General features: G+C 39.5%; 1 protein-coding gene and 1 pseudogene across 1 annotated transcript; both read left to right on the top strand.

The window, feature by feature from the left end:
• Positions 1-12828: 12828 nt before the first annotated feature.
• FBXO33 (F-box protein 33) lies at positions 12829-44488 on the top strand. Its single transcript, XM_017895557.1, is given in 5 exon segments — positions 12829-13765; positions 39664-39680; positions 39683-39773; positions 40316-41001; positions 42386-44488. Coding segments are annotated over 5 exon segments (1671 nt in total). The 5' UTR covers positions 12829-13160; the 3' UTR covers positions 42658-44488.
• Positions 44489-57607: 13119 nt separating this feature from the next.
• LOC108544444 (coilin pseudogene) lies at positions 57608-60577 on the top strand (annotated as a pseudogene).
• Positions 60578-66318: the final 5741 nt, after the last annotated feature.

The raw sequence follows: 66318 nt of genomic DNA, 5'->3' as shown, positions 1-66318 counted from the left end.
TTTTTTTTGAGACAGATTTTCAATCTTGTTGCCCAGGCTGGAGTGTAGTGGTGCAATTTCTGCTCACTGCAACCTCCGCCTTCTGGGTTCAAGTGACTTTTCTTGCCTCAGCCTTCCGAGTAGCTGGGACTACAGTCACACAGCACCATGCCTTGCTAATTTTGTATTTTTAGTAGAGACAGGGTTACACCATGTTGCCCAGGCTGCTCTCAAACTCCTGACCTCAGGTGATCCACCCACCTCAGCCTCCCAAAGTGCTGGGATTACAGGCGAGAGCCACCATGCCTGGCCTAAAATAATTTTTAACAACTATTTTTCTTTACATTTTACTTATGTCAATTCATATTAAAGCTACAATACATTTAGCAATTACATTAATATGTCAACCATCTAATGTTTTAAAGGTTAAATTAAAAAGCAATGTTTCAAATACATAAAATTTAAAACATACTTAGTACTACTAGCCCCGTGGAAAGTCAGCCATAAACATATGGGGAATGAAAGGTTTTCATCATGCCATAGCTCAAGCAGTAACCAAATGAATAGGAAATGCTCCTTTTATCTGGTGTCTTCAGCTTTCCATAAATTTGATTTTTAATTCTGCCAGAACTCTCTCCTCCCTGGTCACCACAAAACATATCACCACACCTCTACTCCATTTGTGGTCCAAAACCTTATCATTCCTACCTGAAACAACCCAGTGCACTACAACCATCCAAATGCTATTTAACCTTCAAGTAAAGATCTCACCTCCAACATAAAATCATCTTCGACCAGGCCAAAACATACTGATTGCTTCACTGCTAAATTCTCATATCTCTTGTAGTCTAATCAGTGCTTCTCAAGCAATCTACGGTGAGGTGCAATTTTTTAATTTTTCTATGCCATTATGGACTGATACTTTTATAAAATGAAATTAAGATGATTACCAGAAATTTTTATAAACATGCAAACTAGGCCGGGCGCGGTGGCTCATGCCTGTAATCCCAGCACTTTGGAAGGCCGAGGTGGGCGGATCGTGAGGTGAGGAGATTGAGATTATCCTGGCTAACACAGTGAAACCCTGTCTCTACTAAAAATACAAAAATTAGCCAGCCGTTGTGGTATGCGCCTGTAGTCCCAGCTACTCAGGAGGCCGAGGCAGGAGAATGGCGTGAACCCAGGAGGCAGAGCTTGCACTGAGCCGAGATAGCGCCACTGCACTCCAGCCTAGACGACAAAGCGAGACTCTGTCTCAGGAGAAAAAAAAAAAGGAAATTAGAAGTCAAATTTTTTATTACAAATTTCAACCAATATAAAACTACCCTGTCAAATGACTATTAAAATTTCTAAAGCTTATTCTCAATTTCTTTACTTATATTCCAGCAAAGCAGTAATAAACAGTTAATGGACTGACATCCGTCTACAGAACACACTTTGAGTAGAAATAAACAATTCAGGGCTTCAGTCAATAAATATTTATGATATACTCAGCATGAAATCTTCACCATGCTAGATACTGAAGGACAATGACAAAGGTATAAAGCAAAGGCTTTTCCTTTAGAGAGTCTATACTTCTATACTTTGTAAGGAAGAACATGAAGAAGTGTAAAACAATTACAAATAATATGGATAAATAAGCTTTGTTGATAATTAGAGGAAAAACATTACTAAATTTGCAGTAGTCAGGATGGAAGACTTGAAAAAAGTGAAATCTGAATTCAACATTTATGTTTCAATAGGACTCAGATATGGAAAAGATAGTTACTCTAGAGAATAGAGACCACATGTACAAAAGTAAAAGAATGAACATGGCATGTAGATAACACAATAAACTGAGTAGCTCTCAGTAGAAGGACAAGTACTGATAGGCAGGTATTGAAAGCCAATCAGAGTTCACACAGAAATATGAGCAAGGAAAAAAATTACTGAACATTTCTAAAGAAGTACTATGATAGCCAGGTGTGGTGACTCACGCCTGCAATCCCAGCACTTTGGGAGGCAGAGGTAGGTAGATCACTTGAGGGCAGGAGTTCAAGACCAGCCTGACCAACATGGCAAAAACCCATCTTTACTAAAAACACAAAAATTAGCTGGGCATGGTGGCACATACTTGTAATCCCAGCTAGTAGGGAGGCTGAAGCAGGAGAATCACTTGAACCGGGGAGGTGGAGGTTGCAGTGAGTCGAGATCATGCCACTGCACTGTAGCCTGGGCAACAGAGCGAGACTCTATCTCAAAAAAAAAAAAAAAAAAGAAGAAGAACTGTAATACAATCTATGTTCTAGAAAGATAAGCCAGTAGTGACATCAAAGTTGGAGCAGAGTAGAAATTCTTCAGGTTGCAAGGATTATATATTATACCTTTTTACATATCCTCCAGAACCCCCTATTTATTGATCTTCAGCCCATCATGGATAGAAAATGAATCTTGTTCAAGCAACATATATTTTTTCAAAAACTAAAATTCTGTTAAGGGTACTAATTGAAGGTATTCCAGATTTACTTCATCTGACTCCTGAAACTTAAAATTTAAAAAACAATGTACAGATATTTGACTCTGTAAAATAATGAAGAGAACTCAGCTAGGAAAGAGATAACCATTGGCCACTAAGAGATTCCAAATACTTCCTCAAAGGCAAAAAGTGGACAGGAGTGTACTGACAACCGAAGCAGAACCTAACATACTAGTGATCCATGCTCCTCTGGGTGTCGCTTTGCCAGCCGGAAACTTCCGTGGCTGGCGGTGCCTCTGCCTGAGTTTTGCTCACGCCCACTGGACTATTCCACCCACTTGACCCAGCCTCCTGCACTTGGCTCTCACTACTGGCCTGGATCCCACGGCTGCTAAGAGTGAGCTAGGCACTCAGTGACAGGGATGTATGAGCAATCAAGTGTGGAATCCAGCCACTGCACACAGCCAGGCATACCAGCTGCTGCTGCAGAGTGGGCAGCTCCAAGCACCAGCACAGGCACTGGCTCCATGCAAGGCTCTGGCTGGACCAGATGTATCGCAAGCAGCTTCCGCTGCAAAGACCAGTGTCTGGATAAGGGGAACAAGGTGACACCCAAAAGCCTGGAGATGCCAGGAACCACAGAGCACCGGTGTTACATCATGTCACAGCTCTGGGGCAGGAACCCCCAAGGTCTGGGCTTCCAGAAGGGCTGCAGCTCTTCTCTCCTTCTCATTGCCTGCAGTGCAGAGAGCAGGGGATGGCAACATGTTTCAGTGGGGAGTGTTTAAGCTCGTTTGTGGTACAGCTCTTTCAGTCGCACTGCCCCACTGCAGCCCGTGGCTGGCCCAGCCCCATCTGCTGCTTCCCACTGCATGGGGCGGCCACCTGGCACCAACAAAGGGTGGGAGTGCTATAGTGTTATAGCAATTCTGCCTCAGGAAATCCGAAGGTCTGGGCCCCCAGAAGGGTTGTCACTCTTCACTCTCACAGTCCAGGAGTGTGTCACTGCCTGTAGCTTGGCAAGCAGGCCAGGAAGGCATTACAGCTCCTTTCACACCCACCATTCAGTGAGTCCGTAGTTCTTGTCCCATGTCCAGGAAGAATGAGGTTACATGGACAACTGGAGGGTGAACAAGGCAGAGAGGAGCTTTATTGAGCAGCAGAACAGCTCTCAGTAAAAGAAGATGCGTAGTGGGTAGCTCCTTTCCGCCAGCAGGTCATCCTGAAGAATATCTGAGTCTGGATGAGTCTAGGGTTTTTATGGGCTCAGAAGGGAGGAAGTACATGCTGATTGATTCATTGGTAGCCATGAGCAGGCATGGAAAAAACACCGTAAGTTCTCACTCTGGGTCGCGGACTCCACTTGTAATTGACAGCCTGGCCCCCAGGCTTCAGGCCATCTCTGGCTTCAAGACAGGGTTTCACCAGGGACCTGCCCCTTCCCGCCTAGGAATATGTCTGCCTCCCGTTGCCATCAACATGCCATTTGTGCCCAGGCTGTCTGTGCTGAGGGGAGCCCACAGGCCCACACCAAGCTGCCCTCAGCACCCCCGGCCTCCCTCTGAGCTCATCAGTGCCCAAGGCAGCAGTGGGGGGGGGGGGGTTGGTGTGTCAGTGTTACCCCAAGCATGCAAACACCTGGCTGGGTCACGACAGTGCCTGGGCTAAACTACAACTTTGCTCCACACCAGAGTGAGCACTGAGAGTAGGGAGAGGCCAGCGAGAGTGGGAGCAGGCACTTCCGAACCTGCAGGGACAAGAGGCTTCCTGGGCCCCAGAGAGCACAGGGATGCCCAGGTCCGGAGCCATGGCTGGGTGGCTGCAGCTGCACCTAGGAGCTCAGGCTCCTGCCCCGCCGACTTGGTAGAGTGTGAGGCTTCCACTGGGATCACCTGTTCCCACCCCTGCTGGCTCTACAGAGGGCACAGCCCCAGGTGCACCTCCCCTACTGCAGCTGGCTTCACCGCAGCAGCTGCTCCAGATGAGCCGCCACCATCACTAGGAGGAAGCTGCAATTGAGATAAAAGTTGGCCTGTGCACTGAAATCTTAGAGATTCTGGGTTCAGAGCACCTGAGGAACTATCTCTAAGGAACATTAAGGAAAGAGTGAGAAGGTTAGCTAGGAACAGAGATTAACTAAAGATCTGAATATAAGAAAACTATACCAAACAAATCCGTTTTCTTCCATCTCTGTCCACAGCAAATACAAGGGCCCTAGTATTTACCTCCAGCTAAAAATAGTAATAAAAGGATGGGCCTCCTTTGTAGCAAAACTTCATCTCTCAGACCCTTTACATCTAGGCAAGACCATGTGTCTAGTTTTAGCCAATGGAATGTAGGAAGTAATCTGTCATTTCCTTGCTAAGGCAATTAAGAAGTGCCTTCTCCATTGTCTCTCCCCATCCATTACAAGAGACAGAGAATCACAGAGCATTTTAAGGATGGTATAATCATAAAACAGAAGGAATTAGGGTCACTGAATCATCACATGAAGAAAAGCTGCCTGCTAAGAACACCTTCAGTGGACGGTTAAATGAGTAAAAAAATACAGGGCTATTTTGTTGTCATTAAGATCTTCAGGTTTCCCTTTTATAGCAACTAGCATCCTTATTCATTAGAGCCCTTCTTATAAAAGGAAGAAAGGAAAAATTAACTTTACACAAATCATAAGACCCAAGTTCAACATTAATAATCATGGGAGAAAGTATGCTTTTTCCATAAAGGTGGATAAAGGGAGAAAAAGTGAATATTTGCAGAATAGTTATCTAATCTACTATAATCTAGCCAATTATAGACAAAAGATTGTGACTGCTATGTAGCAAAAGCTGATTAATGTAAGAACAACCAAGAGGCTAGGCATGGTGGCTCATGCCTGTAATCCCAGCACTTTGGAAGGCTGAGATGGGAAGATTACTTGAGGCCAGGAGTCCAAAACTAGCCTGATCAACATGGTAAAACCCCATCTCCACTAAAAATACAAAAATTAGCCAGGCGTGATGATGCACGCCTGGAGTCCCAGCTACTCAGGAGGCTGAGGCAGTAGAATTGCTTGAACCCAGAAAGTGGAGGCTGCAGTGAGCCAAAACCACATCACTATACTCCAGCCTTGGCAACAGAGTTGCAGCCTTGGCAACTGCATCTCCAAAAAAAAAAAAACAAAACAAAACAAAACCAAGAGAAAAACAAAACATTACAATTATCAAATATTGGTAGGAATATGGAAGAGGGAAAGAGTAATATAATTGAACTACATATTTTGCAAAAAGGGAGTAAACAGATGATGTCTAAAGTTAATCAGTTAAAAAGCATAGGTAGTGGCTGGGCGTAGTGGCCCATACATCTAATCCTTGCACTATGGAAGGCCAAGGTGGGAGGATTGCTTGAGGCCAAGAGCTGAAGACCCCATCTCTACAAAAAAATTTAAAAATTAACCAGGTGTGGTGGTGCCTGCCTATAGTCCTAGCTACTTGGGAGGCTGACGCAGGAGGATTGCTTGAGCTGGGAGGTTGAGGCTGCAGTGAGCCATGATCCTGCTGATGCACTGCAGCCAGGCCAACAGAGTGAGACCCCTTCTCAAAAAAAACAGAAGAGAAAAAAGTATAAGTAAAGGCATATAATTTGAAATTACCTAAAGAGGCATTCAAATAGGAAAAGATGTCAAACTATCTCTCTTTGCTGGCAATATAACTGTGTACCTAGAAAACTGTAAAGACTCCATCAAAAGGCTCCTGGAACTGATAAATGACTTTGGTAAAGTTTCAGGATCCAAAATCAATGTACAAAAATCAGTAACATTTCTACACACCAATAATGTTCAAGCTGAGAACCAAATCAAGAACATGATCCCGTTTACAATAACCACACACACACACACACACACACACACACACACACAAAGCCTAGGGATATATATATAACTAAGGAGGTGAAAGATCTCTACAAAAAGGACTACAAAACACTGCTGAAAAAAAATTATAAATGATACAAACAAATGAAAAAACATTCAATGCACATGGACTAGAAAAATAAATATTGTTAAAATGGCCATATTTCCCAAAGCAATGTACAGATTCAACACTATTCTTAACAAACTACCAATGTCTACCAATGTCATTTTTCAAAGAATTGGAAAAAACTATTCTAAAATCCATATGGAACCAAAAAAAGACTCTGAATAGTGAAATCAATCCTAAGCAAAAAGAACAGAGCCAGAGGCATTGCATTACCTGACTTCAAACTGTACTATAAGGCTACAGTAACCAAAACAACATAGTAGTGATATAAAAACAGACAGCACAGACAAGTGAACAGAACAGAGAACCCAGAAATAAAGCCACACTCCTATAGCCTTCTAATCCTTGACAAAGTTGACAAAAATAAGCAATGGAGAAATGGCTCCTTATTCAATAAATGGTTCTGGGGTAGCTAGCTAGCCATATGCAAAAGAATTAAACTGGACCCCTACCTTTCACCATATAAAAAGATGAACTTAAGATGGATGAAAGATTTAAATGTAAGACCTCAAACTATAAGAATCGTAGAAGAAAACCTAGGAAACACCATTCTGGACATCAGCCTTGGGAAATAATTTATGCCTAAGTCCTCAAAAGCAATTGCAACAAAAACAAAATTTGACAAGTGGGACCTAATTAAACTAAAGACCTTCTGCCCAGCAAAAGAAACTATCAACAGAGTAAACAGGCAACCTACAAAATGGAGAAAATATTTGCAAACTACACCACCAACAAAGGTCTAATATCCAGAATGTATAAAGAGCTTAAACAACTGAACAAGTGAAAAACAAATAACCCCATTAAAAAATGGGCAAAAGACAGGGATAGACACTTCCCTAAATAAGACATATAAGCACCCAACAAACATATGAAAAAATATTCCACATCACTAACTGTCAGAGAAATGCAAATCTGAACCACCATGAGATACCATCTGACACGAGTCAGAATGGCTGTTATTTTAAAAGTCAAAAAATAACAGATGTTGGCAGGGTTGCAGAGAAAAGGGAACACTTACACACTTTGGTGGAAATGTAAATTACTTCAGCCACTGTGGAAAGCAGTTTGGAGATTTCCCAAAGAACTCAGAAGCACTATTCGATCCAGCAACCCCATTGCTGGGTATACATCCAAAAGAAAACAAATCATTCTACCAAAAAGACATACATGCTCACATGTTCACAATACTATTCGTAACAGCAAAGACATGGAATCAACCTAGATGCCCATCATGTGAACTGGATAAAGAAACTGTGGTACATATACACCATGGTATACTACACAGCCATTAAAAATAACAAAAATCATGTCCTTTGCAGCAACATGGATGGAGCTGGAGGCCATTATCCTAAGTGAATTAATGCAGGAACAGAAAACCAAATATCAAATGTTCTCACGTATAAGTGAGAGCTAAATACTGGGTACTCATGGATATAAACAAAGCAACAACAGACACTGGGGACTACTGGTGGGAAGGGGGAAGGAAGGGGGCAAGGTTTGGGGGGAAAAAAAGAAAAGTTAAATGAAATAAAATTACCTAATGAATCTAATACCAAAATGGTTAAAAACGTTTTTGGGAGTAGGACTGACAATGGGAGGCAAGAGACGAAAATTTGTTGCTTTTCATCAACAGTACTTTTGTACTACATTTTTTCGTTACCATGGTCATGTATTACTCTTACGAAAAAAAAATAATGAATTTCTACTAGAAATTTCTTGCTAAAGGGTTAGATTTTAGAGATGTGAGAATCTTCCTACATAAACTGAATACTATGGAAGAAATTCCATAACCTTCAAGTAAGTGAATGAAAAATTTGCTTTATTGCCCTTGTGGTATGAAAGCATGACTCCCCTTTTAATATTCAATATAAATGAAGGACTGATTACCATTCACAGAGAATTCAGTTAAGGGCTGATTCACTTATAGATATCAAAATTTACTTAATACGTTGTAGCTTATAAAAGTTCCTAATTTGAAATAATTTATAAAATTTATTTAAGTGATCTGTTGCTATTCACAAAATAAGGAATTAGCATGAATACAATCCACTAAAGATTGTATATGTACTGTGCAACAAATGTAGAAAACAAATACTAACATATAGTCACATTAGACAATAATTAACTAAACAGATAACCAATTCTTTCCAACTATGGCAGACATCACAAATCAAATGATACCCCTTCCAGTAGAATGAGGACAACCACAAAATCTTTCTTAACATAGTACTTCTCAACCTCCAAAACTAATTACAGTTGGCACATCAAGTGAAACCCCTTTGGCCTAGAGCAAGACAACATTCCAATTAATGCTACTATATGAAAATATTCACATCATTTCTCCTTTTCAGCACCTAATGGGCTAAAAAGATTTTCCAAAGGATTAAATACTAAGTTTTGCAATGAGAATATTGCAGTAATTAGCCATGAATAATATATTTCTTCATGGCAAAGTCTTACGATTACTCAGCCAGTATGACCTGGAAAAGCTTGATGAAGATTCCAAATAACTATGGTACTCAGAGATGAAGACAGTAACATTAGCTCCTGCTTTTAGTTTTCCATTCTGGTCCCTATGCATCAAAGGATACCTGTGGATGTCCTCAAAACTCCAGGAAGAGGAGGAAGACGGCCAGAGGGAAGGAGGGAAGAAAATCCTCTCAGTGCTTAAGTTAGTTAGGTTAAACAACCAAAAGAACCCAATTAAAATGACTACTTGGAGACTGTGCCTTTTAAGTAACAGCCCTGTGAGTCCCATTGTGGGATCCTGCCTATAATCTAAGCTGCACAACTCCAACGAAGATCATTAGTCAATTCCTTATTTTAACTAGAAGTCAAGGAATTTTGTTGGTTGAATCACCTGTGTTAAACATAACATTCAGTTTTTAATATGTACTTAAGCAATAAAGGGTACCTCTGAAAACACCCATCCTCTTAAATAAAAGGGAAGAAATCAGTAATGCAATAAAAGAAGCATTCAAGTTAAACCTTTTTAATTCATTTTTTAACTAAACGGGATGGATGGGGAAAAAAATAGCTCTGGAAGTGGACTTAAAACGCAGGGATTAGCTAGCAGGCCTAGCTACAAAGACAAAAAAATGGCTTTGGCCCACAGTTTTGAGAGCTTTGGTAAAGAATTTGAAATTTGGTGCCCTGAAGACTAAATCTGGTTTTGTTATGCCCACAGATCATTTTTAATGTAAATAAATTGGCAATCTGAAGGTTTAGCCTTTTTAAAAATGAGGATTGCAGTTACTTTTGAAAAACTAGGAAATCTGGAAACACAGAGCCCACTGTCCCATTTGTGAAAAGCATCCTCCTGTAAGACACAATCTTTCCATCTCCCTATGTTGCACAGGACCCAGTTCTTCTCTCACTACACCTGTCTGATTCTTCTGAGATATGAACTATCAATCCCTGTTTATGGAGAGAGGTCTTGCACAATCAACTCATGAGTGGCTTGGTTAGAAAAAGTTGTGATATCAGCAACAAGCTGCATCTAGACTGACAAACCAATGACCTGGTCCTCTGTCATCTAGCTCACCATGGCAGACTTCCCCCTCTAAAGATGAATTCCCTTCAATCCCTCATTTCTTTTTACTGTAATATGATCACACTAGGAACACTTCAATCCATCAGACAAGGGTGACAGGAATCAGGTCCCCAGATCTATTGTCCCAGGAGGCTCTTGTGCCACTAGGTAAATTTATGGGTGCATGCTAAGAGAAAACTGGAAAGGTATTATGTCACCTCTACCTGTCAGCAACGTCTGAAACCCAGAAATCACTCAGAAAACAATATTTTTTCAAGAAATATTAGAATTTAGGCAATTTTCATGTTTATTGGTAGCCTTGAACAGCGTTTCATGATGCAGCTAAAATAAAATGTCATGGTTACCTTTTTCTATTATAAAATTGCAAGTGATTCCGTACAATAAAAGTTATATTTAACCCAAAGAAAGTTGCCAAACTTAAGCAAAAATGGAAAAAAAGCTATAGTAAAGACATATTTAATATCCCAATTACCTAACTAGGAAAAACACTAAACTTAGCATGTTAGAAAAGAAGAAATATAAAAGTATTAAATGCTTAATTTCTCTCTAAAAGAATTAATCATAGTAAGTGTAACAAGAAAAACAGAACAGACCATTGACTATCAACAGGCAGGCATATCAATCCACCAGAGCACACATCTACCTTAGTGTTATAGTCCTATCCACCACTCGTTGCCTGGGTTTCAAATCCAAATAAGCATGGTGGTTGCTATAGTGACAATATGCCACTTTTGGAACCTGGAGCTTAGTACTACTAGGTACTGATGAGCTTCATAACGTCAGTACTTCCTCCCACACTCTGAATCATAGCTCAGATTTTATAACTTCACAAAATGCAATTCCATTCTGCCCTATATGAGTCAATTTTATTCTAGCAGTATAGAATACATGTCAAAAGAATCTAACTCAACATGCTAAATATACATGCTAAATATACATTTAATTAATAGCAAATGTATTGGCCTGATAAGATAAATTTTGGGCAACCATTGGAATTCACTGATTTATTATTGAAACTGGGCAAGATTCGCAGCTAATTATTTAGTTTACAGTTATTAAAACAGGAGTCCTACCACACTTCATTTAATAAGAAAGTTTGAAATTCTAAACTAATGAATTTCATTTATGGCAGACTGACATATTTTCATTTTACTCAGGAACCATTCTTAATAATTAAAGACTAATTATTAACGATATCCAAGGAGGTAGCTTGTTGCTAGCAAAATGCTAAGAAACAAGTATCAATCTCAAATTAGAGTGTATTTCTAGAATATTAAAAAAAAAAAGTCAGAACTGAAAACTCTCATACATTGCCGGTGGGAATGAAAAATGATGTAGCCACTTTGGAAAAGTTTCCCAGTTTCTCAAAAAGTTATTCACAGAACTACCCTACGACCCACCACTTTCATTCCTAGGTTATCTAACCAAGACAAATTAAAACATACATCCACACAAAGACTTGTACATGAATGTTCACAGTATTCATAACTGGAAACGACCTAAATGTCTCTAAACTGGTAAATGGGTAGTGTTTCATCCTGCCGAACCCACGGCTGGGGTCGCCCTCTAAGTGTTCATTAAAATTAATAAGGTATAATTACCTAAAACTCTTGCAAGCAGGGGCTCGGAGAAGTAACCTATCACAACTGATAAATAACATCATGTTGTTGGCAAACTGGTATGTGCAAGGCATTAAGAAACATGAACGGAGAGCTTTGCCCTCAAAGGGTTAAGAACATCTAGAACGGGGCGGGGGGGGGGGGGGTCTCCTCTTCCGGCTTTGGAGGCCCCCTCCGTCTGTCTCTGTAGAGGGGAGCTTCTTCCTTCCTACTTCTTCCTTCTTTCTTGCCTATTAAATTCTCCGCCCCTTAAAACAACAACAAAAAAGTCTTGGTGTTTACCACAAAAGAACGAGGCTGTTCCAAAATCACAGCCTCCCTAAAGCAACCCTCAATTATTACATAAAGAGGCAGCCTCCCTAAAGCAGCAACCCTCGATTATTACATAAAGTCACTTAATCCTTTCTGACTTCACCACTCTTTGCAACCAGAGTTTACTTCGCAGGTAGGCTGTGGTGAAGTTAGGGACATGATTTAGACAATCTAAGTTAGGGGTAACAGGCAAAAAAAGAAGAAGAAAAGAAGAAAAAGAAAATCAAAGCTCTGTCATCACTGTGAACTTCTCTTCAATGAGACTTAAATCTCAGCCCTGGGAACAGAGACCCTTCCTCAAGCCCTGGAGAAGAGGCTGGTAACAACCTGCGGATCTCAGACTCATTTGCCAATTTTTTTCTCTCCCTTTGAATCCAAAGGGTGACGCTGTCCTCACTGCTTCCCCACACACTAGCGAGTGCGCGAAAGTCCACCTTCGTGGTCGGACCGAGGGGGCAGGTCCACTAGCGGCCTCTGCCACGCCCCACGCCGCCCCTCCCAGCACAGCCCGCTGGGGTTAGCCAGCCCGTCCTCCTGCTCCCTCTCACAGGCGCAATCTCAGGAATTCTTAACCCTACTTTGGGCAGGTGGGATGGCTGAGAAAGACCCTGCATGCCGCCACTTGGGCTCAGGCTCCTCAGCCCAAACTGAGGAACGTTTTACAGAGAAGCGTGACGACCTCTCGCAATAAGCCAGAGTACCGCCACCTCCATCCACGGAGCGCCAAAATTCACCGACTTACGGATGTGACTGGGCGCAGCGGCCGCCCTAAGCCGTAAGGGGCGCCAAGTGCTGGTTCCACCCCGCCCAGTGCCGCCCCGCCCCCGCGGTCTGCGTGCGTCAGAGATCACGTGCCGCGTCTCCCGTCCCTACAGGCAATCGGGCGCTCCCCTCTTCCGGAAGTCGCTCTGGTGCGCGCCGGACTCCTCCCACCTGCGGCGACGTCAAGTTCAGCTCCTACCACTTCTCTGTGTCCCCCGACTGGCGCAGGGAGGGCTGCCTTTCCCTTACAGTATGCCTTGAGGCTTCCGGGCCACTGAACTTTAGGAGGGAGGGCATTGCAGTTATTGAGTGTGCCAGCCTCGGACGCACTTGAGTAGAGTTTGAGAGAACAGAGGCTGGCTCCGAGAGGCCACGCCCGCAGAGGCCTTTCCCCCTCTCTACAACTTGTGCTCTACTTGGTTCCGCCGAGACCCACGACGGTTCCGCCCCCTTCTTCCTTGTCATTGATGTTGTTGTTCTTGTCAGTGCCAGTGCCGCAGCCCCGACCGCCGGGAGCTCGAACCCGAGCCGGGGCCGCCCGGGTGGCGCGGTGGCGGCGGCTGCGGCGGCAGCAGCTGCGACGGCTGCGGGGGCTGCTCCGGGTACTGCGGGGGCGGCCGGAAGCCGGCACCCGGCGACGGGGCCGGATGGCTCTGTGCGGGCAGGCGGCGGGCGCTGCGTCGTTGCCCAGCGAGCTGATCGTGCACATCTTCTCCTTTCTGCCGGCGCCCGACCGGCTGCGGGCCTCGGCCTCCTGCTCGCACTGGCGTGAGTGTCTCTTCTATCCGGCCCTCTGGCCCCAGCTCCGCATCTGCCTCCGCGTCTCGCCCGCGGAGCAGCCTCGGCTGGAATTCCTCATGCGCAAGTGCGGCTGGTTCGTGCGGGAGCTGCGTGTTGAATTCGCCGCGGAGAACTACCTAAGCGGCGGCGGCCCGGGAGACGGAGGTGGCGCGGACACCGGGACTGGAGGGGAGGAAGTCGAGGCCCTGCAGCTCTCTGCTCGTTGGCTGGAAGTGCTGCGCACCTACTTGGAGCTGGTGCTTTGCGTCCTGGTCAGCATCCGGAACAACAGGTAGGCTTGCCGTGAGTCCCGCCCCGCCCTGTAACTGGAGGGGGCTCCATTCCCGCACCCCGACATAGATTCTGTGCGTAATAGGCGCCCGGCCAACTTCAGCGTTGCCTTCTTCAGTGACGGAGAGTGTTGGTTCTAACCAGGCGGTTTCCTCGAGCGGAAGGGCATAACGGGACTCATCATGATACTTCATAAACAGTGGTGGACTGGGTGTTTAACAGACACCACTTCTGGCGCCTTCTAGACACTCATTCATCCTCTCGGTGGCCGTGGGATGGAGCTGACAGGCGCCGTCATTTTTCGTTTTATAGATGGGAGAGTTAAGGCTGGGAGGGTGAGGCCTGTGGGTGAGCCTTGGAAGAAACAAAACATACACATAACTTGACTTTCTGAGTCTGAATCTGTCTGTTAGAAATAGTTCATTGTGGGGGAAGGAGTACTCATAGGACGCTGCGTAAAAGAAATTTTGTAACAGGCGTTTTCTTACCAGAAATAGTTTCAGCTAACTGAACAAGGCCCGAAGAGAAGAAGGAGGAGTGTTTGTTAAAGGGATTGGGGAAGAAGTTGATCTTCAGGGTTGAAAGACCCTCCCCATACACCCCCACACTCAACAACTTGTCCCCAGTAGTTCACTTAAAAGTAACAGTCGGGCGGAGGAGGGGGGTGGGCAGCGAGGGAGTTGGCCAGGGTCTGCAGAGGGTAAGCTCATAACTCTTCTGGTTTTGCATCAGGACTTCCCTGTAATTCTGGAACCAACACCTTATGTTCTGACCCAGTATCCCTTCCAATCATCATTTTTCTCTATCACCACCTCCAAAACCTTATTAATTTATATCTTCTGTATATGGATATTCTAAAGAACCTTACAGTAAAACTCTTATTAGAAGAAAGTTTAGAAGTTCACAAAAGGAGCGCCTTACATAGTAAAAACACTTCAGCAGTTTCACATTCACTGTGTTATTTGAGCCTCTCAGTGACACTGTAAGGCAGGGCAATAATTAATATCCCTGTTTTATAGAAAGGAAACTGACCCTTTATAGGATCAAGTGATTTGCACATTGCTGTACGACATAGTTTTTCTCCAAAAGTGTGTCCTTTTGCAGTAAATATACTGAACATTATGTTGAACAAGGTTAAAAGCAGTCCCTGGTTTAATGCTAGGAGATATATATAGATATATAGATATATTATAAGGTTATATATATATATATGCACCATTATTCTGTGTCTTAATCCAGAAGTCAAGAGATAAGCATATAGCTCCAAGTTGTATCTGGGATATGCTCCATTATTCCAGTTGCCTGTGTGTGTTTCCCCAGCTTTTCGCCAGACATTCCATTTCGTTACTTTGGTTTTATCTGGCAGGAGAGGCCATTGAAGCTAAAAACAGGTCTTAATTAGGTTAGAGACTTTCTCAGAGTTGAATGTATCGCTAGAGGACCAACTGACCCAAAAGTTGCAAAGTTTCAGTCAGTGAGCACTTACTAATGAGACCAAGGTTGAGGGTGAATTCAGTGAGTGAGTACCAATTAGATTTTTCTGTACTGAGATCAAATTGCATTTTTATCCAACCATCCAAACAATGTATGTGCCTTTGACCCAAGTAAGAACAAGCCTTCAGCAGTGTCTAGTTCTTTTTAAGTATTTTAATAACTGGTTGGTTGGATGGGTGGATAACACATAGGCAAAATGGAGGTATTTCACATCTTTGTAGCTTAATTCTCCTGTCCTTCTCTTCCTTACCCCTACAATTTTTATTAACATCCCAATCTGCTTCTCTCTAAGGCCACCCATGTCTGCCCTTCTGGGTCAGCTATCGCTTCTATGCAAAAACATCACACCTGTCATCCCTAATTTTCAGGTTTGCTTGTCATCTACTATTAGCATGGTGCTGTATGTCGTGCTGCTTTGGTAGCATATTCATTCTGTGTGTCTCAAATTAAAGTGTAGTGTAATTGCATGTTGTTTGTACTAGTGATACATCAAAGGGTTTTTAAAAATTCTATTCATATGTTTGGAAATAAGTTAATCTCATCTTTATTGTTGAAAGTGTTTTGAGATACTCCAGTGATATTGGAAAAGTTAATATGAATATTAAATCCATAAATAGGACTAGTTTCCTTTAAATTTTAACAAGTCTGAAAATGTTTTAAACCAGGTTGTTTATTCAGTGACTTGTAAAGCCTATTATTTCTTTCTATAATCACTTAAACTATAGACTTGGGACATTTGACATTGCTCTTTATATTCCGAGTTAAATTTACAATGGTTTTGCTTTATGATCTCTGCCATTCTATAAGTAGAAAAGAGGGGGTGTGAATCATACCAGATCATAAGCATTCTGCTTCCAGGCTTTGTGCTGAATTCCTTTATGCAGTTCATACAATTCAGACTGTTATTTTGTTTTGTTCCAGTTATTTTCATGTCCCTCAGGAAAATAACTAAAAGTATAAACTTGAATTGTGGGAACTTTTCAAGGGTACTGATCTTCAGAGAGGACAATTGGTGTTTTGCTTTGCATGATTCCCGGGTTATATATGTACATGTATTCTCACAGTGATTATAGTTGCCATACCTGTATCTTAGGACTAATAAGGATAAAGAAGGTGCAGAAGTGCCTCTTTGAGGGTAAAACACAGTCCTTCACGTTTCAGAAATTCCTTCTCTACAGGGCACTAGGATACCTGTCTTCTTCATGAAAAGTAAGAACAGAAAGGCAGTAAGTACTCATTCAACTGTATTTTAGGTCACATAGGCTGAATTTCTTCTGTAGTCGTTCTATAAGAAATCGTACCTAGAAGTGCAAAACAACAAATCTATAAATGCATTTTTAGCATTCAAACCAGTTGTCAGGTTGAGTACTGCCTATTGAAATGCTGTATTTCAGACTCCTTAGGAAAAACGAGTTCATGGTGAGATTTATGATAATAGGTGATGGACTCAGTCACTAAAAATACCTAAACAGTAGCCACAGGCACATTGTCTTCATCTGGTTTGTGCTTTTATGGGCTGTATAAATGTTTTACGTAAGCTCTTCTTGGGTGAAATGCTATTAGGGGGCAGTACTTTTTTTTTTTTTCTTTTTTTAAGAATTCGTGTTGTTGGCCAGGGTTGGTGGCTCACACCTGTAATGCCAGCACTTTGGGAGGCCAAGGCAGGTGGATCACTTGAGGTCAGGAGTTTGAGACCAGCATAGTTAACATGGCAAAACCCCATCTCTATTAAAAATACAAAAATTAACTGGGTGTGGCGGTGCACACCTGTAATCCCAGCTACTCAGGAAGCTGAGGCAGTAGAATCGCTTGAACTTGGGAGGCGGAAGTTGCAGTGAGTGGAGATCCTGCTAGTGCACCCCATCCTGGGTGACAGAGCCAGACTCCATGTCAAAAAATAAAAAAAAAAAAGAATGCATATTGTAACAGACCAGAGAAATTTTGTATAAGATTGATTTTCTTTTAAATATTCTGGGTATAGTTCTAACTGCTTGTATGTAAATTGACCATTTCATGACTCTGCTTATATACCCTGTAAGTGAAACAGGATCTATTAATAATGCTTAGATTTGGGTCTTGTTGATTTGGCATGCACAGTGAAGGAGAATCTTACCTTTGTATTGTTTCCTACCAGGAAACAATAATAAAACCATTTAAAAATATTCTGAGACAGAATCTTGCTCTATGACTCAGGATGGAGCAATCGTGATCATAGCTCGCTGCAGCCTCAAATGCCTGGGCTCAAATGATCCGCCCACCCCAGCCTCCCTAGTAGCTAGGACTACAGGCATGCACCACTATGCCTGGCTGGTATACTTTTTTTTAATTTTGAGTAAAGACAGGGTCTCACTGTGTTGCCCAGGCTGGTCTGTAATTTCTGACCTCATATGATTATCCTACTTCTGCCTCCCAGATTACAGGTGTGATCCCCTGCGCCCTGCCTAAAAATGCATTTTAAAATGAGTTAAAAATTCTTTGGACATTTCAGATTACTACCTAAGATGGTAGAAAATGCCTTGAAGGTATTATCTCCAACAGTTTTTAGCCTTATTTTTCTTGAAATATTTCTCCTGTGGTAGTATAATAAATATGTATAACAATGTTTCATTTCTGACAGCTTACTTTGTTTCATTATTTACTTTAAAAAGCCCATTTACAGAATAAATATATTAAAATATACTGGCCCTGTGACCAATCTGCCCTGTCCAAGAATTAGTTTCCTGTAGCACTGCATTCCCAGCAGACTCCTTACCTAAAAGCTGACAAAGAGTTTCCTTAGGGATAGCCTCAAAGTTATTGAGAAGGAAGGCTAAAGAAACTAACCTCCTGGAAGGCTGTTTTGAGAGGTTTTAGGACTTTTTATTCCACAGCTGTATTGGCAACTGATACATGGAATAGGTTGTAAAACTCAAGGGAAAAAAAGTTAAAATTTTTTGACTGTTAAATGAGGGTGTTAAGCAGCTTTTGAGTGGAATGATTAAACATCTCCATTTTAATTTGTTCTGAGGCAGCCTTGGGAGAGTTCACCAAACTCGATCAATTTATTTAGGAGCTAAAATGATAGTTTTAGAAAATCTATGGTTTTTTTCCTCCAATTATTGAGAGCGTACTATGTGCCAGGCAGGGAAGACATACTTCCTGTTCTCATGGAGTCATTCTAAAGGAGGAAGAAAGAAACAAGTAGACAAAAGAAAGAAAGATTATTTCAGGTTGTGAAAATAAAACAGAAGGATGTAATAGTGACTAGGTGGCAACATTAGGTAGTCAGGGGAAACCTCTTTTGAGAAGGATATTTGAGCTGCAGCATGAATGACCAAGAGTTGCCCATCTGAAGATCTGAGCAAATAGCATTCCACACACAAGAAACAGTAAGCACAAAGGTCTTTAACCAGACAAATCTTTGGTCTGTTCGAGCAGTAGAAAAGAAAGTGTGAGAGGGCTGTGGCAAGTGAGGATGAAAATGGTGCCATGATGAGTTCTGAGAAGCAGAAGGAAGGATTGGATTTATGTAGGCTTATTTAATGAAGTTTGGAACATATTCTAAGGATAGAAGAAGTCACTGAAAAAAATTTTGAGGACAAGAATAATGTGATATCATTTGTATTTTAAGACAATCACTCTGGCCATTTTATGAGCGACTTAAGGACCAAGAGAGAAAGTAGGGAGACAGGTTGGGAAGCTCTAAATTATTTGTGTTCATTTGATTTGGCTATGATCATTCATTAGCATTTGTGAGGAAAGGAAATAATGTTATTAAAAGAGTATAATGTGGATGTTAAAACATGATACTGAAAGTGGACTAAGAAGAATAGAACCAGCATGAGATAATTTCATGCAATGATGGTGGATTATTTTAGCTTTTATTAATTTAAAAAAGGAAAAATATTATATGTCACGATATCTTTTATGGCATTGGAAAAGATTTTAATGTGTTTAAGAGCATCTTTTTAAAGAACCATGTTCTTTTGTATTTCCATAACTTAATTCTTCTTAGCTGTAATAACTCTAAGGTGGCTGCAGTTTGCATTTTTCTATTGTTCCTATGTATTAAAGAAATAATTTTGGATCCTCTGGAATGAAAAGAAACTTACCAACATTTACTACCATAGATGAAGTTCCCCAATTCTGACCCACAGAAGAGAGAACAAGGTCATCAGGTCTGAAATCTCAAGCATTGGGTCACAATTGTGCTAAACAGTCCCAACAGGAGTCTGAGAAGAAGAAGAAGACAATAAAAAATTGTGATGGTTGTTTAATTCATAAGGAAATTCTTGTGCAGCACAGAAAACAAGATATCTCATTTCAGTGGAATTTTAATAAACATTTTTTTTGAGATGGAGTCTCACTGTCACCAGGCTAGAGTGCAGTGGCACGATCTCAGCTCACTTCCACCTCCCACTCCCGGGTTGAAGTGATTCTCCTGCCTCAGCCTCCCAAGTGGCGGGGATTACAGGCACGCGCCACCACGCCCAGCTAATTTTTGTATTTTTAGTAGAGATGGGGTTTCACTATATTGGCCAGGATAGTCTCTATCTCCCAAACTCATGATCCGCCTACCTTGGCCTCCCAAAGTGCTGGCATTACAGGCCTGAGTCACCACACCCAGCATACATACTTAAGTTGTTTGTTTCTGTTTACTGTTTCTACAGCTAATTTGACTTAGCTATATTAACTCTAATATAAGGTAGCTGCATTTTGCGGTTTTCCACTGGTACTATATACTACGTCAAAGAAATAATTGAGAATGGGATTTTTAGTTTTCTGGGAAAATATATTGTTTTAGAGGGATTCCTAATGTATAATGTCACTGAAAACTGGTCTGCCCCCTAAATATGTGATGTGTGAGATGTAGCTAAATAGACTAATTTTTGTTGTGAACTAAGGTAAATATACTATTCAACAAATATTTTTGAATGCCAGACCCTGTTTTAGTATTTGGAGATATAGCAATAATCAAAAGGCCCTGCCATCATAGAGCTTTTTCTTATGGAAAAGAAGACAGAAAACACATTAAGTGAAATTACAGTGTCTCAGTTGGTAATATATGCTACGAAGAAATATAAATCAGTGAAGGGAGATGAGAATGGTGGACTTAGGAGTGTTGCTATTTAAAATAGGGAAGTTAAGGAAGGTCTCAACTGCTGAAGTGGTATTTGAAGGTAGGGAGGGAGCAAGCCGTGTGTCTCTTTGGGGCAAGTGATTCCAGACAGAAGTAGCACTAAGTGGAGTAGCTCTGTAGTGCAAGTACGACATGTTTTAAAGACAGCATGGTGAAAACCATTATCCTAAGCTAACACAGAAACAGAAAACCAAATACCACACATTCTCACTTACAAGTAGGAGCTAAACATTGAGTACACATAGTTATAAAAATAGGAACAGTAGACACTGGGGAATACGGGAGTGGAGAGGGAGGCAGCAGGGTAACAGTTGGATACCATGCTCACTCCTGGGTGATGGATTCATTTTTACCTCAGACCTCAGCATTACACAATATACCTTTGTAACAAACCTGTACATGTACCCCCTGATTCTGAAATAAAAGTTGTTGTAATTTTTTTACAAAGAAATAGAACATTGCTAGAGCCCTAGAAGTTCCCTTTGTGCCCCCTACCAGTTACCACTCCCTTACCTCAAAGGTAGCCATTATCCTGACTTCTAACACCGTGAGTTAGTTTTACCTCTTTTTGGATTTCATATAAGTGAGATTATACCGTATGTTATCTTTAGAGTCTGACCTCTTTTGCTCAATGTTGTATGTCTGAGACCTCAATATAATAGTTGTTCATTAATTTTCATTGATGAGTAGACCGTAATTTATTGTATTGCTGATGGACATATGAATTGTTCCCAGTTTTTGTATTTAATGATCATTGCTGCTATCTTTATACATATTTGTGCACTTCTTTTTAGTGCATTAATGTAGTCATTCATATTGGACTTATACCTAGGAATGAAATTTCTGGATCATAACATATACATATGCTCAGCTTTAGTAGAAATAACCAAAAAACTTTTCAAAATGAGTTGTCTATTTGATACTCTCATCAGTAATATATATGAGTTCCAGTTTTTCCAGTCTTACTAACGTGTTAGCAAGTGTCAGTGTTTTTAATTTCAAGTGTATTACATTGTACTTTTAATTTGTATTTTCTGATAACTTTTTATATGTCCTAAATGAGTCCTTTGATAGTTGTAGTTATTACAAAATTCTGTCATTATATTAAGCTCTTTTTTTTTTTTGAGATGGAGTCTCACTCTGTCACCCAGGCTGGAGTGCAATGGTGTGGTTTCGGCTCACTGCAACCTCCGCTTCCCAGGTTTAAGCAATTCTCCTGCCTCAGCCTCCCAAGTAACTGGAACTGTAGGCACATGCCACCACACCCAGCTAATTTTTGTATTTTTAGTAGAGACGGGGTTTCACTACGTTGGCCAGGCTGGTCTCAAACTCCTGACCTTGTGGTCCACCCGCCTCGGCTTCCCAAAGTGCTAGGATTACAGGCATGAGCCACCGCGCCAAGCCTTAAGCATTTTTTAATATTTAGAAGTTAATTTTAAAAATTCCAGTTTATCGTTTTGTTCCTTTATGGGTAGAGATTTTTGTGTTCTATTGAAACAAAACTTTGTTAGAAAAAAATCTGCAAAGTCAAAAAGATACTCTCTTATGTCACCATTTAGAAGCTTTATTGTTTTACACTCTACCTGGTAATAAATTCTTATGAAGGGTGAAAAAAGAAAAAGACACAGCATGGAAAGCAATGAAATGTCGAAGAGGTCAGCCAGGTAAGGGGGAAGGTGATATGGAAATCTGTAGGCATTTGTGAGGCTCTTGTAAGGACTTTGACTTATACTCTTAGATGAGGTGCCATGAGAGGGTTTTGAGCCAAGACAGTGATGTGATCTGACATTTCAAAAGGATCAGTCTGTCTAATGTGTTAGGAATAGCTTGTAGTAGGGCAAGGGTGGAAGCAATAAGCAGAGTTAGGAGATTGTTGCAATAATCCAGGCAAGAAGTAATGGTGGCTTAGACGAGGGCATGAGCAACAGAAATGATGAGTAGTCTGATTCTGTACTTACTTTGTTTTTTGTTTTATTGTTTTATTGGAGATAGAGTCTAGCTCTGTCGCCCAGGCTGGAACACAGTGGCGCAATATTGGCTCTCTGCAACCTCCGCCTCCTGGGTTCAAGCAATTCTCCTGCCTCAGTCTCCTGAGTAGCTGAGACTACAGGCGCATGTCACCAAGGCCGACTAATTTTTGTGTTTTTAGTAAAGACGGAGTTTCACCATGTTGCCCAGGGTGATCTCGCACTCCTGAGCTCAGGCAATCCACCTGCCTCAGCCTCGCAAAGTGCGGAGATTACAGGCGTGAGCCACTGTGCCTGGTCTGTATTTATTTTTAGCTGGAGGTTTTCTAGAAGTGGAATAAAGTACAAAAAGTTAGATATGATGTTCTAACATTACAATGCCCTTCTAGTTGCTTTTCCCTAAATACATCTAAAATATTTTCCACTTTTGGTTGTTCTTTCTTGTGTGTGTTTGTGTGTGTGTGTGTGTGTATGATTTGTACTAAAAAAAAAAGCTAGGGTTTAGATACAGTTTATTATCTGAAAACATAACTTACTTTGGTGTTTAACTCCTTTACCACCAAGCACTTGTACAGCAGTGCTCTGTTCATATCGTGTTATATAAATTTGGCTTAGTCTGTGTAATTGCCCCCAGAAACTTCCTGGTCTTCGTTACTGTGGTCACCTGAAATTTTCATTTTTCTTCTTTTTTCTCTTTCACTTTTCTGCTTCGTATAAACTCATTACTCCCTGAAATTTGCCTAGGTCTAACCTTCATATGAGCTGTGGACTCATATGAAGTCCATATGTGGTAGGACTGAGCAGAAAGGAAGAAGCCAATGGTATTCCCTATGTGGATTTTTTCCTCTCCTTTCATCCAAATCAGTGATCTAATCACCTGTGACACTAGACCAAGGTAATTATGTTTTTCCATGCAGATGCTCATCACGTGTACTCCTTAAGTTGAACCAAATAAGGGAGGAAATAAGGGCCAGAGTTGGGCTACCTTTTAATCTGGTTTGTTACTCAACTGTTGCTGATAACTTCAAAAATGAAACCTACTTTTCAAAACCTCAAAAGGACAATTTTTGATCAAGGAAAAGAAGAGGAAACATAGTAACCTGAGGCAAGAGTCTTTGATCTTAACCCCACCTTCGCAAGCCACCCACCTTCATACCGATGTCCTATTAGAATCCACACACAGACCACAGGAGTCACCACCACGGTCACAGGGCTGGGTAATGCCCATTCATAGTGCCATGCTTCAGAGGACTGAGTGGATGTGTTCTTGACGTCCCTTAAAATCCTAAACTAGCTTTCCTATATTAACAGCAGTATTCAGCAACTCTAGGAGTTAGGCTTTTTTATTATTTCTATTTTACAGATGGTGAAACTGAAGCACAGAGTAATTAAGTGAAATTATTAGGGTTACACAATTAGAGAAGTGACTGCCTTGTTTTTTAATTTTACTTGTGAAATTTTAAGAAACACAAAACTAGACACACGAACCCCCATTAATACCATCACTCAGATTCAGTAATTTGAAGATTTTACCACGTTTGCTTGCTTGCTTTTTTTTTTCTTAGACGGAATTTCGCTCTGTGCCCCAGGCTGGAGTACAGTGGTGCAGTCTCAGCTCACTACAAGCTCTGCCTCCTGGGTTCACACCATTCTCCTGCCTCAGCCTCCTGAGTAGCTGGGACTACAGGCGCCTGCCACCATGCCCAGTTAATTTTTTGTATTTTCATTAGAGACAGAGTTTCGCTGTGTTAGCCAGGTTGGTCTCGATCTCCTGACCTCATGATCCGCCCGCCTCGGCCTCCTGAAGTGCTGGGATTACAGGCGTGAGCCACGGCGCCCAGCCACTTTCTTGTTTACTGAAGTATTTTAAAGCATATCCCAGATATCATTGCCATTTTACCTTACTAAAGTATGCAGGTCTGAAAATTATGTCCATTCTATGTAATGGACATTTCTACAATACCATTGATACCTTAACAGAGTTATCAGTAATTCCTTGGTATCATCTAATTTTTAAAAACAAGGTTGTTTTTAAAACCTTTATTTCTATTCCAACAATCTAATAAGCCCACGGATATTTAGAACTTAACCACTATAACTTTTCATGTCATTGGCACACAATATGCATATTTTAGTAATTAAATAAGCAAATTGTAGGAGAGCGGTGTGTAGGCTGTTTTAAGTTGTAAGTGCTTAAGTATGTGCTTTAGCTCTAGATCTGGAACTCATTACTTTAAAATACTGTTAAAGGACAAAATTAAGTAGAAGAAATTCATTCTCTTTTGATGATAGTATGTGGCCTTTTGGATGCTTTAGAAAGATTATCAAGCACTGTTTATGACTTTGTGACATTTCACAACACATTTTAGGATTTACATAGGGACTAGTAAATAGGTTCTATCCTATCAATATTACCATGAGAATCAAAGTACATTGAAGAAACTTTCTAGCCAACTGTAATATTTTTCCAGTATTTTTTGTTACATGTCTTTTAAGCAAGTGTTATTTGTGACATTCTGCAGGAAATAACCCTGTTGATTTCTTTAGTTCACTTGCTATTCAACAATAAATAAATGAATGAGTAAATAAATTAAACTGAGGTTACTGAGTTCACCTTAATTAAAAGGATTATGTAGCACAATTCCCTTACTTATTACTGGGATAGTCTCCTGGCCTCAAAATGAGGCATCTATTTATTACCACAGCCCAGTAGGTTCTGTTCCAGTATTGCTGCCTAGATGTTCTTTTCAGTCTCTTTTTTACCATCTGAAACAATGAGCCACTTGGAGGTTACATGCAGTTTTCTTGGCTTTACCATGTGGTCTATAATCTAGTTTCAACACCATACGTTTGAAAGCTGCCCTTGAGTTGTCATTTTTTTTGTTTTTTCTAACTTTTAAATTATTGTTTTCCATATCACTTAATAAATTTTCATTTTGAATTGAAAAATAAGTACCTAAAAGTGTTTTTTGCAAATGTTCATCCTATACTGCTCTAAAATATGTGTTATAATTTTTCCTATCACTTGAATAAAACCATTGTATTCAAGCACCTGGTTTAATTATACGAAGCATCACTAAGTGGAAATTAAAACTTCAGTTCTCTACCTCGCTGTACTTTAACTAGTGTTGTAGTCTGAAACAGGTCACTTCACTTTCTTTGTCTACAACAGGAGAGGAATGAATTCGATAATCCCACAAATCTTCTGGCTTTAAAAGTATATCTCTCGTTACATATGTAGGGAAAGTTTGTGCATGTGTTGTGTACCATACTGTAAAGGGATTATTACCATTTTGTTGCTGCAATTAGAATTTTTTTCAGTTTCCTTTGAATGGCATATTTCTAACACTGCTAGAACATTTTTAAATTATTGTATTGCTGGAACTATTCCAGAGAGAATCTTTACATTAACTTGTTAAGTTTTACTGTAATGCAGTTTGTTAATTTTTTAAATGATTTTAAAGTAAATTAAGTTCTTACGAACTTAGAGGCTCTGTAAATCAAATTTAACATTTTTTTCTGAATTCTTAAGTAATGTGTGCTTATAATAATAGAAAACTTGAAAATTACAAAGAAAAAAGTCCACCAGATATGATCACTGGTAAAATGTGATGCATCCTTCTACAGAATTGGAATAACAGTCTGTGTATGGTTTTATTCCTTTTTCCATTGATTAGATCATGCATTTTTTCACATAATTAAAAATCCTGTCATGAGGGCAAGATGACAGAGGGAAGTCCTAGCCTTTGCTCTCCCATAGAAACATCAAGATAACAATACTTGGGCCAGGCGTGGTGGCTCACACCTGTAATCCCAGCACTTTGGGAGGCCAAGGCAGGTGGATCACGAGGTCAGGAGTTCAAGACCAGCCTGGCCAACTTGGTGAAACCCCATTTCTACTAAAAGTACAAAAATTAGCAGGGCAGAGTGGTGCATGCCTGTAGTCCCAGCTACTTGGGAGGCTGAGGCAGGAGAATTGCTTGAACCCAGGATGTGGAGGTTGCAGTGAACCAGGGTCGTGCCATTGCACTCCAGCCTGGGCAACAGAGCAAGACTCCGTTTCAAAACAATAAATAACAACACTCCTACTAAAATACCTTTATAAGAAATGCAGAATCCGGTTAATAAGTTGTAGCACCCCAGCCACATACGTAACTGAGAAAATCCACACCATGATAGGTAAGGAGAGCAAATTCACTTTGCCCACATCAGCTTCTCCCCCAGACTAGCTTAGTTCAGAGCCCAGAGGATCACCCATGACTTCTCCCACATTGGGAAAGGAAAGAATGGAGCGTGCACTTGGCCATCTGGCCTCCTGGCATTTTAGTGCATCCCTGCCAATTTCTGTCTCACCTCATCCAGTGCTGAAAAACTGATAGTGCCCAGATGCCTGAAACAACTGAGAACAAAAGAAGGGTGAGTGGCCTCCTACAGCTGGCACTGTTCTGTAAGATTGGGAAAAGGCTCAGAACAAAGTGTTTCCCTTTAGGAGGGAAATGAAGGGAGCCTTGTCTCTAGCCTTTCAGTATGGTACCCAAAGGGCTGGTTTCCATCTCAGTTCATGCCACGTACTAAAGGACTGGCGGAGCCTGGATGCCTGTGACAGCTAGGAATAAAGGGAAATGGGTGGGTGCCCCCTACAGCAAATAGTACTCTGTGAGACTGGAAAAAGTACTGTTTCTTCAAAGTCACAGACAACAATGCAGCCATACAATAAACATGGAAAATCAAGAAAACATGACACAATCTAAGGAAGAAAATAATTATTTAGTAACCAATTTAAAAAAAAAAAAAAAAGTGGATGTATTAATTACCTACAAAGAATTTACATTAATCCTGTTAAAGAAGCTCACTGAGTTACGTGAAAACACTGGTAGGAAACTAAATGAAATCAGGAAAAGAATACATGAGCAAAGTAAGGATGTTAACAGAGAAACAATTAAAAAGAAGCAAATACTGGTGCTGAAGAATACAGTAACTGAACCGAAAAATTCACTACAGGAGTTCAACAAGCAGCTGACTTGATCAAGCAGAAGAAAGAATCAGTGAACTTGAAAACAGGTCATTTGAAATTATCAAGTTAGCGGAGCAAAATAAAAAGAATGAAAAGGAGTGAAGCTGTGGAACTCAAGCAAAGATAAGCAATGGACGTCACAGAAGTAGAAAAGGAGCAGACAGCTGTTTCAAGAAATAATGACTGAAAATTTCCCAAATCTGGTGAGGGAAATGTGAAGGTCAAAGAATACCAAACAGGATGAACCCAAAATGGTCTACATCAACACATATTATAATCAAATTGTCAAAAATCAAAGACAAAAGGTAAGTGAGATAAGTGCTGAAAGAAAAGAAGAAAAAACTGTCAACCAAAAATAGTATGCCCAGCAAAGCTATCCCTCAAAAATGGAGAGAAAGATTTTACCAGATAAACAAAAGCTAAAGAAGTTTATCATTACTAGAACTGCCTTACAAGAAATACTAATGGGAGTTCTTCAATATGAAACAAAGGAACAATAAATAACACAAAGCACATGACAGTAAAAAACTCACTAGTGAATATATAAACAAATAGAGAATACTCTAATGTTGTACTGCTGGTTAATAAATCACTGTAACTCTGGTATAAATGTTAAAAGCCAACAGGATTAGGCCGGACATCATGGCTCACACCTATAATCCCAGCACTTTGGGAGGCCAAAGCAGGTGAATCACCTAAGGTCAGGAGTTCAAGACCAGCCTGGCCAACATAGTGAAACCTTGTCTCTGCTAAAAATACAAAAAGTAGTCGGGCATGGCGGGTACCTATAAACCCAGCTACTTGGGAGGCTGAGGCAGGAGAATCACTTGAACCTGGGAGGCGGAGGTTGCAGTGAGCCAAGATCATGCCACTGCACTCCAGCCTGGGCAACAGAGCAAGACTCTGTCTCAAAAAAAGAAAAAGCCAACAGTATGAAGAATAACTCCAATAGTTAATTAGTGGATATGTAATATTGAAATATGTAAATTAGAACATCAGTAGCAAAGTATGCAGGAGTAAATGTGTACAGTTTTTGCATACAATTATATTGTTATCTTAAAATGCACTATTATATATATAAGATCATTTATGTAAGCCGCATGTTAATCATAAAGCAAAAACATATACAGGCATACCTTGTTTTATTATGCTTCACTTTATTGCACTTCACAGGTATTGTGTTTTTTACAAATTAAGGTTGTGGCAACCCTGCATCAAGCAACTATATTGGCACCATTTGTCCAATATCATGTGCCCACATTGTGTTTCTTATTATACCTTTGTTGTTGTTGTTGTTGTCGTCGTCGTCGTCATTTTTTAGAAACAGTGTCTTGCTCTGACACCCAGGCTGGAGTGCAGTGGCATGATCATGGCTAATGGCAACCTCAACTCCTGGGCTAAAGAGATCCTCACCTTGGCTTCCCAGAGTGCTTGGATTACAGGTGTAAGCCACCACGCTGAGCCCACTCTTGTTATATCTGATGTGATCTGTTGTCAGTAATCTTTGATGTTACTATTGTAATCATTTTGGCACCCCACGAACCACACCTATAGAAAATATCTAATTTAATTATAAATTTTGTGTGTGTTCTGACTACTGACCGGCCCTTCCCCCATTTCTTGCCCTCACATTGAGCTGCCCAAATCCCTAAGACAATAATATTGAAATTAGGCCAATTGGCCATTCACAGTTGCCCACACCTGTAATCTCAGCATCAGGAAGATCACTTGAGCACAGGAGTTCAAGACCAACCTGGGGAACATAGACCCCCATCCCTACATAATATTTTAAAATTAGCTGGGCATAGTGGTGTGCACCTGTGTTCCCATCTACTCAGGAGGCTGAGGTGGGAAGATCACTTGAACCTGGGAAATCAGGGCTGCAGTGAGCTGTGATTACACCACTGCACTGCAGCCTGGGCAACAGAGCAAGACCCTGTCTCAGAAAAGAAAGAAAGAAAAAATTAGGCCTATTAATAACTCTACAATGACCTCTAATTGCTAAGTGAAAGGAAGAGTCCCATGTCTCTCACTCCAAGTCAAAAGCTAGAAATGATTAAGCTTCATAAGGAAGGCATTTCAAGAGCCCAGATAGGCCAAAAACTAGGCCTCTTGTACCAAACAGGCAAGTTGTGAATGCAAAGGAAAAGTTTTTGAAAGAAAGTCTAAGTGCTACTCCATCTATCACATGAGTGATGAGAAAGGGAAATGGCCTTATTGCTGATGAAGTTTTGGTGGTCTGGATAGAAGATGAAACTAGCCACAACATTCCCTTAATCCAAAGCCTAATCCAGAGTAAGCCTCTAATACTGTTCAAGTCTATGAAGGCTGAGAGAGGTAAGGAAGCTACAGGAGAAAAAGCTTGAAACTAGTAGAGGTTGGTTCATGAGGTATAAAGCAAAAAGTTATCTACACAAAAATGTAAGCTGAGTCAGCAGGTGCTGTCATGGAAGCTGCAGAAGATCTAGCTAAGGTCATTGATGAATGTGGTTACAGTAAACAACAGATTTTTCAGTGTAGATAAAACAGCCTTCTATTGCAAGAAGATACCATCTAGGACTTTGATAGCTAGAGACAAGCCAATACCTGACTTTAAAGCGTCAAAAGACAGGCTGACTCTCGTTAGAGGTTAATGCATCTGGTCACTTTTAAGTTGAAGCCAATGCTCATTTGCTATTCTAAAAATCCTAGGACCCTTAAGAATTATGCTAAATCTACTCTGCCTGTGCTCCATAAGTGGAACAACAAAGCATGGATGATAGCACATCTGTATACAGCATAATTTACTGACCGTTTTAAGCCCACTGTGGAGAGGTACTGTTTACAAAAAGGTTCCTTTTGAAATTAATCTCATTGACAATGTACATGGTCACTCAAGAGCTCTGATGCAGATGAACCAGGAGATTCATGTTGTTTTCACGCTTGCGAACACAACATCTGTTCTTCAGTCTGTGGATCCAAGAGTAATTTTGACTTTCAAGTCTTATTATTTAAGGAATACATTTTATAAGATTATAGCTGCCATAGATAGTGATTTCTCTGGTAGATTTGGGAAAAGTAAACTGAGGATTCACCCATTCTAGATGCCATTCAGAACATTCATGATTCAAGGGAGGAGATCAAAATATCAACATTAACAGGACTTTGTAAGAGGTTGAATTCCAGCACTCATGGATCATTTGAGTGGTTCAAGACTTCAGTGGAGGAAGTCACTAGATGTGGTAAAAAATTGCAAGAGAACTAGAATTGGAAGTGAAGCCTGAAGGTTTGACTAAATTGCTGCAATCTCATCATAAAACTGGAATGCATGAGAAGTTGCTTTTTGTGTATGAACAAAGAAAGTGGTTTTTGAGATTAGAATCTACTTCTAATGAAGATGCTGTGAATGTTGTTGAAATTATAACAACAAAGGCTTTAAGAATATTCCATAAACTTAGCTGATACAGTAGCAGCAGAGTTTAAGGGGATGGAGTCCAATTGTAAGAACAATCTCTACTGTGGATAAAAAGCTATTAAGCAGCATAGCATGCTACAAAGAATCTTTCATGAAAGGAAGAGTCAACAGATGCAGCAAACTTCATTGTGTTACTTTAAGAAATTGCCAGTCACTCCAACCTTCAACTATCACCCTGATCAGTGAGTAGCCATCCAATATTGGGGCAAGACATTCTACCAGCCAAAGATTACAACTAGGTGAAGACTCAGGTGATTGTTAGCATCTTTTAGCAATAAAGTATTTTTTAGTTAAGGTATGTATATTGCTTTTAACTTGAAAACAAAAAATTATTTGACTTTCTTTATTTCAATATTCACTTTATCGCAGTGGTCTGGAAGTGAACCTGCAATATCTCCAAGTTATGCCTGTAGTAGATACACAAAAGATAAATACATAGCACTACAAAAAAATCATCAAATCACAAAGGAAGACAGCAAGAGAAGAATGAAAAAACTACAAACAAAATGACAATAGTAAGTCTTTACCTATTATTACTTTAAATATAAATGGATTAAATTCCATCATCAAAAGTCATTGAGTGGCTGAGTGAATTAAAAAAACAGGAACCCACCATGTGCTGGGTATATAAGTTATATACTTATATCTTAGAAAATAGACTTTAAGTCAAAAACTGACACAAGAGACAAGGTCATTATAGAATGATAGGGTCAGTCAGGAAGACATAACAATTATAAATATATATGCATCCAGTATCAGGGCACCTAAATACATAAAGCAAATATTAACATACCTGAAGGGAAAAACAAACAAACAATATAGTAATAAAAGAAGACATCAAGACACCACTCTCAACAATGGATAAATCATTTAGACAGAAAATCAATGAGGAAACACTGGATTTTAACCAAACTATGGCCCAAATGGACCTAACAGATACATACAGAACATTCCATCCAACAACAGCAGTTTACACATTCTTCTCAAGCAGACATGGAACATTCTCCAGGATAAATCACATGTTAGGCTACAAAACAAGTCTTAACAAATTTAAGATTGAAATCATGTCAGATATCTTTTCAGACCACAATAATATAAAACTAGAAATCAATAAAAGGAGGAAAATTTACAAATATGTGGAAATGGAAGTCAATAAATATTAAAAGGGAAGTCATATCGATTAATTGATATATTAATATCTAATTATATATAATTGATGTTAATATCAGTTAATTATACTAATTTATAATCTATTGATAATTGATATATTAATGTCAGTCAATATAATATTAAAAGGGAAGTCAAGGCCAGATGCCAGTGGCTCATGCCTGTAATCGCAGCACTTTGAAAGGTGAAGGTCAAGAGATCGAGACCATCCTGGCCAAACATTGTGAAACCCCGTCTCTACTAAAAATGCAAAAATTATCTGTACGTGGTGGCATACACCTGTAGTCCCAGCTACTCGGGAGGCTGAGGCAGGAGAATGATTTGAACCTGGGAGGCGGAGGTTGCAGTGATCTGCGATCCGCCACTGCACTCCAGCCTGGGCGACAGTGCGAGACTGTCTCAAAAAAAAAAAGGGGGGGAAGTCAAATAATGTCTTGATACAAATAAAAATAAAAACTTACCAAAACGTATAGCAAGTGGCAAAAGTAATACTAAAAGGAAAATTTATAGCAAAAAAATGTTAAGAAAGAAGAAAAGGCCAGGCGCAGTGGCTCACGCCTGTAAGCCCAGCACTTTGGGAGGCAGAGGCACACAGATCATGAGGTCAGGAGTTTGAGACCAGCCTGGCCAACATAGTGAAACCCTGTCTCTACTAAAACTACAAAAAATTAGCTGGGTGTGGTGGTGGTTGCCTGTAATCCCAGCTGCCTGGGAGGCTGAGGCAGGAGAATTGCTTGAACCTGGGAGGCAGAGGTTGCAGTGAGCCGAGATCACACACTGCACTCCAGCCCAGGTGACAGTGCAAGACTCCATCTCAAAAGCACATATACACCATGGAATACTATGCAGCCATAAAAAAGGATGAGTTTGCGTCCTTTGTAGGGACATGGATGCAGCTGGAAACCATCATTCTTAGCAAACTATCACAAGAACAGAAAACCAAACACCGCATGTTCTCACTCATAGGTGGGAACTGAACAATGAGATCACTTGGACTCGGGAAGGGGAACATCACACATCGGGGCCTATCATGGGGAGGGGGGAGGGGGGAGGGATTGCATTGGGAGTTATACCTGATATAAATGATGAATTGATGGGTGCTGACAAGTTGATGGGTGCAGCACACCAACATGGCACAAGTATACATATGTAACAAACCTGCACGTTATGCACATGTACCCTAGAACTTAAAGTATAATAAAAAAAAAAGAAAAGAAAAAAAAAATTTCATACAACTTAACTTTAAACCCTAAGGAATTAGAAAAACAACATTCAAAGCCCACAGTTAGCAGAAGAAAGGAAATAATAAATATTAGAGCAGAAGTAAATACAGACTAGAAAAAGCAGTAGTAAGGACTAACAAAGCTAGGTGTTGCTTTTTGAAAAGATAAACAAAATTGACAAACCTTTAGAGTAAGACAAAAGACTCAAAGAAGTGAAAGAGGAGACATTAAAACTGATGCCACAGAAATACAATAAGACTATAAGAGACTCCTGTGAGCCTTCATTTCCAATAAATTGGATAATCTAGAAGAATAAATAAATTCCTAGAAACATAAACCTTCCAAAACTGAATCATGAAGGAAATATAAAATATCATCAGACGAATAACAAATGAGAGTGAATCCATAATTTTTAAAAACCTCCCCCCAAAAAAGAAAAAACCAGGACTGGATGGCTTGACAGGTGAATTCTACGAAATATTTGAAGAAGAATTAATGTCAGTCTTTCTTGAACTCTTCCAAAAAGTTGAGGAAGAGGGAACGCTTCTAAACTCATTTTATGTGCCTAGCACTGCTGTGATACCAAAGCCAGATGAGGTCACTAACAATAAAACTATAGGTCAGTGTCTCTGATGAACATAGCTACCAAAATCCTCAACAAATACTAGCAAACCAAATTCAACAGCACTTTAAAAGGATCGTACATCCTAAATAGGATTTATCCCTGGAGTGCAGGCATGGTTCACCATATGCACATCAATAAATATAATACGCCACATTGTAACAATGGATAAAAATCATGACCATGTCAATAGATGCAGAAAAAGCATTTGATGAAATTCAACATTCTTTTATGATATAGCACTCAAAAAATTAACCATAGAAGGAATGTACCTCAGCATTATAATAAAGTCCATATATGACCATGTATGACAAGCCCGTAGCTTAACATCATACTCATCAGTGAAAAACTGGAACCTTTTCCTCTAAGATCAAGAACAAGATGTGGATGCCTGCTCTTGCCACTTCTATTCAGCACAGTATTGGAAGTCCTAGCCAGAGCAATTAGGGAAGAAAGATAAAAGCATCCAAATCTGAAAAGAAAAACTAAAATTATCTGCAGATGACATGGCATTATATATAGAAAACACTAAAGACACCACCCAAAATAAAACTCTTAATAAACAAATTCAGCAAGGTTGGTGGATGCAAAACCAACATACAGAAATCAGTTGCAGTTCTATACATTCAACAGGAAATTAAGAAAATCCCATTGACAGTAACATCAAAAAGAATAAAATATTTACGAATAAACTTAGCCAAAGAGGTGAAAGTCTTCTGTTTTACTGATGAAAGAAATTAAAGCAGATACAAATAAATGGAAAAACATCTCATGTTCATGATTGGAAGAAATAATATTGTTAAAATCTCCATACTACCCAAAGCAGTCTACAGATTCAATGCAATCTCTATTAAAACCTCAGTGGCATTTTTTACAGAAATAGAAAAATAACCCTAAAATTAACATGGAACTACATAAGACCCCAAATAGCCAGAGCAGTCTTGAAAAAGAACAAAACTGGAGGCATCATACTTCCTAATTTCAAAATACATTACAAAGCTACAGCAATCAAAACAGTATCATGCTAGCATAAAGATGGATGTATAGACCAATGGAGCAGAAGAGAGACCCCATAAATAAACCCACTCATTTATGATTAACTGATCTTTGACAAGGGAACCAAGAACATAAAATGGGGAAAGGATAGTCTCTTCAACAAATGGTGTTGTGTAAACAGGAAATCCACAGGCAAAAGAAGGAAATTGGATCCTATCGTAGACCATGGCCAGAAATCAAAGCAAAATGGATCAAAGACTTAAATATAAATTCTGAAACTGTAAAACTTCTCACAGAAAACATAGGGGGAAAGCTTCTTGGCATTGGTCTTGGCAATGACTTTGTGGTCACCAAAAACAAAGGCAACAGAACCAAAAATAGGCAAGTGGGACTGTATCATAATAAAAGCTCTGTACAGAAAGGGAAACAACAAAATTAAAAAGCAAGCTGAAGAGACTGAGGCAGGCAGATTGCTTGAGCCCAGGAGCTCGAGACCAGCCTGGACAACATGATAAAACCCCATCTCTACAAAAAAATACAAAAGTAGCTGGGTGTGGTAGCATGCATGTGTAGTCCCAGCTGCTTGAGAGGCTGAGGTGGGAGGATCCATTGAGCCCAGGAGATCGAGGCTACAGTGAGCCATGATTATGCCACTGCATTCCATCCTGGAAAACAGCAGGACCCTGTCTAAAAGAAAAAAAAAGGTTAGATAAAAGTAAGGAGGCTGAGGCGTAGATCACTTGAGGTCAGGAGTTCAAGACCAGCCTGGCCAACATAGTGAAACCTGTATCTACTAAGAAAAAAAAAATACAAAAAAAGAGAAAAAAACAGGTGTGGTGGTGCACACCTGTAATCCCAGCTGCTTGAGAGGCTGAGGCAGGAGAATTGCTTCAGTCTGGGAGCCAGAGGTTACAGTGAGCTGAGATGGCGCACTGCATTCCAGCCTGGACCACAGAGTGAGACTCCATGTCCAGAAAACAGAGAAATAGAAGTTAAATATTAGCAAAACACCTATCAAGATAAGAGGTTAATATCCAAAATATATAAGTAACTCGTATAACTCAATAGCAAAAAAAAAAAATTTAACCTAATCTTAAAACAAGCAAAAAACAAATAGACATTTCTCCAAAGACGACATACAAATGGCCTCCAGGTATATGGAAAGATGCTGAGTATCATTAATCATGGAAATGCAGATCAAAACCACAGTGAGATATCAACTCACATCTTAGCATGTCTGTTATCAAAAATAAATTTAAGGCCAGGCTTGGTGGCTCACCCCTGTAATCCCAACACTTTGGGAGGCTGAGACAGGCAGATTGATTGAGTCCAGGAGTTCAAGACCAGCCTGGCCAACATGGTGAAACCCTGTCTCTACTAAAAAATACAAAAAAAAGTTAGCTAGGCATGGTGGCACACACCTGTAGACCCAGCTGCTCAGGAGGCTGAGGTAAGAGAATCGCCTGAGCCTGGGAAGTTGAGGCTGCAGTGAGCCAAGATGGCGCCCTGCACTCCAGCCTTGGCAACCGGAGACCCTGTCTCTAAATAAATAGACATTTGTGAGGATGTAGAAAAGTTGGAACTTTTATGCAACTGTTCGTGGGAGTGTAAAATGGTGCAGCCACTGTGGAAAGCAATATGGAGATTCATTAAAAATAGTACTGCTGTATGATCCAGTAATGGAATATTTCTGGATATGTATACAAAAAGATTGTAATCAGGATCTCAAAGATATCTGCACACCCATGTTCAGTGCACCATTATTCACATTAGCCAATATAAGGAAACAATCCAAATGTCCATCAAAGATGAATAAAGAAAATGTGATATATACATGCAATGGAAAAATATTAAGCCTTAAAAATAAAGAGAGAGGAGAAATCCTACTATATGCAACAACCTAGATGAACCCACAGGACCTTATGCTACGTGAAATAAGTCAGTCACAGAAGGATACATACTGCATGACTCCACTTATGTGAGGTATCTAAAATAGTCAAACTCCCAGAAGCAGAGAATAAAATGGTGATTGCTGGGGCTGTAGGGAGGGAAAAATGGAGAATTGTTAATGAGTATAAAATTTCTGTTCTGCAAGATGAAAAATTTCTAGAGATCTGTTGTAAAGCATAGTACCTATTAGGATTGTGTTGAGTCTGTTGATCAATTTGGGGAGAATTGACATGTTTACAGTATTGAAACTTCCAGCCAACAGATGTGGAATTCCATTTACTTAGATCTTGTTTGATTTACTTCAACAATGTTTTGTAGTTTTCAATGTATAGGATTGATACTTCTGTTCAGTTTATTCCTAAATATTTTGTATTTTTGATACTACTGTAAATACTTCTTTTTTAAATCTTAATTTCCAAATGTTCATTGCTAGCATGTAGAAATACAATTGATTTTTATATATTGACCTTGTATCATGTGACCTTACTCAACTCACTAACCTTACTAAACTCATAGTAGCTTTTTTTTAGATTCCTTAGAATTTTTGTTTAAATGACCATGTAATTGGCAAATTAGGACACTTCTGCTTCTTCCTATCTAATCCATATTCTTTTTATTGATAAATAGTTTTATGGAGTATAGTTGTAATAGCTGATTTAAATTCGTTCCTTAAATCCTTCATCTGCCATTTCTGAGTATATTTCTGTTGATGGATTTTTCGCCTAGTTGTGAGCCATGTTTCCTTACTACTGTGTGGACTCTACTGCTTTCCAGCAGTACTCTCTTCTTCAGCCTTGTAGTTTTGCCCCACGCGTGTACAAATCATTACTCAGCCAAAAACCTGGGTAATATAGAGTCTTTGCAAATCTGTGACGCTCTCTCTGTACATTTCCTTTGTCTCTGGTACTCTGCCCTAAAATTCTAGACTGCAGACTCCCTAAAATCTCTGTCCTCGACTCAGACTACCAGGCTATGTTGTAACCTGAAAACTCTTTCCAGGCCATCATCTCAGGCAATTATAGTACACACTTCATTTTTTCCCCATTTTCCAGGATCAGAGTCCTATATTGCTTATTGTCCAGTGTCTGAAAACAATTATTTTATGTTTTGTCTAGTTTTATAGTTGTTTACAGAGGGAAGGCAGTTGTCCTTGTTTAATTCTTTGTAAAAGAAGTAAAAGTTTCTTCCATATGTATTTTAATACCACCAAATAAATGAAAGTTGAGTTGAAAGGAGGAAAGTACTGAGATTGTATGACTTGCCTGAGTATTATTAGAAATTGAGTGTGATATATTTTTTCTACTTTATATAAAACCTTATATTCTCCAAAGCCAAATATCCACTTTTATGGATACTTGTCCTTCACAGCACTGAATCACTATTGTGTCTCTAATATATAGCACAGTTCCTGGTACTTCGTAGGCCCTCAGGGAATTGTTGGTTAAATGAATAAACGAATTAATGATTATTCCTCAAGCTAAATTTTAGAATCACTGGGCTTTTCAGTGCAGTTAAGGTGATTTACTTGAGAAAATGTGACATACCGTCAAGAAATGGTATTTTTCGGGCCAGACATGGTATCTCATACCTGTAATCTCAGCCCTTTGAGAGTCCAGTACGGGAGGATTACTTGAGCCCACAAGTTCAAGACCAGCCTGAGGAACATAGCAAGACCTTATCTCTACAAAATATTACAAATTATCCACATATGGTGGCACATGCCTGTGGTCCCAGCTACTCAGGAGGCTGAACTGGAAGGATCACTTAAGCCCAAGAGGTTGAGGCTGCAGTGAGCCATGATCATACCACTACACTCCAACCTGAACAACAGAGCGAGACACTGTCTCCAAAATCTTGTATCACTGTTGTAGATATTTTTTAATTAAAATTATCTCATTTTATGTTGTAAATGGAATCACTAGTTGGTTGTTATTGGACTCAGGAGTTTTATCTTTATCCATTTGTTTTTCTCCTATTTTATTTACAATTTTACTATTAGAAAACTATATGTTTGGTAGCTAAAATTATCTAAAACCAAAAGATTTTTACATCATTTTCTTTTTTAGGTAGAGTCTGTCTCCCAGGCTGGAGTGCAGTGGCACAATCTTGGCTCACTGCAACCTCCGCCTCCCAGTTCAGCTGAGATTACAGGCGTATGCCACCATGCCCAGCCAATTTTTGTATTTTCAGTAGAGACAAGGTCTCGCCATGTTGGCCAGGCTGGTCTTGAACTCCTGGCCTCAAGCGATCCCCTGGCCTTGGTCTCCCAAAGTGCCAGCCAGGACTACAGGTGTGAGCCACCGCACCTAGCCTTACATAGTTTTCTACTTCCCTTGTTCATAAGCTGTATGGTTTGATCATAAAACTGGAGAAGGTTCTCTTTAGATTTTGGTTAAGGAATATTTCTTACTGAGTAGGTATCTTCAGGGCAGTGATTTACCCTGGAGCATTTAACATGTTAACTAAATTAACTGGTTTGAGGAAATGTTTATATTGTAATTATCATCTCTATAAAATTTAGAGCTTATATAGTTTGTCATACGTCATTGTGTTATTTATACCTAAACCCTATAAGGTAGGTATTGTTACTACTGATGAAGAATTGAGTCTCAGGCACATTAAGAGACTTTTCCATGGTCATTATAATATTGAGTTCCTGAACTAATCTGTATACCCTAGTCCTTGTTCTTTAAAGCTTTTGCCACTTCTCCTGTATCATGTTGCTTTGTATGTATAAAGAAATCTGAATGTATGTATAAAGAAATCTGAAAGTACTTAACTGGATTCTAAGTGAGTTGTAAAATAGAAACCTTGCTAGAATATCCCCTTTGCATATTCTTATTTTTTTAAGTATAAATTATTTAGAAAATCATTTTAAATGATTTTCTTGTAGGAACCTTCAGAAGTTTAGTCTTTTGGAGACATAAGTGTTCTACAACAGCAAGGAAGTTTGTCAAATACATACCTCAGCAAGGTGGACCCTGATGGCAAAAAAATTAAACAGTAAGTTACATGGTTAATGGAAAGGAGGTTGTACTATTTATTAATAATGTGTTTTTTCTAATAAATTATGAGATACAAACAGAAGAGTAATGATTTTTTTCCTGAAAGGAACATAGGTCCTGGAAATGTTTTAATGATGAAACATAGTGATCCGCATCTGCCATTCCATCTCATAAATCTTTAAGACAAATCAAATAACTTGGTGAATAATTATTGCTATATAAAATTATTTCCCTACTTGCCTTTGCTATAACATAAATTGTATGTCATCATACTTTTCTACTAAACGGGTATAAGTGGTGCTTTTCTTGGATGAGGAACATATTTCTGTGTGTTTAATAGATCTGTGTGTTTAATATACCTTTTCATTACATTTTAATGTGAATTTTAATGGTATTTACTGTGGGTTGAATAGAAATTACCTAATGAGGAAGACTAGATCTCAAAATTGCATGTTTTTCATTGCCTATTTTCAAAAGTCAGTGTTAAAAGTTTAGAACTGAATGTTAATGGGATCACCGTGGCATGTGTTTTCCTTATAGAATTCAGCAACTGTTTGAAGAAATCCTGAGTAATAGCAGGCAACTGAAATGGCTGTCCTGTGGGTTTATGCTGGAAATAGTAACGCCAACATCACTGTCATCTCTCTCTAATGCTGTTGCCAACACCATGGAGCACCTGAGTTTACTTGACAATAATATTCCTGGTAACAGCACTCTTATTACTGCAGTTGAACTGGAGCGATTCGTGAATCTGCACTCACTTGCCTTGGATTTTTGTGACTTTACAGCTGAGATGGCAAGAGTCTTAACTGATAGCAACCATGTGCCTTTGCAGCGACTGTCTCTTCTGGTTCACAATGTTTCCGTAATGCACAAGTCTCTGGACAACATGCCAAATGATGAACACTGGAAAGCCCTGTCACGAAAGAGCACCAACCTTCGGGTCTATATAATGGCCTTTGATATCAAGAGTGAAGATATGTTAAAGATTCTGAAACCCAGTATACCACTAGAGAGGATTCATTTTGATAGCTATATCACTTGTGTTTCAGGGGCTATTGTTGATCTTATATCCAGGCAATATGACAAGTTCCTCACTCATTTTATTTTAATGAATGATGTGATTGACACGTCTGGTTTTCCAGATCTTAGTGACAACCGAAATGAAGATCCGTTGGTTTTATTAGCATGGAGGTGCACAAAGCTCTCGCTTCTGGCAATTCATGGTAGGTGATTTTGTTCATTATAATCTAATACTGGAATTACACCGAAAACATTTTATGCCAGTGAAGAGATAGCACTGACCTTGATAGTATCAAGAAATCTTGTATCAACTTGATATGCAGATTCTTATGCTTTCTAAAGCTTGCAAGATATATCGCTTACAAAAGGAAAATCATATTTAACCCTAAGTGTTCTGCTCCAGCTTCCCTGTTACTTTTTTGTCCATCATTTGAATGGCGGTATTTAAAAAAAAAAAAATCAATGAAATTAATTTAACTGTCTAAGAAAGCACACATACCTGTGGTAGATACATTTCCTCTAATCACTCGACCCCTTAAAACATAGCGCAGGGGAAGAGAACGTATTATTTCTTTCTTGCTCACTACCTCATCGTTTAGGTTCTTGGTATCAGAGTATTAATGTGTGTAATTTTTTTTAACAATGGTTCCATTGATATGCTTCTTTCATTTTAACGTGACCTGTTCTCATTTGGATCGAGAGTTGGTATTCTGACAAATAAATTTACTTCCTTTTTCGGATACTTGTAAGATAATTACAAAGTAGTCTATAAGAATGTCTTAAACTCTCTTATTAGCTGTCTTACCAGCACTGTTTCATTATTTTTTTTTAGCGTTCCTTTGTATTTGGGAATGTATGTCTTGCTTTTCAAGTCTTGCTTTATGCCAGTCATTAGAGGTGGTAGAAAAGACTAGATCAATACTGAAAGTGGTAAACACAGTGGGGTAAAGACATATCAGGTTATTTAAAAGTTAATTTAAGCCAGTCTTTTTAAAGCCTTTTTCTTCTTTAAGCTAAAGCTCCCCACATTCATCCCCCTTTATTCCTTCCCAGAAGTAGTTATTATTCTGAAGTTGGTGTATATCATTCCCATGATTGTTTTATAATTTACATACTTGCTACTGACAATTAACAGTTTATCTTTAAAGTGTCACTTCGTAACTTTGTGAAGCATTATAGGAGATGATTTTTCGCAAATGAAAAATACATTTACCATGTGTGGTTAACAGATACGTGTATATATGAACTAAAAATTTCATCCTTATGGTACATCGTTACCCAAAGCTGTAAAATTTATTTGTATATACTTTAAATGTCTATTTTACTGAATGAAGTAGTATCATAAAGGATTAGATCCGCTGCCAGTTCACCACCTATAGTGGTACTCTTGAACACAACTTGTAGCCTTTTTTTTCTGGGCTATACAACCATGTTTCCTATTCCAATTTCAATATATTTCTAAAGGAAAAAGACCAAAATGGTAAGTGAGATACAAATTTGAAGCTTCTCTAGAAGCTTTGAATGAGAAAAGACAGACGTATCAAAGAGAAAAGGAAATGACAGTGTTGTCTTCTGTTAATTTTTCAGGTTACATGGTATGGGCACACAACCTCATTGCCATTGCTCGTCTTCGGGGCTCTGATCTGAAAGTGCTTGAAGTCACCGAAGAAAGCATTGATTTTGACCAAGGTGAACTGGCTGACCAGGATGTAGATCCAGTGCATAACCTTATTGAGCAGGTATCCCTGGGCCTGGGTCAACCTTGGCACGCAGTCATGGACATCGAATCACTCAGTGTCTTCACTGAACCAAATCGTCATTTTTACAGAGAGATGCAAAGCTTCAGTGAAGACATTTAGCTTTTTTTTAAATGTAGAATTCCTGTGGTTACATATGCAAGTAGGGTCCTATTATGTTTTTTTTTTTCCAATAGTGTGAATTAATCCTTTTGTGCTGTGTTTAATCAGTATTAGCTTTATAGAATTATATATGTATATTCTACTTCTTGATCAAAGAACGTAGTCGGGTATTGGTTTAGAAGTTCAAAGTGACAATGTATAGGGCTTTCACGGTTAATGGACTTGTTACCAAACCTTAAGGATATACAGCCGAAGATTGTCTGAGGTTGCTGGCTAACTTTATTTTTCACTGAGTTACTCTGCCTTTTCGACGTTTTTATTCTTTGTGTGTCAGAGTTCAGAGCTCAGGAGCCAAAATATTTTTATACATATATAGATATATATCCATAGCCTGGTAGATTTATATGCAATGCACTGCATCCATGCATTCTGATAGCATTTCATTAATTTTGATTTCAAATGGAAGATAAATAATATCCCAAATGAATTATCTGTAACACAAAAGCCAAGACTTTAACTTTCATTACATATCTAATAGTCGGTATCACCAGTTACCATTTTGAATTTTGTATAGTACTAGAACATCGCTTAATCCTTTTTTTAAAAAAAATGCATTTACATAAACATGAATACTGAAATCGTTGGATTTTTTTTAACTATATTTGACATAATTTTATTCATCAATTACATTACACATTCATTTAGCCCAGATTTCAAATAGTGGGGGAAGAAAGAAACTGTATTTCAGAGTAAAACCTCCTAAAGGAAATAAAAATACAGAGTTGTAAATACACATGCTTGCAAAAACATTAGTCGTGAAATCCCTAACAACAAGTCACTGGATTTTTCTCTGTCAGCACGCGTGTCAGCTGCCAAAGAATAGACTTAATGAAGAAGTGCCCACATGCTGGCAGGGGCCGGCCCACTATGGCCAGCCAGATACTGCTAGATTGTAATATTTAAGGTCGAATTTCGACCTGTGGTACACAGCTGTGCTGTGGCTCAGTCAGCAACCTCAGAACTCTGAAAAAACAAAACAAAACAAAAAAAAAAAAAAAAACATGCACCTGTTTCACTGTGAATAGTGAATGTAAAGGAAAGAAAGGAAAAACTGAAAGCTTGTTCTATCACAGGTATGAGCTGCTATGATACATGAAGAACATTCCATGAAGTATGTTTTAAAACCTTGTTATATCTGAGAGGCTTTAGAAGCCTATTAACTGTTTCAGGGCAACCGCGGTACAGACGTGGTCTCTGTGAGACTTCCACCTGACCCCAGTTTTAAGTGGTACGAATGTTGTGCATTTAATGTTAAAGGACAGTCTGCAATAATAAAGTAAGTAGCCAACCTGGGTGCCCAGCAGTGCTGAGACCTGGCTGCTCTATTGTAAGCTTTGGAAACACAATTTATGCAACAGATGTCCAGATATGATTCTATTTATGGAAAAAAGTTTATATGTGTTTTACAAATGGTTTTACCATCTTATATTAAAATGACCTTTTGACAGGTATGCACTGTTTTGTCTCCAGTGAGCACATACCATGCGGATTTTATATGTACATCAGTAGTGTGAATCCACTGGCACAGTGTGTGTAAATGCCAGATGTGGTGAGATTTTATCTTATAAATGTGATCAGATAAAATAACTCCTGACAGAAACTGTAAGGAAACCAGCTGAATGTTTGACCTGATGACTGATGTTGTATGGTTTATGTTAAATGTATATTCTTTTAATCAATGAATAAAGCATTAAAAATGATCATTGTAATATATTTTATTGTATATGAAGCATGACTACTTTTAGTGTTAAATAAACTGCAATAATCCTTACATTGTGTATAATAATGTGTTAGTATTCTGGTTGTATTCTGGTGCAGCAAAGCTTAAATTTGAGAATACATTATAAAAAGTCTTAGCTGAATAGTTTGGAGAATTTTTTTACAAAAATTCACTTGGACAAAATACAAGCTTAAAAGCAAACACTGGATTTCTTAGCCCAAAATCTCTATATTATGCACCTAGAATACATTATCAATATGGTAAAACTTAATTTATAGACTAGAGGGGCTGTTTTTTAAAAGATACCAAATGCAGAAATACTTAGATATGCCAATATTAAATTCTTCATAAACCCCTATATTCCTTTATTTTGGTATTCTAATCTCTGTTCTTGGTTGTTGAGATTCACAGCTCTTATTTATAGGAAACAAAAGGACTTCTTTTCTTCCTTCCATCTTCCCTTCCTTATCATTCCAGACATTGTCTCTTCCAGGTACTGCTTTATCTTGGAATAATCTGGTGTTCACAAATAATTGTCCTTATACTTACCACTTCATTACTTCCTGGAATATCTAACTCCTTTGAATGAATCAACATGTTTAAGTATATATTTAAGACATACCCAAAATGTATGAAAAAGGAAAATCTAATGGGAATAGCATGCAAGTTAAGGTCATTGTAGTGAAGCTCTAAATTTTGGAGGCTTGACATCTATTTTCTAGTCTAAGCTCTGGCTCTACTTGAGCACAAACACCTCTTTCAGCTTTGGTTTCCTCATCTCTAAAATGAAGGATTGGACTTGTCTAGCTAAAATTCCGATTCTTCATTGAAATTTTCCATTGCTGTTAGCTCAGTAGCTCACAGATACACGAAATCATCTTTAAACAAAGGTATTAAATATTTTCAAAACATAGCTTATTAAACTATATGAAATTTACGTATCTATCTAAAACTACTTTCCATTTCCCCACCACAAAAATGCAGAAATTGAACACAAAGATGCAGGAACTTGCTTGGGACTTAGAGCATGAATCAGATTGGATCCTTATGAAGCCAGTAACATAACACAGTGCTAATGGAGTAACATAGCACATGTGAATGATACCCAGGGAACATACCACATTGTATCCATGTTTCCCAACCTTTGTCATGTTGTAGCACACATAGAAAATATTGTACAGCATACTGGTATAAACCAGAAAGAATTAGAGAAACATTACTTTTTTTAAATTATATAATTGATGAAAATGTAGAAGATTTGAGGAAAAAATACTGAATTTGGAACTTTCAAGTAAAATCTTGCCAGATGTTTTAATTGATTTAATTAACATTTGATTAAAATGTTTTAATACTGTCACCAATGAGAAACACCCCACAAACAGGTAATTTTAGGTCTTTTAAAAAATAACCCATAATTTATGCAGTTGAAACTAAGAAATTTAACGCTTCTTTTTCTTTCTTTGGGAAATAATGTTGTGAGTTAATTTTAAATTCAAATTGATATGTTAGAATTATTTTAAAATTATGATGCTCTAATTTGTGATCTCCCTTACATAATCCTGTTAGGTGAGACACCACTGAAGAGTAAACAGCCACCAACTTTATATATATGTGAAGGCAGTTAGAGGCTGCAGGAAGCCCTCCTCCCACCTCCAACTCCCAACCCTTTCAAATCCAACTAGCCACACCTGGGGGCCTCACACTTGGGGTTCCTTCCTGCTCTTTGAACACCTGGAACGTATTGCTTTCACAGCTTTGTAGCCTGCCCCTCCTTTTCTGTGATGGACAGTAACTCTCATCTGGCTAGGAGTAGTGAGTGAGTTTGCTCTCTGTCCGGGGCCTACTTTCAGAATCAGCTCCACTCCCACTGCTCAGAAGAGCCTGAAAGCATCAGAAGGCAACCAACCCAGGCTCCAGCCACCCCAGGACTCATTAGGTGTCCTTGCAGGGTATCACCTCTGGTACAGTATACTAATAAATTTGGTTTGCTGGTTGTGGAAAGAAATGGATGATGTATCATAAGTCAGTTTTCAGGATACTTGAATCGTCCTTTCTGAAAGATTTTTTAAAAGGGCAAGATACACCATGTGTTGGCAAGGAAAAGGAAACACAGCTGGAACTTGATATATCCATTTTGGAAAGCAAACTTGGAGTATCTTGTAAAGTTGAAGTTGCCTGTGCCCTGTAACCCAGAATTTTCACTTTTAGATATATTCTCTAATCCCATGTTTTCTAACTTGTTTTCCTAGCCCCTAAAAATGTACCCCTTTGCATATTTTTAAGTTAAACATATAACATTGGTCATAATCTTAGCAGCTATAAACATTAGCAGTTTAAATTATATACATGACTACTTAAAATATGTATAATGGAATCTAAATGCTATAGGAATTTAGTACTTACCATCTTTTTTTTTTTGACAGAGTCTCACTCTGTCACCCAGGCTGGAGTGCAGTGGTGCAATCTCAGTTCACTGCATCCTCCACCTCCTGGGCCTACCAAGTAGCTGGGACTACAGGCATATGCCACCCAGCCCAGCTAATTTTTGTATTTAGTAGAGTTGGGGTTTTATCATGTTGGCCAGGCTGGTCTTGAACTCCTGACCTCAAGCTATCCTCCCACCTTCGCCTCCCGAAGTGCTGGAATTACAGGCATGAGCTACCGTACCCAGCCTGCTTACCATCTGTTTTTAAAAAGCAATTCACTCTTGATCACTAGAAATTTTGTCATTCATTTTCCTCCTTAAGCTTATACTGTCAGTTATCAGTTTATTTGCCTTTTAGCTTTGAATGCATCCTTCAGTATATACTCTCTCATAATGAAAAACAAAAAACAATCACACCCTCTTCACAAGAGTGCTTACCTGTGAGGCAGGCATGAGGACAAGGATCAGTATGGATGGGCATGAAGGTCATTTTATCTGTAACTGGGCATGGGCATTCATATTTTGTTATTTCCTATTTTTAAAAATAATTTGTAATTTACTGATCCAAGTTGCCAAAAAATGAATGTTCATGGACTGACTTGTTTCATAATCCTGAGTCTAAAGTCAACTGTTTTAGTCCATTTTGTGCTATTACAGAAGATCTGAAACTGGGTAATTTATAAAGAATACTAATTGATTTCTCACAGTTCTGGAAGCTGGGAGGCCCAAGATCAAGACACCAGCAGGTTTGGTGTGAGGTGAGGGCTCTATCTCCACCTCCAAGATGGCACCTTGAAGGCAACATCCTCCAAAGCAACACTGTATGACATGGCAGAGGGGAGAGAGAGCTAACCTACTTTCATAAGCACTTTTTATAGGGGCAATCAAGAATCCATTATTGAGGGTGAAGCCCTCATGACCTAAACTACTCCTATAAGACCCCACTTTCCAACTCTTGTATTGGGGATTAAACTATGAATTTTGAAGGGGGACACATTCAAACGATGGCAGTGACCAAGGCAGGAGGACAGAGTATTGCTTTCTATCCTTTCATGCATTACTGAATCACGGTAACTTGAAAGAGGCTCAAAGATCTACTGAGAGTTTAAGGCCTAGTTGTTTGCAGGGAAGTTCTAAAAGGTTTTCAAAATATGTCACTGTGTGGGGGAAAAGGGGAGATACTGGTCAAAGGGTACAAACTTTCAATTATAAAATTAATAAATTCTGGAGATTTAATTTACGTATGGTGACGTGTTAATGTATATTTGAAATTTGCTAAGAGTAGATCTCAGGTGTTCTCACCACACCAAAAATGGTAACTATATGAGGTGATATTTTAATTAGCTTGAGTATTATAATCATTTTGCAGTATATACATATATCAAAACACATTGTGTACCTTAAATATATGCAATTTTTGCCAATTACACCTCAATAAAGCTGCAAAATGGCACTGTAATTGACTCTACCATATTTCAGTTTAAAGCATTATTGTCATTAGATGAATACTTATTTAATATGGACATTATATCCAACAACCTCAGCTATTTGAAGTGCAGCCAAGGATCCAGATATAAATATAAAAGACTCATGGCACTGGATTAGTCCCTGACTAATGGGTAAAGGTGTCACACTCAGAAGAGCCATTTCCAATTCCTTCTAGCTCACTTTGTCTTCTTTTCAGCATAATTCTAATAAACCTGTTCATCAGGTTTCTCAGTCTACAGTGGATTAGAAAGGGAAGGGAAAGAGGTGACTGTGAAAGGCTCGGAAGCTTACACATTCATGAAAGCAAGAACATAATCAGTCTTAGGCCATTTTGGTGTTTGAAACAGACTTCAACACCCCTATAACAAGCCTGAAATACAGGGCAATGGTAAGTATTTGTAATGAACCTGAATCCATATAAAAATATTACACTGTGTTCAGAATACTGGGATAAATTAATGGAGCATTTAATACATTTTGGAAATATTTCTACTGAAGATGGCTAAAATAAAAGTATGTATTTAAAAGACTAGCCTTTAGCTACAAAATACACACTTAAGGCCGGGCATGGTGGTTCACGCCTGTAATCCCAGCACTTTGGGAGGCCGAGGCAGGTGGATCACCTGAGGTCAGGAGTTGGAGACCAGCCTGGCCAACATGGCGAAACCCCATCTCTACTAAAAGTACAAAAATTAGTCGGGCGTGGTGGCAGACAACTGTAATCCCAGCTACTCAGGAGGCTGAGGCAGGAGAAGCTTGAACCCGGGAGGCGGAGGTTGCAGTGAGCCGAGATCGCGCCACTACACTCCAGCCTGGGTGACAAAAGCCAGACTCCATCTCAAAAAAAAAAAAAAAAAAACAAGTAAATTCTCTAAGAAACAATGTTAATAAATTGGCTAAGACATGACATAACTTACATGTATTAACTATTTACTATGCGCAAAGCACTATTTTGAGCATTTCACAAACAAGTATTTTGCCATTTAATTCTCACAGCAACTTTGGAGTAGATATCATTTCATTTCACCTATAAGGAAACAGGCATAGAAAAATTAACAATTGTGTCTTAAGGTCGTAAAGCCAGTAAGAGTTTAGGTAGAATTTAAACCCAGATGATAGAACTCCTTCATTATATGAAACTGCCCTTGGTATATTTATCAGTATCACCAAATCTATGGAATCACAAAGCAACAGAATGATCATCATGTAAGTGTATGAATTTATGCCTAACACATCTAACACATACAAAGTGTGTATGTGTACTATATAACCTAATCTATGCATATAATTTTATTCTAATCTTTAATAAGAAATGCATAATTGGCCAGGTGCAGTGGCTCACGCCTGTAATCTCAGCACTTTGGGAGGCTGAGGCGGGCAGATCACAAGGTCAAGAGATCGAGACCATCCTGGTCAACATGGTGAAACCCCCATCTCTACTAAAATACAAAATTAGCTGGGCATGGTGGCGCAAGCCTATAGTCCCAGCTACTCTGGAGGCTGAGGCAGGAGAATCGCTTGAACCCCGGAGGCAGAGATTGCAGTGAGCCAAGATCACAGCCCTGCACTCCAGCCTGGTGACAAAAAAAAAAAAAAAAAGTTGGTATGCGGTTAGCCAATTGTTAGACAAGACAGCTCTAAAATTAGAATAGGCACTGCACTATAGTTGTAATTATTTCTGAAAGGTAAGAACTACTCAACTGAGGTGACATTATTAAAGATTTTCAAGTGTTTTTTTGTTTTTGTTTTTGTTTTTAAGACGGAGTCTCGCTCTGTCACCAGGCTGGACTACAGTGGTGCGATCTCAGCTCACTGCAACCTCTGCCTCCCGGGTTCAAGCGATTCTCATTCCTAGCCTCCAGAGTAGCTGGGACTACAGGCACGCGCCACCACACCCAGCTAATTTTTGTATTTTTAGTAGAGACAGTGTTTCAACATGTTGGCCAGGATGGTATCAATCTCCTAACCTCAAGATCCACCCACTTCGGCCTCCCAAAGTGCTGGGGTTACAGGCGTGAGCCACCACACCTGACCTGAAGTGGTCTTATACATAATTGTGGTCAATATATAATTGTGGTCCTTTATAAATATTATCTTGTCAGTATATGTGGGCCCAACAAATAGAAGACATTTTTTAAAGGCTAATTAATTTGCAGTTTTGTTAATACCTGAGCTGACTGAATTGATCATGTTTTCCACTAAATTAATAAAATCAACTGACTATTTTGGCATCGTGTCATAAAGTTCACAGATCGCGTTTCCGCCAGAACTGCCATCTTCCAGTAATTCGCCAAAATGACGAATACAAAGGGAAAGAGGAAAGGCACCCGATATATGTTCTCCAGGCCTTTTAGAAAACACGGAGTTGTTCCTTTGGCCACGTATATGCGAATCTATAAGAAAGGTGATATCGTAGACATCAAGGGAATGAGTACTGTTCAAAAAGGGATGCCCCACAAGTGTTACCATGGCAAAGCCGGAAGAGTCTACAATGTTACCCAGCATGTTGTTGGCATTGTTGTAAACAAACAAGGGCAAGATTCTTGCCAAGAGAATTAATGTACCTATTGAGCACATTAAGCACTCTAAGAGCCGAGATGGCTTCCTGAAACGTGTGAAGGAAAATGATCAGAAAAGAAAAGAAGAAGCCAAAGAGAAAGGTACCTGGGTTCAACTGAAGCGCCAGCCTCCCACTCAGAGAAGCACGGCTTTGTGAGAACCAATGGGAAGGAGCCTGAAGCTGCTGGAACCTATTCCCTTAATGAATTCATGGCATAATAGTGTTAATAATAAATAAATAAAAGACCCTGGGCTGGACAAAAAAAGTTGACTGATAAAAACTTTTCAGATCTACATAGTTACCTTATTTTTTTCCTCCAAAATACTCTTTTGACATACTAGGTTCTTTATAATATATAACAATTATACTATAATCTTACTAAAACACTATGTAAGCTAGACTTTAAGATTTTTTTGCATGGATTTAAAGACAAAAGTAAAACAGACACTCTGAAGATACTATTTGGACCTTATTTAGATACTGATTCAAACCAAAAAAAAAAAAAAACATTTTAAAGACAGTTGCAAAAATATGAATGGATCTTTATGATTCCTGGATGTTAGGTGGTATTTGATGATATTAGGAAATTATTGGGATTTTAAAGGGTGGACACTGGTATTGTAGTTATGTTTGTTGTTTGCTTAAGGGTCCTTATCTCACAGAAATATACTCTGGATTCCAGCCCAGGCACATTACTAGCTCTGTCTGTGGCAGGAATTTTAACAGCTGTCCTGCCTAATCACTGGATATAAAGCCACTACAAATAGGTATGAAAACTTTTTAAAAGCTAATGCATAATGCATTGTACAAATTCAACACATGACTAAATATCATGTAATCTGTTAGAATATACATGAAATTAAAGCATCAAAACTAGCTTTGGAGTTGAAACATACAGGAAGAAATTGTTTTAATTTACATATTTCCAAGCTCTGCTGCACCTGAATATTCTGGAACATACAGGTCACATTTAGCCTCATAGGATAAATGTTAACATTGTCACTAGAATTTTCAGCATTGTCACTAGAATTTTCTGGCTTACAAGAGCATTCTAGACAGAATTTTAAATATTTTCAAATATTGAAATATTTTAAATTTCTGAAATACTGTTTTAAATAGTTTGAACTGAAGGTAATCTAGGATGGGTGTTTTCTAGCACAAGAAAATCCCATTCCCAGTAAATCTTCACCTTTGAAGGAAGATAAATAGCATTTCATGCAAGGATTCCTAAGTCACACTCAATCCAGAAAAGTAACCTGAGAGAAGGATTCTGTTTGTATGTAGCCAAATTATGCTGCTTGTTTGTAAGACATACCCACAGCACAACCTACTGAGAAACAGATTAATGCTAAGGTCTCCTAAAACTTAGCGGCAGCATATCAGTCAAGAAAGCTAAGTGACAGGAAAAAAAGTAAAATAGTCCGAGACAGACTGATACTCATTCCCTTTTGATAAAATTTCTCTTACTAGATGCCAGAAAGATTCATCAAATCTAAGCAGGAAGGTTCTCACTCACTCTGAGGTTAATCCCCTTAATTAAAATATATTTCTCTATTTTGTCATAAAACTTTTAGACCCATGGAGGAGGAAACCATGCCAGAGGATGTTTGGCTTGGAAGAAGCACTGCAAGGCTTAAATTCATCAGAAAGGGATGGCATGGTTTTCAGGCATCTCATGGACACTTTTTTTTTAACCTTCCCAAATGTATCGCAAAGGTTTCTAAATTGAAAGTGTTAAGCAACTTCCATACATACTTGATGTAAACTGTGAAAATTTTCACAACTCTGTCTACATTCACTCCCCACATAATTTCATCCACTGGCACGGTTACCTGTAAGCTGATGACTCCCAGATTAGTTTCCCTGGCCCTAAAGTGCCTTCCTCCACAAGCTCCAGACTCACAGAGTTTACTTCCTTCTTAGTAATCTCCACTTGGATGTCTAAATGGGCCTCTCCAACTTAATAGGGCAATCTCTAGTCTGTATTCTTCAATAGAATTCTCTATTCTTGATTTTCACCCCTCTAGGACTTTTCTCCCCAGTTTTCCCATTTCCATAGATGGCATTATTGTTCACCCAATTGCTCAAATCAAAACCAAGAGTCACTCCTGATTCCTTTTTTCTCTCACTCTCTACATCTAATCCACCAGCAACTCCTTGGCTATAACTTTAAAATACATCCTAAGGTCATCCACTTCTCTTCCTCCTCCATCTCTTCTTGCCACCATTGTCTCTCAGCTGTACTATTTCAATAGTCTTTCAGTTTATTTCTTTACTTTCCATCTTTCTCCCCTTAAAGTTCATTCTCCACACACAAATAAAAGTGCTTTTCATTTTATATGTTGTTGGGTCATATAAAATATTCCACTGGCATCTTGTTCTTAGAATAAAATACTAACTTCCTAACATGGCCTTCAAGACAGGCATAACCTATCTCTCATACAGATACTGGAAAAAAGAAAAAAAAAAAGATAGGCACGACCTGGCCCTGTCTACTTCTTGATCTGATCTCTCAGGCTCTCCTGTGCTCACTCCACTCCATATCATACCAGCCATCTTCCTTTCCCTGAAAATGAAAGCCCATTTCTTTCTGCACAGCGCCATATTTGTACTTGTTTCCTCTTTGTGGAATGCTATCCTATCCATATTCACATTCTTTTTTATTATTCACAACTCAGCTAAAAAAATTCACCACCTCAAAGCAGCTTTTGGAACACATTCTATTATTATGTGTTTTCATTTTCTTTGGCATGCACTATTTGCAAGTGCCTTTTAACATATTCATTGTTAAAATCTGTCTCCCCGCTATTAACAGAATGTAAGGTCCCACAAGATCAGACCTTGTCCGTCTTGTTCTTGATTGTTTCCTGTGCACTTAGAACATGCCTAGTGAGAGGTGACAACGTGCCAGCAGCCCTCCATCGCTCCTGGCTCTGGCTGCATTTGATGAGCCCTTAAGCCTGACGCTGTGCTGTGGGGCCCCTCTCTGGAGCTGGCCGAGGCAGGAGCCAGCTCCCTCTGCTCCCAGGGAGATGTGGAGGAAGAGGCGCTGGCAGGAGCCAGGGCTGCACGCGGTGCTCTCCGACCCACGCGGGTTCCAAGTGGGCGCGGGCTCAGTGTGCCCCGCGGCTAGCGGGCACCTGCAGGGCTTGATGGGGAACGAGCTCCCTCTGGGCTGCCACAGTGCCTGGGCTGGGTCCGGCAGAGGGTGAGAGATGAAGCTGGCTGGGTTTCTGGGCTGGGTGGAGGGACTTGGAGAACTTTTNTGAAAACTTTTTAAAAGCTAATGCATAATGCATTGTACAAATTCAACACATGACTAAATATCATGTAATCTGTTAGAATATACATGAAATTAAAGCATCAAAACTAGCTTTGGAGTTGAAACATACAGGAAGAAATTGTTTTAATTTACATATTTCCAAGCTCTGCTGCACCTGAATATTCTGGAACATACAGGTCACATTTAGCCTCATAGGATAAATGTTAACATTGTCACTAGAATTTTTCAGCATTGTCACTAGAATTTTTCTGGCTTACAAGAGCATTCTAGACAGAATTTTAAATATTTTCAAATATTGAAATATTTTAAATTTCTGAAATACTGTTTTAAATAGTTTGAACTGAAGGTAATCTAGGATGGGTGTTTTCTAGCACAAGAAAAATCCCATTCCCAGTAAATCTTCACCTTTGAAGGAAGATAAATAGCATTTCATGCAAGGATTCCTAAGTCACACTCAATCCAGAAAAGTAACCTGAGAGAAGGATTCTGTTTGTATGTAGCCAAATTATGCTGCTTGTTTGTAAGACATACCCACAGCACAACCTACTGAGAAACAGATTAATGCTAAGGTCTCCTAAAACTTAGCGGCAGCATATCAGTCAAGAAAGCTAAGTGACAGGAAAAAAAGTAAAATAGTCCGAGACAGACTGATACTCATTCCCTTTTGATAAAATTTCTCTTACTAGATGCCAGAAAGATTCATCAAATCTAAGCAGGAAGGTTCTCACTCACTCTGAGGTTAATCCCCTTAATTAAAAATATATTTCTCTATTTTGTCATAAAACTTTTAGACCCATGGAGGAGGAAACCATGCCAGAGGATGTTTGGCTTGGAAGAAGCACTGCAAGGCTTAAATTCATCAGAAAGGGATGGCATGGTTTTCAGGCATCTCATGGACACTTTTTTTTTAACCTTCCCAAATGTATCGCAAAGGTTTCTAAATTGAAAGTGTTAAGCAACTTCCATACATACTTGATGTAAACTGTGAAAATTTTCACAACTCTGTCTACATTCACTCCCCACATAATTTCATCCACTGGCACGGTTACCTGTAAGCTGATGACTCCCAGATTAGTTTCCCTGGCCCTAAAGTGCCTTCCTCCACAAGCTCCAGACTCACAGAGTTTACTTCCTTCTTAGTAATCTCCACTTGGATGTCTAAATGGGCCTCTCCAACTTAATAGGGCAATCTCTAGTCTGTATTCTTCAATAGAATTCTCTATTCTTGATTTTCACCCCCTCTAGGACTTTTCTCCCCAGTTTTTCCCATTTCCATAGATGGCATTATTGTTCACCCAATTGCTCAAATCAAAAACCAAGAGTCACTCCTGATTCCTTTTTTCTCTCACTCTCTACATCTAATCCACCAGCAACTCCTTGGCTATAACTTTAAAATACATCCTAAGGTCATCCACTTCTCTTCCTCCTCCATCTCTTCTTGCCACCATTGTCTCTCAGCTGTACTATTTCAATAGTCTTTCAGTTTATTTCTTTACTTTCCATCTTTCTCCCCTTAAAGTTCATTCTCCACACACAAATAAAAGTGCTTTTCATTTTATATGTTGTTGGGTCATATAAAAATATTCCACTGGCATCTTGTTCTTAGAATAAAATACTAACTTCCTAACATGGCCTTCAAGACAGGCATAACCTATCTCTCATACAGATACTGGAAAAAAGAAAAAAAAAAAGATAGGCACGACCTGGCCCTGTCTACTTCTTGATCTGATCTCTCAGGCTCTCCTGTGCTCACTCCACTCCATATCATACCAGCCATCTTTCTTTCCCTGAAAATGAAAGCCCATTTCTTTCTGCACAGCGCCATATTTGTACTTGTTTCCTCTTTGTGGAATGCTATCCTATCCATATTCACATTCTTTTTTATTATTCACAACTCAGCTAAAAAAATTCACCACCTCAAAGCAGCTTTTTGGAACACATTCTATTATTATGTGTTTTCATTTTCTTTGGCATGCACTATTTGCAAGTGCCTTTTTAACATATTCATTGTTAAAATCTGTCTCCCCGCTATTAACAGAATGTAAGGTCCCACAAGATCAGACCTTGTCCGTCTTGTTCTTGATTGTTTCCTGTGCACTTAGAACATGCCTAGTGAGAGGTGACAACGTGCCAGCAGCCCTCCATCGCTCCTGGCTCTGGCTGCATTTGATGAGCCCTTAAGCCTGACGCTGTGCTGTGGGGCCCCTCTCTGGAGCTGGCCGAGGCAGGAGCCAGCTCCCTCTGCTCCCAGGGAGATGTGGAGGAAGAGGCGCTGGCAGGAGCCAGGGCTGCACGCGGTGCTCTCCGACCCACGCGGGTTCCAAGTGGGCGCGGGCTCAGTGTGCCCCGCGGCTAGCGGGCACCTGCAGGGCTTGATGGGGGAACGAGCTCCCTCTGGGCTGCCACAGTGCCTGGGCTGGGTCCGGCAGAGGGTGAGAGATGAAGCTGGCTGGGTTTCTGGGCTGGGTGGAGGGACTTGGAGAACTTTTGTGTCTAGTTAAAGGGTTGTAAACGCACCAATCAGCACTCTGGATCTAGCTAAAGGTTTGTAAACACACCAATCAGCGCTCTGTGTCTAGCTAAAGGTTTGTAAAAGCACCAATCAGTGCTCTGTGTCTAGCTAATCTAGTGGGGACATGGAGAACTTTTCTGTCTAGCTAAAGGATTGTAAACGCACCAATCAGCACTCTGGGTCTAGCTAAAGGTTTGTAAACGCACCAGTCAGCAGCATGTCAAAACGGACCAATCAGCTTTCTGTAAAACGGACCAATCAGCTCTCTGTAAAAGCAGCAAGATGTGGGTGGGGTCAGATAAGGGAATAAAAGCAGGCTGGGCCAGCCAGCAGTGGAAACCCTCTAGCCTTACCTTCCATGGTGGGGAAGCATTGTTCTTTTACTGTTTTGTTTGCAATAAATCTTACTGCTGCTCAGACTTTGGGTCTGCGTGGTCTTTATGCGCTGTAACACTCCCTGGGAAGGCCTGCAGCTTCACTCCTGAAGCCAGCTAGACCATGAGCCCAACGGGAGGAACAAACAACTCCGGATTTAAGGAAGGAATAACTGCAGACGCGCCGCCTTTAAGAGCTGTAATACTCACCGCAAAGGTCTGCAGTTTTACTCCTGAAGCCACGGAGACCATGAACCCACCAGAAGGAAGAAACTCCGGACACATCCGAACATCAGAAGGAAAAAACTCCGGACAGTCTTTAAGAACTGTAACACTCACCGCAAGGGTCCGCGGCTTCATTCTTGAAGTCAGTGAGACCGAGAACCCACCGATTCCAGACACACGAGCACACACAGAAGACTCTCAGATATGTTTCTCAAATGAATGGCATATTAACATTTGGGTTAGCATTAATTTTACAGTATCGCTACATCTGGAAAACATTTTTCAGAGAAATTGGGTAAGGACATAAAATTTATAGACTTAAAGGGATGTGGAAAGATGTGGAAAAAAGGCTTAAATTATAAAGTTTGAAATTACAGTAACAATGCAGCAGAATAAAACAAACTGCCTCTCTAAAAAGAAACATGAAAAAAAAGTAAGATTGTTTGCATAGCTGTCAGTAAATACATGGGTATGCCTTACTTTATCAACAGCCTTGTATATTGACCAAAGTTAATTCTAATTTCTGATAAAAAACAGTTGTTTCTCCATAAGGCACTAAATGATTAGCAGATGGGGGAACTTGGCATTAGGGTACAGCTGTACCTTAGAGATACTGCAGGTTCAGTTCCAGACCACTGCAATAAAGAGAATAATACAATATAGCAGGTCACACACACTTTTTGGTTTCATAATTCATATGGATGTTTATACTGAAATGTATTAGGTGTGCAATAGCATTATGTCTAAAACATGTACAGACCTTAACTTTTAAAATATTGCTAAAAAATGCTAACAATAATCTGAGCCTTCAGCAAGTCAGTCTTTTTCCTGGTGGAGGATATCACCTCCATGTTGATAGCTGCTGACTGATGGGGGTACTGGTTGATGAAGGCTAGAGTGGATCTGGCAATTTCTTAAATGAGACAACAATGAAATTTGCTGCATCCATTCCTTCTTTTTGTGGACATTTTCCTTGTAGTATGCCATGATGTTGTATAGCTTTTTACCCACAGAACTTCTTTCAAAATTGGACTCAATTGTCTTGTACTCTGCGGCAGCTTTATTGACTTAAGTGTATGGAATATTTGAAATATTTTGCTATTTCAACAGTGTTCACAGCATCTTCAACGGGAGTAAATTCCACCTCAAAAACGCACTTTTTGACCGATCCATAGAAGCAGTTCCTCATTTGTTCAAGTTTTCTCATGAGATTGCAGCAGCACTTTAGTCACATTGTCAGGCTCCACTTCTGATTCTAGTTTTCCTGCTATTTCTACCACATACGCAGTGACCTCTTCCGCTGATGTCTTAGACCCCTCAAAATCATTCCATGGATTCCATCCATGGAATCCACTCCTTACAAAGTACTTACAAAGTTGATACCTTGATCTCCTCCTGTGAATCACAAATACTCTGAATGGCATCTAGAATGGTGAATCCTTTTCAGGTTTTCACTTTACTTTTCCCAAATCCATCAGATGAAACGCTATCTATGGTAGCTATAGTCTTATAAAATGTATTCCTTAAACAATAAGACTTGAAAGTCGGCTTCCATTGAGCACGGAGCAAGATGGGAGCCTCCGAAACGGTTAGGCTAAGGCTTCAATTTGATTACCCACCGCCAGCTACCCCGCACTGTATGGCCTTCTGGCTTCCGGTCGATTTGAACAGCTGACGAGTCGTCACAGATCTCACTAGTCTCATCCATCAGCGCTTCAGCTGCAGTTCTGGGGCCCTCCTAGGCCTCTACCTTGAGCGGGGGCTCCTGCCCCGGGCGGAGAGCGTGTGCCTGGCGAGAGACAACAACTGCCTCAGAGTTAAATTAGAAGAGAGAGGAGTTGCTGAGAATTCTGTAATCATCAGTAATGGTGACACTAATTTATCACTTAGAAAAGCAAGAAGCGGGCATTTCAGTTAGAGGATGAAGAAACCGAACCAGATTACAAATATTCAAAGAAGCATCGGAAGAGGCAAGAGAACAATAACAATAATGAGAAGGTCTTGGATCTGGAACCAAAAGCTGTTACAGATCAGACTGTCAGCCAAAAAAAAAAAAGAGAGAGAAAAAAATAAAGCAACCTGTGGCACAGCGGGTGATGATAACAAAGACACCAAAAGAAAATCAGCAAAGAAAAAAGAGAAAAGTGAATATTAAAAAAAGGCCAAGAATCCCAAGTCTCCAGAAGTACAGGCAGTAAAAGACTGGGCCAATCAGAGATGTAGTTCTCCAAAAGGTTCTGCTAGAAACAGCCTGTTAAAGCCAAAAGGAAAGGTAGTGTAAGCGTTTGCTCAAAAGAGAGTCCCAGTTCCTTCTCGGAGTCTGAGTCTTGTGATGAATCTATCAGTGATGGTGCCAGCAAAGTCACTTTGGAGGCCAGAAATTCCTCAGAGAAATTACCAACTGAGCTATCAAAGGAAGGACCCTCTACCAAAAATACAAGTGCAGACAAACTGGGTATAAAATCTGGCTTTAGCCTTACCCCCAGCAAGGACAAGACTTCTCGAACATCTTCTATTTCAGACTGTAGTTCAGAGTCAGATGACCAGTGCTTGATGTCATCAAGCACCCTGGAGTGTGCTGCTGGTTTCTTAAAGGCAGTAGGCCTTTTTGCAGGAAGAGGTTGTCCAGGACCAGAGTTGTCATCACATACTGCAGGTGCTGCTGGATGGAGGCATTCTGGCTCAAATGGTGGCGGACAGACTCCTGGTCCGTCTCCTAGTGTGTCTCTCCCCACTACTTTAGGAAGAGGATGGGGTAGAGGAGAGAACCTTTTTTCTTGGAAGGGAGCTAGGGGACGGGGCATGCAGGGGAGAGGTCGAGGATGACGGCATCCTGTTTTCTGTATTGGAAATAGAAGCACTGACAACCAGAGGCAACAGCAATTAAGTGACGTGGTAACAAATTCATCTATTATCCAGAATCCGGTAAAGACACACAAGAAGGACTATAGTCTGTTACCACTGTAAGCAGCTGCCCCTCAAGTTGGAGAAAAGATTGCATTTAAGCTTTTAGAACTAACATCCAGAAGAATATTAAGCCCTAATCCAAAGACCCAGCAAGTAGATACAGAAATTCTACCATCCTTACTTGCCTTTAGAGAACCTGGGAAATTTGATTTGGTTTATCACAATGAAAATGGAACCGAGTTAGTGGAGTACTCTGTGACACAGGAGAGCAAAATCACTGTATTTTGGAGAGAGTTGATTGACCCGAGACTGATTATTGAATCTCCAAGTAACACATCAAGTACAGAACCTGCCTGAGTATAACCTCTCTACTTTACAGTTTATGAATGTCTTGTTTGTGAAAGTGACTGTAACCCGAAATTTATTTAAGAGGATTTGGAAGTTGTGTGGATTTTTTTGTTATCTTCACTTTACTGCATAGGAAACAACCTACCTCATCATCTAAAATAACATGAGTGTCAGTTTTGTAGATCTTTGGGTTTGTCAGGTTTAATTTCAGTTAACGAAATGTAAAACATGACATTCCCTGCAGACATTGTTGTATACCAGTATGGTTTCTTCTCTTTTTTCAATGTTTTTGGCTATCAAGTAGCAGTCATCAGTAGGAGTTTATAATACCAAGAATGTGCTGCTATCTTGTCTCAATAAGTTTTAACATTTTAAAATATTAAAGCATGTTACTTGACCTAATTTTTTAGCATTTGAGTTGTTCCATTAAGTGGAGCATCTCATAAATTTCAAGTATTTTATACTTGCAATTGTTAAGAGTTAAAAGGTAGTTGAATTTGTCACAGACAATGAGTTAAGGGATCTTTTCACGTTTTTCCCAACTTTAAAATTAAGGATTCTCAGGGCCCTGTGTAGAGCAGTGAAAATAAGATGTGTATGTGTGTGTGTATGCCAGGAGGAGAACTGGTGTTCCATCTGGGTGAGAGGATTGGCTGTGAACTTTAGACCACGAAATGTGTCATCTTGCCAGGCACCTGGCTGAGTGTGCTGGAGTGAGGATCTGGAACAGAAACTTCCTTTTCTGTTATTATTCACTACAAAGCTAAAATGGCCAAATATGAACTGTGAAAATTGGTTTCACCTAACAAAAGATCAGATCCCCCCCCCCTTCAGCTGTACACATGTTAAAATAAAACCATATTGAACTAAAAAATAAATTTAAAAAATAAGACTTGAAAGTCAAAATTACCCTTTGATCCATGGGCTGCAGAATGGGTGCTGTGTTCACAGGCATGAAAACATGAATTTCCTTGCACAGCTCCATCAGAGCTCTTTAATAACCAGGTGCATTGTCAATGAGAATTTTAAAAGGAACCTTTTTCTGAGCAGTAGGTCGTGGGCTTAAAATATTCAGTAAACCATGCTATATACAGATCTGCTGACATCTATATTTTGTTTTTCCATTTATGGAGCACAGGCAGGGTAGATTTAACATAATTCTTAAGGACCCTAGGATTTTTGGAATTGCAAATGGCTCAGCTTAAAGTGACCAGTTGCATTAACCTCTAACAAGAGAGCCAGTCTGTCCTTTGAAGCTTTGAAGTCAGGCATTGACTTCTCTCTAGCTATCAAAGTCCTATATGGCTTCTTCTTGCAACAGAAGGCTGTTTTTGTCTACACTGAAAATATGCTGTTTAGTGTAGCCACCTTCATCAATGAGCTTAGCTAGACGTCCTGGATAACTTGCTGCAGCTTCTACATCAGCACCTGCTGATTCATCTTGCATTTTTAGGGAGATGACTTCTTTATCTAAACCTCATGAACCAACCTCTGCTAGCTTCAAACTTTTCTCCTGCAGCTTCCTCACCTCTCTCATCCTTCATAGACTTGGAGTGAGGGCTTTGGCTTAAAAGAATGCTGTAGCTGGTTTCATCTTCTATCCAGACCACTAAAATTTTCTCCATATCAACAATAAGGCCATTTCACTTTCTTATCATTCACGTGTTCAATGAAGTAGCACCTATACTTTCCTGCAAGAACTTTTCCTTTGCATTCACAACTTGGCTGTCTGGCACAAGAAGCCTAGCTTCAACATGCCTTCCTCATGAAACTTAATCATTTCTAGCTTTTGATTTGAAGTGAGAGACATGGGACTTTTCCTATCACCTGAACACTTACAGGTCATTGTAGGGTTACTCATAGGCCTAATTTTAATGATTGTATCTTAGGAAACAGGGAGGCTCAAGGAGAGGGAGAGAGATGGGGAAAGTAGAGTAGTCAGAACACATACATCTATCAATTCAGTTAGCTATTTTCTATAGATGTGGTTTGTGGTACACCAAAATAACAATAGTAACATCAAAGATGACTGATCATAGATAACCATAACAGATACAATAATAATGCAAAGTCTAAAATATTATGAGGATTACAGTGTCACACAGAGACACAAAGCAAGAACAAACTGTTGGGAAAATAGTGCTGATAGACTTGCTCAACAGAGTTGCCACAGACCTTCAATGTGTTAAAACAAACAAACAAGAAGCCACAATATCTGTGAGGCACAATGAAGTGTAACAAAATGAAGTAGGTCTGTATTATATTTCTGGTCATGATTTACAGGTAATAGTCATATCACCTGTTTCTTTATAATTTCCACCATTGTTTGGGAATTGTATCAGGACCCATAGAAGGACTATTGTAAGAAACAAAAGCTATATATCTTACAAAAAAAAAAACTGTGGCCATAGCAGATATATATCTAAAAGCTGTTCAATTAGTAAAGAGTGTCCAATTCTTATTTGGTTATTGCACCTAATTATAAATAATAAATAGCATTTCAAATAATAAACTAGAACACATTTTTGTTACTAGACATCTCTTATGAGTGTGAAAGGAAAATAAAAAGTCTGGACTCCAATTCACTATTGCTAAAGGAAAAACTGAAGCTGGAAGTGGAGTCATGCAAGCAACTGCCTTTCCTTTTGTTCCTAAGCAGATAGCTACAGATAAAGGTCAAATATCTCCACTCTATGTTCACCTTATCTTGTGTACAGCACAGATTTACGGAGCATGAGACAAATGCATAATTGGCTATTCCCCTACCTGCTCCTTTTTTCTTGTAACATGTGGATTCAGTAATGTGACCATACCCTCCCAATTTCCCCTCCAGCCTGCTTTTCCCCTTTAAATACTGAAGCCCTCAAAATCATCTTTGCAGAAAGGCAAACTTCTGAATTGGTTGAGACTTGTCTCAGGAACTTTTTGGTTTACAAATTTGTGACCAGGAAGGGGCTCAGTGGAGGTCCCCCTGACCTTTAATAAATTTCCTGTCGATGCTTGGTACCAGCTTGGGCTATCTTTATTGCTCAAATAGGATGATTTGCTGAGGCTTGTGAGCTCTCCCTTCCAGAGAATCCCTGATGTCCCAAAATTTGATTGAGGTCTAAGGTCTATTTTGCTATACAACTCCTTTTCTGGAGTTTTACTTGCTTCCAACAAGAAAAGGTGAGTTTGCCTGCTTTCATGACAATGGAGAGCAGGCAACTCCTTTCTGGAGTTTCAGCTTGCTTCCAACAGGGAAGGCAAGTTTGAGTGTTTTCCTGCTTCTAGGACACTAGAGAACAATCTTTAGCCTAGACCCCATTCCTAGTTAGTTGAACTAGGGTTTGTCTTGGAAATTCTCCTTATTAACTAAAGGTTAAGATTAACAACTAGCTGGTCTTAATTTCTCCTTACCATTAAGAGTTCAGTAGTCATATAAATTGTGCAAGCATCGTTTGTGTTGCTTAATTGTTTTTGTTGATTTGTTTCTGGTCTTTTTGTTGTTTTGTTTTCGGTCTTTATCCCATTGGGTTTGACCAACTCTACCTGACCTGATCAAATGCAAAGGAACATTCCAAATTAAAAGGAATAAGGCCTCTGAATTGGTTAAATTCCCACAGCTGGGGAAAAAAAAAAAGAGAGGAGGAAAAAAAAAAAAGCCGGCCAGCAAAAGAAAAAAAGATTTGCCTACACAGGGACTTTATTTATGTAACAAGGCCACCTTTTGCTAGCCAAGTGAAACCGAAAGAACTTCGGCCACCACCCCACACTGTGGTTCCTTCTTTTGCCCTTTTTTTCACCGTGACACCTGGGATTGATTCTTAAATCAAGTTCTTTCTGGCTTTATATTTTTATATTTACGTTACTTTTTAAATATAAGCAATTTGTCCCAGCTAAAATGTGGTAATGAGATATAAAAGGATGTTTTGAACAGTTTGATGGTTGAAAGTCAGCTTAATTAAAAGCTGCTATCAAGATGTGTGTGTGTGTATTTAAAAGGCCTTTATGCTTTCTTTCTCTCCTAGAATCTTGTTTTTTGAGAAAAAGGTTTTTTTCTTCTCAGTAGACTGAATTCTGTCTTTTCCATTTACTTCTACCTATCTTTCCTTCCTCTTACCACCTTCTGCTGCATGAGGGACCTAAAACAGTTTCTAACAGCCTAGGATTCCTTAATGAAAACAAAGAAGATGCCAGACTCCTTTTAGGGAGAAGCTCTGTTTTCCTTATGATACCAAGAGTGTAAACAGACAAGTTTCTCAGATTTTTAAACTGCTTGCTTTTCTATTGTTACCCGTTTGTTTTGTTTTGTTTTGTTTTTAACTAAAATAGTTATTACCACAGGGGCTGCTCTTGGGTGTTTAAGAAAGGACATAGTTTAGACACTTACAGAAAAGTCTTTGTAACAAAGTGCACTGTAAAAGCACTACATGGCCTAGTCTCTTCGGAACAGGCCCATGATGTTTCCCTCTTTGGAGAACCAGGGGTTCAGTGTGGGCTCTGCCCAGAGCTCAGAAATCTAGTTAAAAGATAGAGACTAAATTTAAAACTACCAATCTAAATAAAATTGGTCTCCTTATACAATCCTATGGTAGATTTCTATAACTTTATGTTTGACTTGGCATCTTTTTTTTTTCTTGAGACTGAGTCTCGCTCTGTCGCCAGGTTGGAGTGCAGTGGCACGATCTCGGCTCACAGCAACCTCCACCTCCCAGGTTCAAGCAATTCTCCTCCCTCAGCCTCCTGAGTAGCTGGGACTATAGGGGTGCGCCACCACGCCCAGCTAATTTTTGTATTTTTAGTATAGACGGGATTTCACCATGTTAGACAGGATGCTCTCGATCTCTTCACCTCATGATCTGCCCTCCTAGGCCTCCCAAAGTGCTGGGATTTCAGGTGTGAGCCACCTCACCACAGCATCAAATTTTTTTTTTATACTTTATGTTCTAGGGTACATGTGCACAATGTGCAGGTTTGTTACATATGTATACATGTGCCATGTTGGTGTGCTGCACCCATTAACTCATCATTTACATTAGGTATATCTCCTAATGCTATCCCTCCCCTCTCCCCCAACCCCACAACAGGCCTCGGTGTGTGATGTTCCCCTTCCTGTGTCCAAGTGTTCTCACTGATCAATTTCCACCTATAAGTGAGAACATGCAGTGTTTGGTTTTCTGTTCTTGGGATAGTTTGCTGAGAATGATGGTTTCCAGCTGCATCCACGTCCCTACAAAGGACACAAACTCATCCTTTTTTTATAGCTGCATAGTATTCCATGGTATATATGTGCCACATTTTCTCAATCCAGTCTGTCACTGATGGACATTTGGGTTGATTCCAAGTCTTTGAACAGAGCCCTCAGAAATAATACCACACATCTACAGCCATCAGATCTTTGACAAACCTGACAAAAACAAGAAATGGGGAAAGGATTCCCTATTTAATAAATGGTACTGGGAAAACTGGCTAGCCATAAGTAGAAAGCTGAAACTGGATGCCTTCCTTAAACCTTATACAAAAATTAATTCAAGATGGATTAGAGACTTAAATGTTAGACCTAATACTATAAAAACCCTAGAAGAAAACCTAGGCAATACCATTCAGGACATAGGCATGAGCAAGGACTTCATGTCTAAAACACCAAAAGCAATGGCAACAAAAGCCAAAATTGACAAACGGGATCTAATTAAACTAAAGAGCTTCTGTGCAGCAAAAGAAACTACCATCAGAGTGAACAGGCAACCTACAGAATGGGAGAAAATTTTTGCAATCTG

Source organism: Rhinopithecus bieti, unplaced genomic scaffold, assembly GCF_001698545.2.
Source record: "Rhinopithecus bieti isolate Rb0 unplaced genomic scaffold, ASM169854v2 scaffold_1306, whole genome shotgun sequence".
Taxonomy (NCBI): domain Eukaryota; kingdom Metazoa; phylum Chordata; class Mammalia; order Primates; family Cercopithecidae; genus Rhinopithecus; species Rhinopithecus bieti.
Note: the sequence above shows the minus strand (reverse complement) of the source record. Positions and strands in the feature narration are given on the sequence as shown.